This window comes from Electrona antarctica (assembly GCF_951216825.1).
Source record: "Electrona antarctica genome assembly, chromosome: 3".
Taxonomy (NCBI): domain Eukaryota; kingdom Metazoa; phylum Chordata; class Actinopteri; order Myctophiformes; family Myctophidae; genus Electrona; species Electrona antarctica.
The window spans coordinates 27,487,305-27,559,393 of NC_136808.1; the positions used below are offsets into that span (position 1 = coordinate 27,487,305).

The window sequence follows — 72,089 nt, forward strand, 5'->3', positions numbered from 1 at the left end:
ACGCAAACATGCACACGCACGCACGCACGTACACGGACGGACACACACACACGGACCGGACGGACGCACACGGACGCACACACGCACGCGGACACCCCCACGCACACGCACTCACAGTCACACGTACGGACGCGCGCACACTTCCACAGGTGGCTCTGGTCTGTCGCTAATAGAATCGTATAAAAAAACAAAGACTGCAGAGGTGGTCTGACGTAGTTCCGGCCCGTGTGTGTGTGTGTGTGTGTGTGTGTGCGCTATATCCTCAGTACAATAGTTGGCAGGGTGTGGTGTCTCCGGTCAGGCTGTGTGTGTGTGTGTGTGTGTGTGTGTGTGTGCGTGTGTGCGTGTGTGTGTGTGTGTGCGTGCGTGCGTGCGTGCGTGCGTGCGTGCGTGCGTGCGTGCGTGCGTGCGTGCGTGCGTGTGTGCGTGCCTTTGGTCAGGGACAGAACTTGTACAAAGGAAATGTGGTAAAGGTCATGGATGTTTTTTAGGGTGACTTTGCAGAATGTGTTGAACGCAACATTAAAATGAAAAGCAGTGACTTCTAAACAAGAAATGATCACATAGTGATATTTCTCAGGTGAAAGAAGCACTGTCATTGTTATATTATTATTAAGGGACCAAGAAGTCACGAAGTTGTAGGCGGTCGTTTTTGACAGTGCATCATTAAACTGGATGAAATCCTACCTGGAGGGAAGAGAACAATTGGTTGACATGAAAGGAACCATGTCCTCTCCCCTCCCAGTGAACTTTCGGGTTCCCCAAGGAAGCATTCTAGGGCCCGTTACTGTTCCTACTTTACATTAACGGCATGAATGCTGCCTGTAACTGCAAATGGTGTATGTATGTGATGTATTGCCATGCTTTTTGTTCTTGCTTAATGTAAATCGCTCTGGATTAAGAGCGTCTGATAAATGCCTAAACTGTAACATGATCTATGTCGTTACGTTCTACACTGAAGTGTCACATGATCTGTGGATCCGAGGCCAGCTGGTGTCAGTCAGAGCCGTAGCAATGCCCGATACCTGATCAGTGAAGCCGATCAATAATGCATATGGTATGAGTATGGGATCAGTTAGCCTGTTGGGCAGCATTGGTTACTAGAACACACAACTGTATCGCTGTCGCTGATAGCTCGCCGATAGGCACAGAACCTAGTGCAGTGGTTCCCAAAGTGGGGTCCGTCCGGGGACCCCCAGGGGTCCTTGAGGGAGTTCCAGGGGGTCCCCAGCTAAATGATAGTTAGAAACCAAATGGGCCCTTATGGGTCTGTAACTCTGAGTGTAAAAATGGAACCAAACAGACCCATTCAATTTGGTTCCAGAGTTAAATTATAGTCCGGCAGCCGACAGGCTTCTTTTGTTTAAAGTGGGAAATTTGGTATATAGTCTTTTTTATTGGCCTAAAATATTGTCTATATACATACATTCATGAATCCACTTGCTGACCGGCTGTTAGTATTGGGCAATCTTTTTTATAGGGGTTTCTTGTGACCCTACCATTAACATCCTAAGTTTTCCTTTTGCTTTAAGTAGCATGTGACATGTCAAATTGGGGTTTTTCATGATTCTGAATCCATTCCAAGCATTAGTGTTTGCACAAAATACACTCCTTGGGCTAAAAGCAGCCATAGCCACTTGCTCAAATGTGCCCAAAATTTGCTGACCTCATCACATCTGTCATGATGTCTATGGCCGTTTTTAGCCCAAGGAGTGTATTTTGTGCAAAACTAATGCTTGGAATGGATTCAGAATCATGAAAACCCCCTATTTTGACATTGACAAGCAAAAGGAAAGTTTGACATTTTTGCCTTCCATAGGATGTTAATGGTAGGGTCACAAGAAACCCCTATAAAAACAATTGCCCAATACGTTCAGCCGGTCAGCAAGTGGATTCATGAATGTATGTATATAGACAATATTTTAGGCCAATAAAAAAGACTATGTATGCCAAATGTCCCACCCGTCCACCTCGGCTGCCGGACTATTAACATTGATTTCACAAAATAAATTGGGGGTCCCTGTTGTGTATTATTTAATACTAGGGACTTTATGTAATTATTAATATTAACCTTCAAAATGAAAAGGACTGCATAACCTTCGGCAGGAAGCCCCAAATGTAAGAATGCAGTAATTAAAGTAGGATACTCTAAGACCCTTTCGGCGTACAAAGCCATAAACCATTGAGATAACCTTTGAATTAGGAGCACATCAATTTAGTTGTGTAGAGACCATTGTAAAAATGTAATAGAGTAAAAGTACTCAAGTCAAAATGTAAAACCTTTTAAACCAAGTAAATATTAAACTTTATCTTTAATGGTATAATGTTAATCTTGTAAAACATCATAAACCTTTTAAGGATAAATACTTAAAGAGTAAAAGTAAAGTATACCAGAGTACCTTAGAAGAATTGACACACAAGGAAAAAAAGAGAAGTCTACCAGCCAGAGCGTAAGGTTTTTCAGATGACTGCTTTCAGTGCTATTTGGCATGACCCTCTACCATACTGTACAGTTGTAAAAGCATATGACGCTGCATGTATGTATTAGGGACAAAAGAAGAATTTTCACAAACCAGCAATTTTCATTGGCTCATAAAAACTAAATTTTTTCACTTAAAAGAAATGTACTACGATTTGTTGTCCGTATAGGTCCAAAGTTCACGTGTAGAAGTTTTTGTGCATTTTGATCAAAGACCTTGGGAGGAGATACATTTTAACTGTTTTTCATATAATTCAAAATGGCGGGTGATCTACAGGTCAGAGGTCAAAAGTCAGAACACAAAAGTTGTTCGGCATGACACTTTGACACATATCTGTATCAAAGTCAAACGGTTCATGAGCTATGCACGTTCAAAGTTTGCATTTTCAATTGAGTGCTATTTGGCCAATCGTCATAGTCACCGTTTGTCATGGCCCTCTACCAGATTACCAGATTTCACGAAAACCGACAGCCAGAAGTGCTATTTTTGGCGGAAGGAGAAGAAAAAAAACACAAAAACAATAAGTGACCAAATTCACTTCGTGACTTCTTGGTCCCTTAATAAAGTAATATAAAGTCAACCGGCCCCACACAGACAGAAGTGTTGCAGCAGCCTAGTTGTTGTGGACCGCACAGCGGGAAACATGATCTCTCTCTACATGTGTGAAACATGATGAACGTCTCTTCTTCCCCAGGGGACTATACAATTTACAATTTACAATTTAGGCATTTAGCAGACGCTCTTAATCCAGAGCGACTTACATTAAGCAAAAACAAAAAGCATGGCATACATCACATGTATAAAAAGTAGTTATCATGAATCATGCGTAAACTAAGAACGTAACAGTGGAGTATCTATGTAAACTATACATACTATACTATATAATATATTATACATGTGTACTATAAAGTGCTATGACTACATAAAGTGCAATTCTAGAGCTGTCTACATAACAAGCTATAAGTCTGTTTAAAATACTATCTAAGTCTACATAATGTGCTATCTAAGGGGCTAGGCTAGGGCAAGTGCTACGGGCCATGGTGGAGTCTGAAGAGGTGGGTTTTCAGACTACGGCGGAAGATTGGGAGTGAGGCTGCAGTTCTGACTGCAATGGGAAGTGCATTCCATAGTTTTGGAGCCAGAAGGGAGAAGAGTTTGGGACGTGTGGAGCGTTGTCCCGGCGTTTTTAGTGAAGGTACCTCCAGCTTCCCTGCGTTGGCTGATCTGAGTGAGCGGGAGGGTTTGTAGGGTACGATCATACTTGTGAGATATGGGGGGGCCATGCCTTTGGTTGCTTTGAATGCCAGCATCAGAGTTTTGTATTCTGTGCGGGCAGCGACCGGGAGCCAATGGAGCGAGCGGAGAAGGGGGGAGACGTGTGAGAATTTTGGCTGGTTGAAGACCAAGCGTGCTGCGGCATTTTGGATCAGTTGGAGGGGCTTAAGTGCACATGCCGGTAGGCCAGTAAGGAGGGAGTTGCAATAGTCAAGTTTTGACAAGACTGTTGTCTGGATTAGGAGCTAGGCTGACTCCTGGGTGAGGAACGGTCTAATTCGTCGTATGTTGTAGAGTGTAAACCTACAGGACCTACTATAGACTAGTCTAGTAGCAAACATTATTAAGGGACCAAGAAGTCACTTATTGTTTTTGTGTTTCTTTTTCTTCTTCTTCTCCTTCTTCTTCTTCCGCCAAAAATAGCTGTTCTGGCTGAACCGTGCAGTCAGTTTTCACGAAACGCAGGAATCTGGCCATGTCAAACGGTGACTATGCGAAGGGTGGCGCTATAGCACTGAATTGAAAATGCAAACTTTGAATGTGCATATCTCATGAACCGTTTGACCGTTGGCAATGACACTTTGATACACACGAAAGTTGTTCGGCAAGAGGAGACACATATTATGTGTCTCCTCTTGCCGAACAACTTTCGTGTTCTGACTTTTGACCTCTGACCTGTAGATCACCCGCCATTTTGAATTATATGAAAAACAGTTAAAATGTTTCTCCTCCCAGGATCTTTGATCAAAATGCACGAAAACGTCTACATTTGAACTTTGGACCTATACAGACATAAAATCGTAGTACATTTTTTTTAAAGTGAAACAATTACGTTTTTATGAGCCAATGAACATTGCTGGTTTGTGAAAATTCTTCTTTTGTCCCTAATACATACATGCAGCATCATATGCTTTTGCAACTGTACAGTATGGTAGAGGGTCATGCCAAATAGCACTGAAAGCAGTCTTACTCCAATAGGTCAAAGGGGGGCGCTATGGCAATTTTTTGAAAATGAAACCTTTGAACAGGCATAACTCATGCCTCGTTTGTCCAAAAGTCATGGCACTTGTTTCCACTTGTTCCTTGACTGATGGGGAACACATGTGTCACCTTGATCAGTAAGCTCCGCCCTCAGATTTTCTGCCACTTTGAGCAGTTTAAAAAACACTTATACCTGATTTTCTGCCTGGTTTTCTGAGCAATTTTCATGAAATGTTCATTGTCTCCGTGTAGCTCAGTCAGTAGAGCTCTTGCCTTCGGACCACAAGGTTGTGTGTTCAAATCTGGGTACTGACAACTTAGCTCGTCAGTCTTATTTGTGCATATTGTTCTTATTGCGTATTGTCTTCTTTATTGGTCCCGCCTTATCGCTGCTTGCAGCTATATTTATTACATTATTATGGACTAGTCTACAGTAGTAGTAAACATTATTATTACATTATTATAGACTAGTCTATAGCAAACATTATTATTACATTATTATAGACTAGTCTATAGTAAACATTATTATTACATTATTACTAGTCTCACGTAGCCATACAACTATTCCACAATCTCCAAATGTAGAGTCTGGAACTACACCTCCAGAAACTTGAGTAAGGAAGCTGCCATTTCCGTTCACGAAAAAAAAAGCTCTACAGATACTTTATATCTTTAGAGCTTGTTTTTTTATTTCCTTTTCTGCTAAGCAACAAGCATTTATATTTTACTCATGATCAGAGCTTCCGTTGCTCCAGACTGTATGACGGGAGCATTTATATTTTGCTCATGATCAGAGCTTCCGTTGCTCCAGACTGTATGACGGAAGCATTTATATTTTACTCATGATCAGAGCTTCCGTTGCTCCAGACTGTATGACGGAAGCATTTATATTTTACTCATGATCAGAGCTTCCGTTGCTCCAAACTGTATGACGGAAGCATTTGGAAATTGCGAGAGGCAACAGTCTGGCAACGCGAGACTACCAGGGGACCCACGCAATGTCATCACCAGTACACGGATGGAAAAGGTACTCATATGTTTCACTTAAGTAAAAGTATCAATACTGCAAATACTCCGTTACAAGTAAATGTCCGGAATTCTAAATTTACTTGAGTAAAAGTACAAAAGTATTGGCATCAAAATGTACTTAAAGTACCAGAAGTAGAAAGTACTCAATGTCCCCTTTGACATTTTCAAATGTACAAAAAATATTTAGAAGCTCACAATGCTATTATCAAATGGTTGAAATCCTATGCAGGGGAGATAGGATAGGTAATCGCTTCCCTCCAGCAGGAAATGGGCGAAACCTGGCTGGAAATGAACAACCCCGGCATTTTGTGCTGCTGTGATAGGAAGCCGCAGTCCCCGATAGCGAAGGAAGGCTATGGGTTTCCTGTCTGTCGTAACGTGGGCCCGACAGATTTGGCTTTACCGAGCGAGTGAGCAGGCACGGGCAGGAAAGGAAAGGAAAGGAAGAAAAATGCTGCTGGGGGTCAAGAAGAAAGCCTCTAATAATGACCGTGTGTGACCCTCTCTCTTCTACAGCTTTGTTCCACATGTGTGCCGTAGCGCTGCCGCCGCTAGTATGTAGCACGATGTTGGAACTGCGTACAATTATACAAGAGTCAAAAGGTTAATGGAGAGCTCACTGTAATGCTAGCTGTTTCACATCTCAGGGACTTTAAGGAATTCTCTTTGCTGAATAATTAATAACTGAGTGTGTTTCCACCACTACTGTTATAAACAGGGCTGGGACTCAATTAAAAAAAAAAAAAATCTAATTAATTTGAAGCATTGTAATGAATCGCATTTTAATCAATAGAGCTTTTTTTTGGCCAATTAAAATCTATTTTAGTATACGAGTGAATCAATGAGTGAGTTTGTTTTAATCTAACATCCTCCACTGGGCCAAGCAGCCTATCTCACAGAATTTCCCCGCCCCCCTAAATACGCCCCCTTTCGGGGTTAGTGGTGATAGCGTGACGTCACTCCATAGACGCTACATGTTAACAGAGGTTATTTAAGAAGTCTACAACTTTTGTTTTCTCAAGGTAAGGTTTGTTCTATCTGCTCGACCTGATTTACCATCTTGTTTGCTTCATAATAATATTGGTCTGTCACATTTTTACATTAGAAAATGTACTTAGATTCTCCAGAGAAAAAAACGTGTAAATGCCCATGTTAAAGTCACCACTATTTACCGGAAGTGGGCGTGAAAAACGGGCTGTGAGATAGGCCTATTAAGCGGACTGATCGGCTTCCTCTCCCGTTGCGTGCACCGGTATGATCGGTATGCCTGAAACTCGTCCCGTGAGAAAGGTTCTGTGGTGCAAAAACGATGCGCAATTAAAATGCCCTAGGTTTTTTAATCGCGTTACTGTTTCTGTAATTCATGAATCTCAAGATGAATAGTGTTGTCATAGCAGGGAGAAGTCACTACTGTTATAAATAAATGAATAGTCATCATAGCAGTCACTCAGAAGTGAACAATATGGCTTCCGCCACACTCGTCAGTGAACCATCGTAATCTGATCACTTTAAAAGTCACTGAACGACTTCCTTCTTCCCATGAAAACAATCCCCTTCTATTTTTAGAACAGCCGTCTCGTCGTACAAACCAGAACTCAATCTACCTGTTGTACATACACTGCAAACATTGGAAACTTTTCCAGTGCATGTCTCAGACCAGTGGTTTTCAACCCGTTTCATTTCAAGGCCCATTATTTATTTGGCTTTTGAGCCACGGATGGACCACCATTTGATGACATTTAGCCTCTCTACAACGATTGAATATTGAATATGAACGTTGAGCAATATAACAATTCTCCTACATTCTCTAATTGTGTAGACTTCTTGTAAATGAAGTAATGGTACAAACAAGTTTAACAATACTGTAACTCTTGAGAGCGTAAAATGAAACCAAATGGACCTGTACGTCCATTTGGTTTAATTTTACGCTCTCAAGAGTTAAAGATCTATAAGGGTCCATTTGGTTAACAACTCTCCATTATTTAGCTGGGGACCACCTGGAACCCCCTCAAGGACCACTGGTAGTCCCCGGACCACTGGTTGAAAACCACTGTCTCAGACAAATCATTGGTTGAATTTACTTTATAGAGATATAAAGTCATATAACATTTACCCCACATTCTCTGTGTCTGAGGGCTCCATACCATGTTTAGTACCTGTGCTGTGTTCACACACAGGATCCATGTAAGACCATTTAGACCTGAGGACGATTCTACAAATGTCTTCTAAATCATGACAGTTTTCTGAAAAACCTGTTTGTCAATCGTTCTCAAACATTTTCATGTCAAGGACCCCCAGAATTATTATGTAATTGGCCGCCGACGCCCATCTGAAATTATGTTATTCCTGCAGGGACCCCCCCCCCCAAAAGCAAATTTTTGAGTTAAAACGTTCGATCAGAAAGAATATACAGTATATTCAAAGATTTGAGCCACATTTTCAAGATTAAACATAAAATAGCAGATCCCGCACGACGAGCTTGTAGATCTGCTATTTTTCAACAGCTAATGTATAACATGATGAAAAAAAACAAAAGGGGTTCCCGTCCAGAATGGGTTAAGACCCAGCTTCAACACACACACACTGACAGGACATCCCCACATCATAATAACCTTTCATTAATGGATTTGGAGTGCTGAGAGTTTGTCAAGACCTCAGCTTTAATTTGCTCCAGAGACGGAAAGAGAGAGGGGGCGACGGGGACGGACGTGGGTTTGGGGGACGTGCAGGATGTTGTTGCGTGTGTGTGTGTGTGTGGGGAGGGGGGGTTATGGGGGAGAGATAGTAACACTCCTCAACTTCAAAAGCATGAAGTGGGAGGGGCCTTGATGAGTTTATCGTGGGACCGTGATAACAGAGGGAACACATGAGGGCATAGGGCTGGCATCTTCAAAGACTCGAGGCACACAAAGCCCAGTATGACACATTACATGCTTCTTCAAGCATAATTAAAATTGCAATTTATTTTGGGTCAAACCCTTTTTTTTTTGCTTAGATTGACTGGCCTATGCAGAAAAAAACAATGATCAAATCTCAAGAAAAGTCAGTAGCATAATATGAGAAACAACACTTTTAATAATTGAAATAAATACTCCGGTACATGCATGACCAAAAACAAACAAAAAACAAACACTTGGTAAGTCTGGTAAATAGTGTAAGCCTATGGTGTATGGGCACCATACATAAACCTTACACCATACATAAACCTATGGTGTATGGGCACCATACATAAACCTTACACCATACATAAACCTATGGTGTATGGGCACCATACATACACATAAACCTATGGCACACAATCACTCACAGCAGCATCTAACCAATAAAGAATTCACACATGTTAAAAAAAAAAAAAAGCACGGAGAAAATCTTCCCACTCTCACAAAACCACGTGTACTTTTTTAGAAACATGTCACACATCATCAGGCCATAGGTTTTCACATCCATCATCAAAGGCTGTCGTTTTCACCATAGCTGAAAACTGAGGTAAACTTTTCAGGTTTGAAGATTTTGCTGCTATATCTTTTGGCAGAGAGAGAGAGAGAGAGGTTGAGCATTGGACTAGGCCACTGGTTCTCAACCTATTCAGGCTGGGACCCCCAAAATAGTCATATTTGAACTGTGGGGGACCCCAAAAAATAGTCATATTTGAACTGGGGGGGACCCCAACAAATAGTCATATTTGAACTGTGGGGGACCCCAAAATAGTCATATGAACAACAAGCTCACAACGCTTGTAGATCGGCAATTTTCACAATTTTGGACTCCTATATTATTTGACAATTTGTCCAAATGTTCGGTTTTTATAGTGTAGTTTGTTGATTTCTTTTGATGCAGTATATGTTTTTTTTTCAGGTATTAAAAAGGGTCGTTGCATTGTCACTTCACTGTCACCTGGAGACCCCGTGGGGAGGGACCCCCAGCTTGAGAACCACTGGACTAGGCTGCCAAGTTGTTTTAGTTTGTTGTGTTTTTCTAGTAATGTCTTTAGTCACATCCAGCGTGACACGAAAACACAGTAGTTGGTTGTTGTTTTTCTTCTTTTGTACGTCTCCGTAACACTTCAAACCAAGCTCACCAGCTCAGCACTACTTTACAGACAGCCTTTATAATGTTAGGACTTATATCTGCTTATGGAAAACCTGACAAACAGAAACAGGTGCTGCTTTAAACACGAGTGAGTCTCTTTGGTCACCGTCACCGTGGTGAGATGATGATCATTCACTTCCTGTGTGTATTTGGGCCGACATAACTAACAGTCCTACAGGCATGAGTCCCACACTCTCCCCCCAAAACCCTAAACCTAACCTCACAGGAAGCCACGGGTTAGTTTTAACATGCCACAGGTTAGTTTTAACCTGCCACGCATGTCGGGAGACTCGGGAGCGACGGTGTTGTCGAACTAATGCCTGTGGGACTGTTAGTATGTCTAACCAACGTGTGACTGTCAGTATGTCTAACCAACGTATGCACCCCATTGAGGACAATGACGAACGAACCACCTCTTCCTTCTAAAAAAAATAATTCACAGAATGGGAGTTGACGGGCGAGCAGGGTCCTCAATGGGAGTTGACGTGCGAGCAGGGTCCTCAATGGGAGTTGACGTGCGAGCAGGGTCCTCAATGGGAGTTGACGTGCGAGCAGGGTCCTCAATGGGAGTTGACGTGCGAGCAGGGTCCTCAATGGGAGTTGACGGGCGGCAGGGTCCTTGGGGACGAGCGCTCACGCAGTGCCTGAGACAGCAGCGTGCAGCCGTCCGACACGGCGCAGGCTGCGCAGCGAAGGCGCTCCCTGTAGTCGGCCATCTTGGCGCTGCTGTCGGGATGTTGTGCCACGTCGCGCAGGCCCTGCGTGAGCAGCACGCACGCCGACACTACGCTCATGGCTCCGCCCAGCACCGCCGTCTGCACCCCTTTAGCCTCGGGGGAGACAGTGGCGGCCCGGCCGAGGAACAGAGGCTCCGTGGCGAAGCCCACCAGCGCGTTGACCGCCTGCGTTAGCGCGCCGCCAAATAGCACGCAGCGGTTCCTCGTCAGCTCGCTGGGCTGAGTCTTCACCTGGAAACACAACAAACCTGCCGTTAATCATTAGGTCTGAGACCAGATTCTACTAAATGTCTTCTAAATCTTCAGTGGTGGTCAAGCTTTTGTGTTGTGTTTATGATTTTTCAACAGTTAAAGTTTAAAATTATGGTTAAAAGCTATTAGGTGACACAGATGCGTCCTCAGGTCTAAATGGGATAATTTTCTTTGTTTGCTCAATACCGTTTGTTTCTTTGAGTTAAAGTTAGTTAATTTGTTTTGAAATACTTGTCAGATGTTTCCAGTTTTTGTAAAACTAATGCTTGACAAATTGTGTCACAACGTTTTGTTTATTAAAAAGATTAAAAGGGTAGCCTATACCTTTGGGTGCCACTAAGCTAGTGGACCTACATGTGTATAGTATATATGTGTGTTTGTACGTATATGTTTTATATAAATAAAATGGACTGGACTCACCACCTCTTTATAAATAAAACAGACTGGACTCACCACCTCTTTATAAATAACATGGACTGGAGTCACTGGACTGGACTCACCTATTTAAAAATAACATGGACTGGACTCACTGGACTGGACTCACCTCCTCTTCATAAATAACATGGACTGGACTCACCTCCTCTTTATAAATAACATGGTCTGGACTCAATGGATTGGACTCACCACCTCATTATAAATAACATAGACTGGACTCACTGGACTGGACTCACCTCCTTGACGCAGGCCAGCAGCGCCATACCGGCGGTGCTCATGCTCTTCACGGCCAGCTTGAACTGCTCCTTGGCAAAGCGGTCGCGCGAGCGCTCGCTGGCCAGCGAGGACGCGTCCGTCAGAGTCTTCAGGTTGGTGGAGATGTTCTGCGACAGCTCCAGAAGCAGCTGCGGAGTCAGGTCGACAAGCGGCGTGACGCGCAGCACGCCACAGCTCTGCTCCACCTCGTGTCGGCAGCGCGTCACCTTTAAAGGGATGAGCAGTAAGATATGAACATTACATTTAAAGGGATGAGCATAAGAGAGAACTTCACGTAAGAACACTTAAGAACTTCCACCTGGCCGCCGGCAACCAGTAGTGCCATTAGTATAGGACTTTTAGGCACTACAGGACCCTTATTCGTTCTTTAACTTTTGAGAGTGTAAAATGAAACCAAATGGACCTGTATCATTTTACGCTCTGAAGAGTTAAATCATTGTTAAACATCTGTATTACTTAATTTACAAGAAGTCTACATAATTAGAGAACGGAATTGTGGACAAAATCCTACATCCAACGATAGTTTTAAAAAAAAGTATTTCGTTTTGGGTCATTAAGTCTAAATGTCATCAAATGGTGGTCCGTGGCTGAAATGCTGAAAAAACAATTATGGGCCTTGCCTTGATATGAAGAAGGTTGAAAACCAAAGTGTTATAATAAAGATTACCCGTCCACTCCCACCCCTACGGTCACCTTGTATCGACCCAACAGTTACCCTGCAATCACCTTGTATCAGTCCATCAGAACCGGCTGGCAGGGCTGCGACCCTTGGATGAATGAATGAATGAATGAATAAATGAATGGAATGAGTCACCTTGTATCGGTCCACCAACCCAGCTGACAGGGCTATAGTAGTAGTAGTAGTAGTAGTAGTATAGTTACCTTGTATCGGTCCACCAGGCCCGTCTGGCAGGGCGTGGACCCGGGCACCTCCACGGCGGCGAGGTAGGCTGCGTGCGCGGAGCACTCGGTCAGTGACACCACCAGGTCACCCATCTCCGCCAGGCGCTCGGCCACCTCTGCGAAGCGGCCCATGTTGAGCTGGCTCTGCAGGTCGTGCGTCAGGATGGAGAGCTCCTTGGTCCGCGCGATCACCGTGTCGCGGCACTGCTCGAAGGTGTCGAAGGCCACCGGCGTCACCGTCCCGTCCGACGACGTCGCCGCCGCCACGACCGGCCGCGTCTCGCTGGAGAGCAGGAGCAGGTCGGCCACCAGCTGCATCTTGGCCTTGCACGCGTCGCAGACGGACGAAAGACGCTTCCGCTGCTGCACACTGACGCCCTGTGGCGCGCTGGCGCTCTGCTGCACGCTCTGCTGCGCACTCTGCAGACTGCCGCCCTGCGCGCTCTGCAGGCTGCCGCCCTGTTGCACGTTCACCGGCGTGACAGGCGTGGTGGCGCTGGCGGATCCCTCGCTAGCCGACTTGCCGGAACCACCGCTAGCCATGATATAAGGTAGGGGGGGAGCTATACTCTTGTGGAGATGGAGGGGTGCGATTATACACGTCTTTCTGTTGCTTCCGCGTGCTCCATTTCGTATAGTTTAAGACATGTTTCTAAGATATGAAAATAAGCTTTTTAAAATATCAACTGGCCAAACAGTCTTCCTTATGAATTCCTTCAGAGTGTTGGTTTGCATTCCACTGTACAGCACATGTTGTTGTTGTTGTGGGTAAAACACGCAGGAGTCTCGACGTAAACATCTAGTCTCTGAGAGCAAAGCGTTCGTCTGTGATCGAGGCGCGGTACGTCCCCGTTGACATTCAGAGCAGAATGTTTTTTGTGTTGATAAAGTTCTGAAAGTCAAAAGAATGCAATGAATAAATATCCTACCGTGTGATCTTTGCCCCGATTTAGAGTAGCCTAATGTTATAATAGAATCCCTTCAATTTGTTCTAAGTTCATAATAAAAATAAAAATCCAATCCTGAACATCGACTCATGGGTGTAAATATATACCTTACTATAGTCTCATGGGTGTAAATATCTACCTTACTGTAATCTCATGGGTGTAAATATATACACCTTACTGTAGTCTCATGGGTGTAAATATATACCTTACTGTAGTCTCATGGGTGTAAATATATATCTTACTGTAGTATATGGGTGTAAATATATACCTTACTGTAGTCTCATGGGTGTAAATATATACCTTACTGTAGTATATGGGTGTAAATATATACCTTACTGTAGTCTCATGGGTGTAAATATATATCTTACTGTGGTATATGGGTGTAAATATATACCTTACTGTAGTCTCATGGGTGTAAATATATACCTTACTGTAGTATATGGGTGTTTGTGAAATACTATAATTCACAGCTGGTTGGTTATATCTGATGATGAACACAAACGTCACCAATAATAATGTGCCTCCAACAAAAGGCAGTTAGCTACTGTTATCATCGGAAATAAAACATAACAATGAATATAAAAATCACACACATTACCAATAATATGAAACACTTAAGTTCCAATAATAATAATAATAACAATCTGAACTGCTTCAATATGCCGGTGCCTTAATTTTCTTCTTCCTTCTTTAGGCTCTTAGTTTTAAGTTTTGACTAGCCTACATCAAGAAGAACATGTGATTTCTTAACTTCTATGAGGACTTGACGACATGGATATTAATAAACTGTCCAACGTGCAGGGACAACTAGCATGTTTTACCACCCTAATAATAATAATAATAGACAGGAACAGACTCATTGTTCCAGACGGGAGCAGCAGCACTTCCATCATTCCACGGACGGCATGAGTCCCAAATAAAATCCACAACAACGGTCCGACGATAACGACAACGTTAATAACAACCTGAAGCCACTCCCGTGCGCTTTTCTTTTCAACCTTTTCTTTTTCATACGCAGGCCCGTGTTGTTGTTGTTGTTGTTGTTAGAAGATGATGATGATGATGATAGTTTGGATTCCATTGACTTGTCCGTCCAAACACAACACAACACGACACGACACGACGCGACGCCCTCGATCCGATCCTTTTCCTCAGCAAATAAAGTCGGGACGCGAGGACTTGGAGATCGGCTGCTGTTCCTGGTCAGCCCCGCTGCTGCTTGTCCTGTGTGGATCAGCAGGGGACTTGTGGTGGTCCGCTTGGAGATCCATTATTGTAGCAGCCCCGTGGGTGGGGGTCCGTCCAACAACACCATGGAGCAGTTCCACGGCCCACTAGTAAAGTTGTTGTGTCCGTGTGGAGAGGAGAAGTGACAGTTGTGTATTCCTGGTAGTTACTATAGTTTAGTGGCAGTTCCTCCACAGCCTAGCCTGTAGGCTACTAGAGCTGCTGCTACACACACACTGTATCAGGAAGCGGGGAGGGTGTGGTCGGTAGAGAGAGCACTACTACTTGTAGGGAGAGAGAAAAAAAGACCGGCAACAATGTAACACATTTATCAGTCAGCCAGCCAGCCAGCCAGTCAGTCGATCAGACAGACAGACAGACAGACAGACAGACAGTCAGTAAACCAGCCAGCCAGTCAGTCAGTCAGTCAGTAAACCAGCCAGCCAGCCAGTCAGACAGACAGCCAGACAGACAGTAAACCAGCCAGTCAGTCAGTCAGTCAGTCAGTCAGTAAACCAGCCAGTCAGTCAAGTCAGACAGACAGACAGACATTAAACCAGTCAGTCAGTCAGTCAGTCAGTCAGTCAGTCAGACAGACAGACAGACAGACAGACAGACAGACAGACAGACAGACAGACAGACAGACAGACGTTAAACCAGCCAGACAGACAGACAGACAGACAGTCAGTAAACCAGCCAGTCAGCCAGCCAGTCAGTCAGACAGACAGACAGACAGACAATCAGTCAGTAAACCAGTCAGTCAGTCAGGAACAGAAGGGAAGGGAAGGGGAAGAGTTTTCGGCAATAACTTTCCACAGTGGGTGGCAGCCCAACGGTCAGGTCAGATCAGCCCAATGGTCAGATCAGCCCAACGGTCAGGTCAGATCAGCCCAATGGTCAGATCAGCCCAACGGTCAGGTCAGATCAGCCCAACAGTCAGATCAGCCCAACGGTCAGGTCAGATCAGCCCAACAGTCAGATCAGCCCAACGGTCAGGTCAGATCAGCCTTAATGGTCGATACCCACAGACAGACAAGCCAGAGAATATCTATAGGCCGGTTGTCGGCTTTGTTGGTAGGTCACTCGGTCAGTTGTAGTTTTCTAGTATTTCCATGTGAGCCTTATTAGTCAGTCTGCTTTCAGGGCTGACTGCCATGACCATGACACAACATCCCTTATTCCCGTTCCCGTCGAGGCTCAGTACAGTACTATCCGTCCACCAGGGGGCATTACCCCCCCCCCCCCCCCACCCCCCTTGTTGGAGTGACAACAACAGTGTTTCTCAGAGCACCCCCCCCCCCCTCCTGGACAAAATTATACAACTATATATGTGTTTTTTGGTTTTTTTTAAGAATCACAGCTGCTTCCGTTTGGCCAAAGTTAAAGTTAGATGGAATAGAGCGCAGCTGTTGTATCATATGGGAGGGAGGGAGCGGCGCTCAGAGAGCCATGCAAGATTGAATTTGTTGTTTCTCGTCGCCGACCACGAGCTGTGTGAACAGGATTATTTGGAGGACAATGGCGGAAAATATATAGAGCGCTGAAGTGGTTAATGTATATGTTTTGTATAACAATAGTCAAAATCTATACAAAGTAATTAGTAATTCAAGTTTTCAAATAATTGTAGTGTAGTAAACTAGTAAAAGTACAAATTTGCCTCCGAGATGTAGTGGAGTAGAAGTAAAAGTATTGAAATTGGAAATACTCCACCACTGGGTGGACAGAACTGGGTTACCGTAATGTTACCGTATAATGTCCTTATAGCACATAGTTTTTTATCACAAAATCCATTGCTGCACTTCAAAAAACACATTTTACACTCACAGGTTTTTGATTGATTGATTGAGTGATTGAGTGATTGATTGATTGTCACAACTGCTGCCATTATTATTGTATTGTGCAGTGACATTCAATGTATTCAATTAAAGGGATAGTTCACAATTTTTTAAGTTGTATGAAATACTTGCCATTAATACGTGGTTGCAACTGTATTGATTGATTGCCCGAGTCCCGTGGTGGGAATTCTGTTCTGGTTAAGTAGTTCCGGTCATTTTGTGGGGGGCACTGGGGCCACGCATTAAAAGTAAATTAACAGAACTACCGTCATTTGTGTTGTTGAACTATTTCTAAAATATTTATAGGCTAGCGCAACTTTCGTTCAAGTTTCACCCCCAGCTTTCACATGGAATTATTGTGTGGGCGTAGCTCTGTGTGGTAAAGAAATAGGTCAAATAGGTCAATAATACAAATGACTCTAGTTTTGTGAATCAATGTACTTTTAATGCGTGGCCCCATGCAGTGCCACCCACAAAATGACTGGAACTATTTAATATGTCACCAAAACTAGAGCAGAACTCCACGGGACTCGGATTCTGAACTATCCATTTAAGGTACTCTCTGAAACCGGCCTGTAGACTGTAGGCTGTAGCCTGTAGGCTTCTCTCATTATCTTTTTCCCCTATCATAATGTTTATTTATACTTTAAACGACATATCACTGTTTTTGAGCCCCGGCCTCCTATTCCCAGCTTTCCCGGTTTGTGAATCACATTGGCTTGTGATTGGCTGATCACCCCATAGGACGCAAATTGTGATTGGCCAGAATGAGATGATATAATATGATGATACGAGCGCCCCTCACTTCACACGGGTGTGATTTTTGTTGAGATAGGCTATGGGCTAACAAGCAGCAGGAAAAAAAATATCATAATTACAAGACATGGATCTATTGCGGTACAGATCGAGATGCCATGTATTTGTACTTTACTGCATTACTAGGCTTATACTATTTTTGAGGGGCGCTAGCTCCTCCTATATACATCTTTGTCATAACTCGTGTCACATTTGCCATTGACAATGAAAGGGGAATTTACGTCATATGTGTCGGAAAAAATCTGCATTTTAATTGTGCCAACACAAACATTAAATGCCATTGACAGTGAAAGGATAATTTACGTGTCTGGGAAAATCGACATGTTACGTCATGATGATGTGCATTGATAAGAGCGCCCCTCACTTCACACGGGTGTGATTTCTTTCTTTTACATTAATCTTTATTCTGAATTTGAGACTGCTGTATCGCATATGTGACAATAGAATGTGTGTTGTGTGTGTGTGTGTGTGTGTGTGCGTGCGTGCGTGCGTGCGTGCGTGCGTGCGTGCGTGCGTGCGTGCGTGAGTGAGTGAGTGAGTGAGAGACAGTCAGATATTAATGGTTAAAAATAAATAACTAATAAAAAACGGCGCCCTACCGCCCCCTACGTTGACCCTCAACCATAGGCTTTTCTCCGGCTGGAGAAATCTGACTCCACAGACTGTTGAGCACATGACGTCGTGGTCACCGTCCAATCAGCAGAGGTATATGCGAGAGAAGAATGGGAGGGAGCCAATCCGCTAGTGGTGTGGGAGGGCTTTACTCCCTGGGAGCCAATCCGCTAGAGGTGTGGGAGGGCTTTACTCCCTGTAGTAATCTGTGTCATGAATCTTAAAGGGCCACTTCACCCCTTTTGCAGCCTGATCTTATTTTAATGATGTTTGGGAGACAAGAAACACTTTCCTGGGGGTTTTACGTAGGTAATATGTGTTTTTAGATATTTTAGTAATTCAAAGTGTCCATGGGCTCCATGATGTACGTCGCTAAATGTTTTGATAAATTGAACAAGGTGGACCCACTTGTAAACAAGTGTAATGCTTTATTGGGTCATCCACTCACAGTTAACAGTCTTTGTATTGAGTTGTGCTGGAAATGTACTGTAATTCTGCAACCTGTTAATAAATATTTCAATCAATCAATCAATCAATCAATCAATCAATCAATCAATCAATCAATGTCATGGACACTGGGCTCACGTCCTTCCTGGACTACAATTCCCATAATGCTTTGGTCCACTGCTCCTCCTTGTGGATAGACACACGGGGACTACAAATTTCACCCCCCCAAATGAGACAGCGGCCCCACTTCTGGTCCGTTTCAATGGTGTACTGCAGCTGTCAATGCAATCCCTATGAGAGGCATCATAAAATACCCTAATTTCACTGAGGCTGTAGTGATTTTTTTTGTGTTCTAATAAAGTTTCCCATATGTTTCAATGTCACATACCTGCCATCTGAATATACAACCCACAATGTACTATAATATACTGCATCAGAGATTCAAAAGTGCTAGCATTGTAAATCTCAAGTTAAAGGGGTCGCACGGTATATACATCACGGTCGCATCCCTTGAGGTTTTCAATACCCAGATATATTGTGTTTCGTTTTATATGCTATGTATTTGTGGAAAATTATCTAAACAGCATCTTGCAAGACTAATTATTAATACTCATCTGGAGAATTCACTATCGGCCGGGCTACACCAGGCTTTTCTCGCGCGTTTACCCTAAACGCGAACCCCGCGCGTGCGTTTTTGAGTGGTGCAACCACTCCAAGGAACAGCAATGTCTGTGACTTGTGACTCGTGTTAACCTATGTTTGTGTGTGACTCATGTGTGACTCATGAGTACCAGTAGGGGCGCTGTTGTGCCAGAAACAGAGACAGAGAGATAGTATTGCACTGTTGCCCGCTAATGGGCGTCGCGCGGGGTTCGCGTTTAGGGTAAACGCACGAGAAAAGCCTGGTGTAGCCCGGCCCTAAAGGTATTAAAAAAGGATATGCCACTCCTCCATAACTCCATTTAGCTGGGTTATTTTCCCAACTATTCAGCCAAGTTAATTATAGTTTATAGTTTATAAGTTGACAACGGTAAAACACACCGTCAGAGCTCCACGGTAGTAGAGCATTATAAGCCTGTGACGGCCCCAGGGCCTATGTCAGGGTTTATGTGTGTGCTTTACTAATACTAATCTGTATTTCAGTGTGATGGGACCTGGTTGGAGAGTGGTGGCAATCAAGGATTGGAGGCAGCTGGCCAGTGCCTCCAATCACTATAAAAGAGCCACCTTGCCAGTGGTTCTTTCTCTTCCACCTGGGCCACACCCAAGCATGGCCACACAGGGCATATTGTTTGTTTGACTCAGTCCTCAGTTTGTTGGGCAGATTAGTTTCCCTGCCAAGTTTTGGTTGGAAACGTGTTATTTCTACTTTAAAATCAATTATACTATTTAATAAACTTTACATTTTTGCATTTATCCCATGCTTGTTTCCCTTCTTTGTTATGGTCTGAGAGCCGGACCTTAACAAGCCCATGACATACATGTTCAATATATAGACATGAATGAACAAAGTCAGTTGGGATCAGGATCTATTATTGAGAATTCCACTCTTCAAATTCGGTGCTCGTAGCCCCGTAAAGGCAGTGACGTCCCTTAAAAGCATCAGGTTCTCTGTCTGCCGTCTCCCCTCTGCTCTGTTAACATTATGGGTAACTCATTCAAGTGGTAAATTAAATGTGAAATACATCCTCTATTGAGAAAACAACAATATATGTTGACAAAGACACTTCATACATTTGGAAATTTTATTCAAATCAATATAGTCTTCAGTTCATTTCGTATTATTTTGAAAGTAGGCTAAGTACAGTTGAATTTCAATGGACTTCTATGGGCTGGCCTGCAGTACACCGTTCTAACGGACCAGAAGTGGGGCCGCTGTCTCATTTGGGGGCGTGGAATTTGTAGTCCCTGTGTGTCTCTATAGGGGGAGGGCTGTCTTACTGAGACAACATGACATCATAGAGCCCATGGACACTTTTAAATACTGAAATATCTAAAAACACATATCCCCATAACCCCAGGAAAGTGTTTCTTGTCTCCCAAACATCAATAAAAAAAGATCTGGTTGCAAAAGGGGTGAAGTGGCCCTTTAAGTCTGATTTTCTGTATAGCCTACTATTTAATAGTTATAGTCCAGAGAAAAACAATCTGCTATTTGTACCGAAATGACTGCAAAAAATATTGCTGCTATTTTTGTTTCAATAAAGCTTAAAGGACCACTTCACCACTTTTCAACCTATCTTCATATAATAGGTCCTCACTAATAATCATGATAAAATGGCACGATTTTTGTCTGTCTCATAGGAGGGCTGTGGGCAGTTTAGAAACCGTCTTCCAGTGACATCATCATTAGGCAGATTATTTTTTAAACAAGATTTTTTTACAAAAATGTTTAGATTTTCATTATCGTGAGAACGATGGCTTCCATTTTCGCATTGCAACTTTTCAGGACTAGAAAGCCTGCAGTTTTTATTAGCTTGTATTCCCCATCGATTATGTCACTGGAAGACGGTTTCTGAACTGCCCACAGCCCTCCTATGAGACACAGACCGAGTAGAAAAAAATTGCGCCATTTTTTCATGATTATTAGTGAGGACCTATTATATGAAGATAGGTTGAAAAGTGGTGAAGTGGTCCTTTAATACTTTGTATAACATGTATATAATGATGCAATGTGACATAGCTCTATTTACAAAATGCTGTATACCCTCCAACTGTATATACTTTCCCCATTATCAGTTTTTATTATATTTTGCTTTACATTTGCTTTGGCAATGTATACATATATGTTTTTTCATGCCAATAAAGCTCATTTGAATTGAATTGAATTTTGTGTGTAAACTTGAATGATTATGCATGAAGACTTGTGGCTTTGACCACACTTTGTGCTCGTAATAACGTGCCATAGTAATGCCGTAGATTCACTTTGTCTTTAATATCATTTATTTGTATTATTTGTTAGTTTTCTTAGTTTTTTGTTCAATTTTGTCATACTCTTTCTTTCTTTTCTGCTTTATTTGTTTCTACATTGTTGCTATAGGCTACACTGTTTATTGAAAAACAATAACAAATATGAATCATAAAAAATAACTGTATTTGATGAAAACAGGAATAACTAGAAAAGGTCCCCTTCATTGTGTGTGTGTGTGTGTGTGTGTGTGTGTGTGTGTGTGTGTGTGTGTGTGTGTGTGTGTGTGTGTGTGTGTGTGTGTGTGTGTGTGTGTGTGTGACGCGGCTTGGCCTGTTGTAGCGCCACCATGAGGCTGATTTGAAATCTGTCAAGTGGCATTTCTTCCTCAGCCTAGTGGGAATATGCATGCACAGTTTCACCGCAATGGGACGCTGCGTTGAGTAGTTGTGGCAATTTGTACAAAGCGGGCTACTCCTGAAAGGTTTAGAAGCCAATCATAGGCAATGAAGGTGGATTATGAGAAATCAAACAAACGCGTCTTGATCACATGACTATGGAGAGCATGTGTACCGATTTGCGTGAAATTTGGATAAAATCTGAAGGAGTAATATTAGAAAATGTGTTTTAAATATGTCGGCCTCCTGGTGGCGCTATAAAGAGCAGATGTGAAAAATTCCAGGCAAAGGTTTTTCCTTGGCCTCTAGGGAGTTGGCATACAAAGTTATCCACAGATCCGTGCAGTTAGAGGTAAAAACACTTTTCGGCGAGTTATAGCGCCACCATGAGGCTGAGTTGAAAATGTTCACGTGGCATTTCTTCCTCGGCCTAGTGGGAATGTGCGTGCACAATTTCACGGAAATCACACGATGTGTTCATGATTTGCAGCATTTTGTTTGAAACTGAGCACTCCTGCGAACTTTGGAAGCCAATCTTAGCCAATCAGGATGGAGTCTGAGAAATCTGAAAGACCGGTTTCGTTGAATCGCTCTAGAGAGACTGTGTACCAATTTGCGTGATGTTTGGACAAAATCTGTAGGTGTACTGTCCAAAAACTTGTTTTGCACAAATCGGCCTCCTGGTGGCGCTATAACAGGCCCTTCTGGAAATTCTGGGGCAGAGGTTCATCGTTGGCATCCAGGGAGTGTGTGTGCAAAATTTGACATCGACCGGGTTAACGGTGCCGGAGATTAGTTGTTCACAGACGGACGGACGGACACGGACACACACGGACACACACACGGACGGACGGACGGAGTGCAAAACATACTCTCTCCCCATGCCTTCTAGCCTGGTATCCAGCCTGCTTCGCTACGTTCGGCGGATTTTTTTTTCTCTCTTCGCTTATCGAAGAGAGAAAAAAAAATCCGCCGAACGTAGCGAAGCAGGCTGGATACCAGGCTACATGCCTTCGGCCTGGTGGATTGTCATTTTGTGCTGGATTTGTAAAATGTGTAAATAATTGGGTCCATTTGGTTTTATGTTACACTCTCATGATTTAACGATCTAATAAGGGTCCATTTGGTTCAAAACTATCATTTAAGCTGGGGACCCCCTGGAACTCCGGACCACTGCACCATACAGACCCATTTAGCTTAATAAGAAAGGGTCCATTTGGTTCCAAATGTACTCTCTCTGAGTTACGGACCCATAAGGGTCCATTTGGTTCCAAATGTACACTCTCTGAGTTACGGACCCATAAGGGTCCATTTGGTTCCAAATGTACACTCTCTTGAGTTATGGACCCATAAGGGTCCATTTGGTTCCAAATGTAGCCTATACACTCTCTGAGAGTTACGGACCCACAAGGGCCCATTTGGTTCCAAACTATCATTTAAGCTGGGGACCCCCCCTGGAACTCCCCTCAAGGACCCCTGGTGGTCCTCGGACCACTGGTTGAGAACCACGGTCTCGTGACGCTGAACTGCTCTGTGAGCCAATCGTCTTGCTCCAGCTGTAAGCATGCTGGGTTGCCATGTGCGCTTATTATAAGCAACCTTTGGCTTGTTTTTCTGTAAAGTTACTTTACTGGTTGCATTATTACTTGTGTGAGCAGAGCGTGCGCAAGTACTGTTTTCGGCTGCGGCCAATCAGGGAGCTGCGCGCATAATGTCAGTGACACCCTCGGCCAATCAGGGCGCTGCGTGCGTATTTTTCATATGCCGTAAATATTTTTTTAAAAGACGTATGTGGATGACATAACCAATTTAAGTTTATAGTATATATAACTATATGTCAGATGTTTCAATAACTTGATTGGGGTCTGCTTATAACGCAGTAGTTGACGGTGGTGCGCCGGGGCACCAAACAGAATGGTCAATCACTGCGCAATGGTCATCCCAGCCAATGAAGCCCCTGGAGAACGAGACTAACCACTTTGACGCTTATGGGTTTCATCTTTATTTGTTATATTTTATAGAGGGAGGAACAATAAGTTGACAAGAGTCAGAGATAAGTTGCGCGCTCTGCTCGCACACAAGTAGGCCATTCATGGCCAACTTGTGTGCAAAGCGCAAGTTGGTTAGTTAGTGTGGTTGCCCAAAGGGCATGTTATTGTGACACTTTCTTTTTCCTCCGGTGTAATCGAATAATCAAACTTCCACTGTGATTGGCCGAGCTATGCATAACGTTTGTAGCAGCTAATTGGCTGTTGTTGGTTACGTAACCTGTCTATGTTTTATAATGGTTTATAACTATAGTCTGGTTGCCCTTTGGGCAAACAGACTATTCCGGAGTAATCTAACTTCCGTTTTGATTGGTCGAGCTTTGCATAACGTTTGTAGTAGCTAATTGGCTGTTGTTGGTTACGTAACCAATCTATGTTTTACAATCGTTTATAAAGACATAAATTCCCTTGCAGGGGCAGAAGATAACTCTACATCTGATCTCAAACCTCAAACCCGCCTTAGATCTCCATATGGAGCTGACTTGTTTCCATTTTGATCCTTCCCCATCCATCCCTTCCTCTTCGATGTCTCCTTTTTGACTGATGTCTAGACGGGCCTGCACCCATGCCAAAGCGCCAGCACTTGCCCAGCAGTCTGCTGTCACCCAGGCGGATGCATGCACGCAACCTATTATATGGTACCAGATTTGAGAATCTTCCAAATATATATATATTTTTTCCCTCTCTCAAGATGTTTTGAAAATAGCAGATATACGGTACAAGATCACAATAACGCTTGTGCTATTTCCAAATAGCCGATGTATTTTAATTATACTAGGCACTTTAAGCCTATATACTGTATATCATATATTTGAGGTTTAGTGCATAGCCTACTGTATGTCTGATTAATATAGTTTCTTTAATCTATTGGGCTTGTTTGTTTTTTGTTTTTGCTTATTTCTCTCCCTAAACTCGTCCGCCCTGGCAACCCCTGTAAGCATCATGGCGTCTGCCTTCAGGTGGTCGTTCCTGCTTCTCTCTCTCTGTGTTCTTTATTGTTTATGTTTGGTTTCAGCGGCAGAACACAAAGACAAAGGCCGGAAGAAGAAGGACATTCGAGACTATAATGACGCGGACATGGCGATGCTCCTGGAGGAATGGGAGGTTGGTGTAAAAACACTTTATTGATCTAACAATCAATCCATTCAGTAACACTGTCTGACTGTTAAAGCCAGCTAAGCTAAAACACTGGTTCAAAACACTGGTGTAAACACTGGTGTACCCCCATTTGAAAAAGGTATGCCAGGGACCCCCATACCAGTTTAATTTCAAGGACCCCCAGTTTGACATGCATTAGGCTACGAACCCATTTAATGGCAGTTCTATCTCTGAGACTGAGACCCCCAATTTATAGTGTAAAATCAATGTTAATTGAACTCTCTGAGTTACAGACCCATGACTGTCATTTAGCTGGCGACCCCCTGGAACTCTCAAGGACCCCTAGGGGTCCCCGGACCCCACTTTTGGAACCACTGAGCTAAGCTAATAGACAGGCTAATATCATAACAAAGCTTTAGTGTTGCTAAAGGTTTATGATAATTAGCAAGGCTTGACATTAAAGGGACACTTTACCCTTTTTGCAAAAAAGATATGTTAGTGACGTTTAGAAGATTTAGACCATTTAACTGGGGGTCTTTATGTGTGTAATATGTGGTTTTAGATATGTTATGTTTTAGCAGTGAGCCCAGTGTCTCTGATGTCATGGACACTGGACTCACTTACTTCCTGGACTACATCAAGGACTATTTAAAGAGGACGAGAAGCGCATACCGTATGGTGGACTCCATGTTGCTCACTGGAAGGAAAGAAACATGCTCAGTTGAGACCAAGGAAGCTCTGAGAAGGAAGAGCAGTGGTCATGTGACTGGGCTCCCATGAAAGTGTCTATGAAAGTGTCATGGCGCAGCCCAGTCAGTCACGTGACCATTTCCTTTCCTTCTCAAAGCTTCCTTGGACTACAAGAGGAGAATTAGCAAGAGAGGCCAACTTTGCTTACTTCCTGTATCTGCGTGAGGTGGGCGGTAACATTATTAGGAGACAGGAAGAATGTTGGAGTCTATTCATTTCCAATGGGAGAGTGAACGTGAACACAGCTTCTGAACCATTCCTTAACTCCATGGTCACTGAACTAAATACTGGACCAAATCATCACAAGGCACACAATATATACAAGATATTCATAGTAAAATGGCTTCTTTTAGCGAGACAAACCAGGAGAAAATCTACTTTGTTAATGACATTTCTTTATCCCAGCAACAAACTCTCGCGAGATTTGAGATGAGTCCGGAAGCCTCTCTCTGTCCATCTGCAATTTCACGGACAACACATAGGGGGCTCTGACCCCATATTTAAGATATATGGGGTCAGATAATGTGAAATGAATGGACATATTTAAAATGATTAGAAATGATCCTTATGTGCCCAAATTAGAGCTGGCATACTTGGTCTGCATATTGAGACAGGCAGATATGTAGGCACGGTTGAGGAGGATAGATTATGTAGTCTGTGTGATCTAAAGGACATTTTTATTGTCCATTCTACAACTCTATTAGGGAGAGACTTTTTAATGAGATCCAAATCATGAATTTATATGGTTGGAGGACTTCGAGAAACTAAAACGACTATTTCAAAAGTACACCTTGTCAGTTGTTTTCAATGTACTTTGTTAAATGACTTGTCAGTGTTGTTGTCTTCTTCTTCTATCGGGTTTCATGGCGGTCGGCAAACCTAAATGGTGCATTACCGCCACCTACTTGACTGAGTGTGGAAACAGTGTTGTTGTCAGGGGGGGAGGGTGGAGGTCGGGGAGAAGCAAACCACGCCTACTATATTTAGGAGACCATCAAGATTTGAGCGAGTTATGACTTTCTGTTTGAGCTGCCATTGAACATACTGTACTGTAGCCCCGAAGTAAGATGGCTGCCGGGTGAACAACGTCAGAAACTCCACCTTGAGCCATCTAGAGTTTATATATATATCTATGATTTATCCCACCGCAGTTCTAGGAAAGCCCTGCTGTGATTGGCCAGCGACCAGTCATTAGTCCTACAACTACAACCTATCTCAAACCCTCACCCTAAACCTAACCCCCCACGGGGCAGCACACCTAAACCTAACCTTAACCCATGTCTAACCAATGACTAGTCTAAACTAAGTATGCACCCCCCTAAACCTAACCCGAACGGCCTAACCTCAGTAAAACGATGCCTTCCCGGGAGCCAATCAGACACATGGTGAGGCGGGTCTACCCTAGAACGTTGGTGGGATTCATAATCACGCGTCCATGACATCAGAGACACTGGGCTCACTCATAGATATTATAAAAAATAGATGCCTCACTGGCCGTTGCAGTTCATTGGAGCGACGTGTATCCCAATGAAGGCAGGAAGTCAAGCTGAAGTGCAGTGTAGTAAAGGCTTTTTTTCTTTTTTAAACAAATCTTGTATAACAGTCATGACAATACATGACAATACAAAACAAGACAAACAAACAAACACAAACAACAAAGTTATTAATACAACAATACAACATCAGAGCCAGGGGGATTAGATTACTACCAGAAAACATTAAAGAGTGAACACAAAGCAACAGTTCTCCGCAGCTTTCTTATTTTGAAGTAAAATAAGCACTTTTACTTATTTTAAAGTGCACTTATTAGTGCACTTATTTTAAAGTGCTGAAGGCATTTGCTGAAGGCACGCTGAGTCGCTGCCCAAGTGATGTCACTCATGCGACTCCTCCATGTCTCTCGCTGTCACTCAAGTGACTACTGGCCAATCACAGCGCGTCTTTTCCGGGACTTATGTTACGCACGCGGAAGCTGCTCATTGAAGGCAAATGCTTTGCAAGGAATCTCGGGAAAATTAGCCGTTCGCTATGTCCCACCCAAGCCCGTTCTTGGCCAATACCACGTTAGCGACGGTTACTAAGTAAGGATCCTGGTCAAGCTTTCAATGCTGGTCAAATTGGTTAAGCAGTGTCAATAAATATATTTGCTGTAGCATGTGTGGACCTTAGAAAGAGGGTTTGTTTTCTTACCTTGTTATGAGCAAACTAGTCCATTCCATGAATTATTTCGCTCCATTGTGCAGTTTAATAGTAAATATTAGAAATAAAAATAGGCTATCATTGTCTTCCATTGTAATGGGGGAAACAGCTCTCAAAGTCACTCTTTAGCACATAAGCGAACACAACAAAAGCTGATTCTGACAGTTTATGACATCAGGAAAACTCATGCCGTTTTATTTTCGTCTTTTGATAGATTTATAAAGTAACTATTTTGGTTGGAGATATACAGTGAAGCGGTTCTGCGGTGTTCCCAACTCTCGCGGGGACATCTTGCGAGGTTTCGTTTGTAAATAAGTTGCAACGCTGTTTGAGATGCACCCAGCTGCAGCCTCGCAGACGAGCAGTCCCAGACATTTCTCCTAAAGTGTCTCTCTCAAACACGTCCATTGTGTATGGTTTTTAGCGACAAGCGGACGAGATCAAATACGTTTGTTTACATCCAACAGCATTCCAATAATACGCTTCAGGAGTGTACAGATTTGGACCAATCGGATCGTTTTTTACTCTGGTTTTTTAGGTAGGCATACCTCGCATACCATCGGATCTTCTTTCTACACAAACTAGTCAAAACAAGACAACGTTGACCTTTTTTATTAAAAATAAAACCGCATGAGTTTTCCTGATGTCATAAACGGTCACAATCAGCTTTTGTTGTGTTCGCTTATGTGCTAAAGAGTGACTTTGAGTGAGAGCTGTTTCCCCGTTACAATAGAAGTCTATGAGAGCCTATTTTTATTTCTAAGTTTACTATTACTCTGCACAATGGAGCGAAATAATTCATGGAATGGACTAGTTTGCTCATAACAAGTTAAGAAAACAAACCCTCTTTCTGAGATCCACAGACTCCACACATGCTACAGCAAATATATTTATTGACACTGCTTAACCATTTTACAGCATTGAAAGCTTGACCAGGATCCTTACTTAGTAACCGTTGCTAACGTGGTATTGGCCAAGAACGGGCTTGGGTGGGACTTAGCGAATGGCTGATTGTGCCTTCAATTGTGACATGTGCCTCAGAGCCGGAAAGGGCGTCTACGTTTATGTCTATGGGCTCACTGCTAAAATATCTAAAACAACATATTACACACATAAAGACCCCCAGGAAAGTGTTCTAAACAGTATACAGTATATATATATATATACACACACACACACACACACACACACACACACACACACACAGGGTGAAGTTGTCCCTTAAGGCTTGTCCTGTTGTCTGGGACAACTAATACATATTTCTGTCATTGAGTGCATTACATGTGTCTTCTTGGTTTCATATTTTCTGAGCCAACAATATTGTCTGACATTATTATGGATTGGACTGATTCAGATTTTACGGGGGCCAGTTTTGAATTGCAGCCGTCCGTAGGTGCCCTTTGAGAGCAGTTTTGAAGGAGTCATGGGATTTGCATGTCTTAATGACCGTTGGTAGGGCTTTCCACATTTTGGTGGCATAGGAGCGAAACTTATTTAGTGCCGAATCTGGGTTGCACATGGTTTGTTGAACTCCCTCTGGTGTTGTGGGTGTGGCTCAAGTACAGTACTTCTAAGTTACTTTCCACAGCACGGCCTGCCCACACAGACTCATGGCCGTGGCATTAGCCTTGGATCAAGACTATCATAGATTTTGACATTTGCATATTTACGAGAGTAAAAGTCAGACTCAATAAAAAATAATCTTTCATTAGTCTTGATCCAAGGCTAGCATCGTCATTAAAGTAGCTATAAGCAATAATATATCAACATTTTATTGAACTTTTTTATTATTTTTACAGCCAGCAATGGGTGAAACGCTCCCCCAAAAAATTTAGTCTGAGGCCACAATCTGCATTCAAAGATTTTCCTTGTCATTGGTCAATTTGCCTGTCTACTTCCTGATTGGTTAGTCCGTTAGTCAGTTACTGACAGAGTTACCGTGTGGAGGTCCCCAGGGGGTCCCTCTCCTGTACTGTACTGTCACACCTGAAATCATCATATATACAGTTAATATGTATGTGTGTGTGTTAGGCTGTGCAACAGTGACACTTGGTTGTGAAAACTATTTCGTGATCGGACGGACGGACACAGCCAGGGACAGACAGACACAAAGTCATTAAAATGTTGACATTATTGCTTACAGCTACTTTAAAAGTGCGTTGCAGAGCTGCATGTGTGGTGTTGTGTGGAATAGGGTAGGCTACAAGGCTACTCATGGGTTGTGTGGAGTAGGGTAGGCTACAAGGCTACTCAGCTGCATGTGTTGTGTTGTGTGGAGTAGGGTAGGCTACAAGGCTACTCATGGGTTGTGTGGAGTAGGGTAGGCTACAAGGCTACTCAGCTGCATGTGTTGTGTTGTGTGGAGTAGGGTAGGGTAGGCGACAAGGCTACTCATGGGTTGTGTGGAGTAGGGTAGGCTACAAGGCTACTCATGGGTTGTTTGGAGGAGGGTAGGCTACGAGGCTACTCAGCTGCATGTGTTGTGTTGTGTTGTGTTGAGTAGGGTAGGGTAGGCTACAAGGCTACTCATGGGTTGTTTGGAGGAGGGTAGGCTACGAGGCTACTCAGCTGCATGTGTTGTGTTGTGTGGAGTAGGGTAGGCTACGAGGCTACTCATGGGTTGTGTGGAGGAGGGTAGGCTACAAGGCTACTCAGCTGCATGTGTTGTGTTGTGTTGTGTGGAGTAGGGTAGGCTACAAGGCTACTCATGGGTTGTGTGGAGTAGGGTAGGCTACAAGGCTACTCATGGGTTGTGTGGAGGAGGGTAGGCTACAAGGCTACTCAGCTGCATGTGTTGTGTTGTGTTGTGTGGAGTAGGGTAGGCTACAAGGCTACTCATGGGTTGTGTGGAGTAGGGTAGGCTACGAGGCTACTCAGCCTGCATGTGTTGTGTGGAGTAGGGTAGGCTACAAGGCTACTCAGCCGACCAATGCTGCGACTTAGTAGGGTCATTGTCATCGAGTTCATAATCCATTTATTTTGAACGTTCTGCCATAAAACGTGTGTTTTAGTCAAATGGTACATCCACTTTTCCACGAGCTGCACATGCAGTGATGTAAATAGGGTGCGTTTTGCGTCCCAAAACGCACTTTATAGTTTTGGGCCGCACTTCAAAAACATGCGTGCGTCCACGGGATGCACTACTGTACTCAGTGTACAGTAATAATAATCCACGTGAGAAATAAAAATCGCGGAAAAAAATGCGGTAAAACAAATAATCTACGGACACGATCATTTTGCATGGCCGCATGCGACCTCATCCTACGTTATAAACGATAAAATCCACGTAGGACTCGTTGTAGAACCACTAGTTTGTAAATTAACAACAACACAGTCTGACGGGCGCCGCCATCTTGCTCAGAGTCGAGCGCTGAGCGGAGCGCAGCCTGGAGACCAGAGCCGTTTAGAGAGAGAGAGTGACGACAACATACCGTTCAGTGACTCATGAAGCTCCGTGAATAAACAGTGAACGCGGTTGTCGCAACTCTCTCATCTACACAGCGCTGCCTCCGACAGAAAGACAGGCGAACATTTTTGAGCATGACAAACGAGAGAGTAGAAAGAGTAGACCCGATTGAATGGGAAACACACATTGTGTACTGTAACAAACGCCGACACTGTTGTATGTTGTGCGTTGTGGACCGGTGCCACCACACATTAACATGCCCCCACCCACCCCCCAAAAAAAGAAGTGCCAAAGCCAACTGCAGGGCAACAAAAAATATTAGCAACCCTATTATCTAAATCTAACATCATCATCTGCTAATGATGATGATGTGTGCTGCTGTGCACAGCCTACCTCCTCCATGACTGCTTCTACTTAATCTCCAGGTTAGTTTTGTAGCATTCATTTTTATTTTGTATGTATTGTGTAATGTGTCATGAAAACAACAAAGATTTATTAACAGTTAAAACTGGCAGAATTATTATAGATTTCATATAGCCAAAATCATATGAAATATGTATGTAGTATGAATGTAGAGGGTTTTTTTTATTATAATTTATTTTGCTAGCTTTAGTTATAATAATAATTTCTTCTTCGTTTTCTACATGAATATAACCACATTATAACCATATAAGATGAAATGGGAGTTAAATGCTGCAATTTGTAAAAATGGCAAAATATGACTCTTAAACGTTGCTGAAGTGGGACTCATCAAATGTCCCTGGGACTCATCTAAAAGACCACCCCTGCATCCCGGGACTCATTACATTGAAAACCTATTTACATCACTGCACATGTAACCCCCTGAAATGACTGCTGGACTGGAATAAATGTAAAATGTTGTGCAGGATGAAATTTACATACAGATTTGAGCAGACTTAATTTAACTGACTATATTTAAAATAGCGATGTTAATAGTTGATCGTTAATCGATTAATCGCCGTTAAGAAATTAGTTAACAGTTAATTACTAATTCGGAATTAATCGAAAATTATGCGGTTCTATGGTGGTTTTCTGTGAATGTAATAAAAATATACTAATGCAGTGGTTCCCAAACTTTTTCATGTCAAGGACCAGGACCCCCTGAATTGACACTAATTAGCTATGCGGACCCCCATTTGAAAATATATGCCAGGGACCCCCAGTAGAGAAGATTTTTACAGCTCTAGCAGAGTAGCAGTGATTCTCAACCTTTTTTTGAATGTCAAGGACCCCCCAGTTTGACATGCATTAGGCTACAGACTCCCATTTAACACTCCCGACAACTACATTAAATCATAGCGCCCAGCGATTTATAGCAGCGGAGCACTTTTACCGACGGACCGGATGTTATCCCGGATGTGGATGTAGCAGCTAAATGTAGCCAAAACACTCTAGAGCCGATCGACAACAACGGGAGGTATGATTAAATCTAACGCGACTAGCGACGGGACCGCTGTGGGCCGTCTAACACATGATCTTTTCTTAGAATTGGACGGGATGATTTAGATCAAGAGTTATTAACCTTTTAAGATTTTTGGTCTCGTCAGCTAAACAGGGGGGGAACATTTTCGATGACGTCCTACCTGTTACGCAACATCGAGTATTACGCAACAGGCACTAGGCTGTGGAGCGATGCGATCGGCTTTGATATAAATAATCTTTGTCTTTTGGATAAAACTTCATCCTGGGTGCAGGGTGTTACTAACTGATAGGACGGTGAACTTCGTCCTGGGCGATTGGGGTGTTAATGACATTTCTATCTCTGGGACCCGCAATTTATATTGTAAAATCAATGTTTATTTAACTCAGAGTGTACAAATGGATTAGGGTCCATTTGGTTCCATTTGTACACTCAGAGTTATAGACCCATAAGGGTCCATTTGGTTCCTAACTATCATTTAGCTGGGGACCCCCAGGAACTCCCTCAAGGACCCCTGGGGGGGCCCAGATCCCACTTTGGGTACCACTGTACTAATGTATCATAGACAGGTCACATCATGTCAAATATAAAATCACTCGTGTGAAGTAAGTGGTGCAACTCCGTGTGGGGGTCCCGGGGGGTCCCTGGAACTTCTAGACCCGCAGGAACGCGTCCAGGGTGCTGGCTCGCGTCTGGGCCGGCACCCGCCCCGCATCCGAAATGGACGAGAAATTACAGAGTTACCATGTGGTGGGGGTCCCCAGGGGGTGATGGTGATGTAAAACAAACGGTGCCAACACAAACATTAAATTCTCTTTATTGTTAATGGCATTTAATGTTTGTTAGGGACAAATTACGTAAATTCTCCCTTCATTGTCAATGGCGTTTTTAAAACAAACATTGAACTAAAGACAAACATTAAGGAGGGGCTAGCGCCCCTCAAAAATATATCCTCAGTACACACATGGTGCGTTCACACGAGGCATATGCAAAGATCGAATGAATGAAGAAAGAATGAATGGATAACTTTGCGTCCCTATCTTTGACTCGACAGAAGGACGACGACATCGAGGAAGGGGACCTCCCGGAGCACAAGCGCTCTTCTCCACCCATCGACTTCTCCAAGGTGGACCCGTCCAAACCCGAAGAGCTGCTGAAGTTGTCCAAGAAGGGCCGAACGCTCATGGTGTTCACCACGGTGTCTGGAGAGCCCACCGAGAAGGAGACGGAGGAGGTGACCAGCCTGTGGCAGGGCAGCCTGTTCAACGCTAACTACGATATACAGAGGTAATGTATAAACTATATATTATATTAAACATGACATATGCACTCGATATCAGTTGTGTTCATAATATATCCACTATACTGTATATATCATGTATATGTTTCATCTTAACCCATTTAGACCGTACGACGTGTGGGAATGTCATAACTAATCCAACCGACGGGTTGCTATAGAGCATTTTCATTGATATCAAATGAGAGAAAAATATTCAGATTATTATTATTTTTTTAGTTGGCCTCCAAGGCCACCATACTCCTTGTTCTTCGCGCACGCGCGTTGTCGTTCACTTCCCTGTATACGGATCAGAAAGAATGCCTCGTATCTGCTAATCTAGTGAGCTCTCCGTGGTTTTGACCAGATGGATATACTAAGCTCTTCATTTCTGACTTCTGACCTGCCTCTCGTTCAAAATATGAACGTGAGGGATTATTCAGCGATTTTATCGTAACTATAGCGAGGTATATATCTCCCGGTTTTTGTCCGGGACGGAAGGGGGGGCTTTACAGAGTAAAAGTGGCCATATCTTCCCGGCACCCCAAGCTTCTATTTTGAAAGAAATCCCGGTGCTGATTGTGTTCATGAAGGCAATACGCATATTACATTCATTCAAAGCATCATCATTGGGAAAATTGCCTTATTCATTGCCTCAATAACACAATATACATACAGTACAACATCTGAAACTCGCCCAACAGTTAAACATATGCATGGACTAGTCAATGAAGTGTGAATAAAAAGTTTATTGACATAAATATTCCGATGACGAGACCCCAGCCTCAAATTGTTTGGTCCAGTTGGAACATGTTCTGGAAGAGAGAAACAAGGCACATTAACAGATGAGGAGTTGTTACGGTATTTTAATTATAATCTGTTGTCATAAGAAGTGAAAATAACTTTTACTTGTAACTGTAACAGAGTATTTCTCAATAACATAAATAGATCGTATTGCTACAGGCTAACTAGCCATATAGCTGCAGTTACCTGTATTATTATTATATATATTATCTTGCTAGTAGACGTTATTGTTGCTCCTTCTGGTTATCCTCTTTCTCTGGGGATTTCTCTCATATCTCGATCACAGTTTAACATGTTAAGGGTGGTTAAATAGTATTAACTGTAGATAGTAGGCCTAGAGTATATATAAATATATATACAAGAGCCTCGCTCTGCTGAAAATCAGCATCACTCGTTCAGCAGTCCAGATAGTAAAAATAAAAACAGTCCACTATAGCAGTAGAGACTATTGGAGGTAGTTCTACGTGTCGTTACGTTAACTCCATTGCTTGTTATGCTATGCCTACAGCTTTGAGCCTTAGATTTAGACAGATCCCTCTGAGGTTTTTGACAGTTCACCACCGCTAGAGGGGGGAGTGGTCTCCACCCAGTGGCAGTAATCAGCCAAAATATCCCTCTATATCATCTATCTATAAATGAACCATGTCTCTGTACGTCTGTCTGTACGTACCTACGTACGTGTGTACGGCTGTAATCCATGTAACTCGAGAACCGTTCGCACCACCGACTTCAAATCCGACACACGTGTTCGACACCCCCACAGGGAGTGCAGTGCCGGTGTCGTGTTCCTCTCCTCTCCTCTCCAGTATAAATGATTTGCTCTCCTCTCTCTCCAGGTTCGTGGTGGGCTCCAACAGGGCCATCTTCATGTTGCGTGACGGTGCCATGGCGTGGGAGGTCAAGGACTTCCTGGTGGCACAGGATCGCTGCGCCGAGGTCACCGTGGAGGGTCAGGTGTTCCCCGGTAAGGCCGCCAAGAAAGACTTCAAAGATGGCGGCGGCGCCGAGGCTAACGCCAACAAGAAGAAGAAACTGGGCAAGAAGAAGTCGGAGGGCAAGAAACCGGACCTGGAGGGGAACAGAGCCGGGGCGCTCAAACAAGAGCTGTGATTGGACAACGGGGCGCTCAAACAAGAGCTGTGATTGGACAACGCACTAGTCCTCGGGGAAGTAAAACTGCACAAGCATCATTATCTGTCAGTCTAGACGTCTATTGAGTTGAACCAGGGATATGATGTAGATTTAACCCATTTTTAGACCTGAGAACAGATTCTACAAATGCCTTCTAAATCCTGACAGTTTTCTGAACAACCCATGTTTCTTTGTCAGTGGTTCTCAATCATTTTCATGTCAAGGACCCCCAAAAAAGTGTAATTGGCCGCCGACCCCCATCTGAAAATGTTGTTCCCGGGACGCCTCCAGAAGCAAATATTTGAGTTAAAAACGTTTGTTCTGAAAGAATATATATTCAATGATTTGCACCACTTTTTCAAGATTTTTCAAAAAACTAGCTAGTTTCTTGGGACATTTGTGGTCATTAAAAAAAAGGGTAAGGGTAACTGTTGTATAATTGCAATATTACACGAGAGGGTGTGGTTTAACGTGATTATTGCCACTTCAGTGATGCTTGCGGAACTCAACTACGTCTCGTTCCTGACCGCATCACTGTCGTGGCAATAATCACGTTAAACCACACCCTCTCGAGTAATATTGCTTAATTATCTGTCAGTCTAGTCGTCTATTGAGTTGAACCTGGGATACCATGAAAATGTAATCCTCTTACATTAAGGTGGCTAGAAAACGAGCCATACTCAATGGGATAGTTCACCCCCAAAAAATGACTTAATTTTCATTCAATTACACACCTTATTTTTATTATTTTTTTGCATTCCTAAGCCAATAATTTGATGTGGTAATCGGTAATCGGTCAACATGAGACTCAGGGTAGATTAACACTGAGTCCGGTTGATTCAAACTGTTCCCGAATCCCAGCTGAGGTCATATTTCATAACAGCCATGATTTGGGGGGTGCAATTGATATAAAACAAGTCATTTTTTGGGGGGTGAACTAGGTTCCTGTGGGACCAGGTTTGGGAACCTCTGCTCTTCCTGTGTGTGCAGACAGATATGATGTGATGAGAATACACCGTTGGCCTCCGTTCTGTCATGGAACTGATTCTTCTAAATCTAGAAGATCTGACACCGTTGGCCTCCGTTCTGTCATGGAACTGATTCTTCTAAATCTAGAAGATCTGACACCGTTGGCCTCCGTTCTGTCATGGAACTGATTCTTCTAAATCTAGAAGATCTGACACCGTTGGCCTCCGTTCTGTCATGGAACTGATTCTTCTAAATCTAGAAGATCTGACACCGTTGGCCTCCGTTCTGTCATGGAACTGATTCTTCTAAATCTAGAAGATCTGACAGCGTTGGTGTCATAGGCTCCGCCTACAGGACCATGTGACAGCGTTGGTGTCATAGGCAGCGCCTACAGGACCACGTGACGAGGTCGAGGTTCAAAGGTGATCAGTATTGTTAATGAACTCGATGCATCCTGTTGACTCTGATGTGTGAACAGCCTGGGGTTAAAACAGTACAGACTGTACACCACACGGTCGTTTTAACATGGGGTTAAAACAGTACAGACTGTACACCACACGGTCGTTTTAACATGGGGTTAAAACAGTACAGACTGTACACCACACGGTCGTTTTAACATGGGGTTAAAACTGTACAGACTGTACACCACACGGTCGTTTTAACCTGCGGTTAAAACTGTCGGTCGAGCATTTATAGTTGTCACAGAATGGTTGAAAACTTTTTATGAATCAAAGAAAGTTTCATTTCACATTGTCCACCTAATTAATTTCTTTTTTCTTTTCACTTTATTTTTTTGTATGTAGGCCTATCAAAATCATTCTGTATTATTCTGTATTAATGGTGCCAAAACCTCTGTTACTGCAAATTGTTTACTCGCATACACATACTTACGGTACAGAAATAAAAGGTCCAATCAAAACCAAAAGTCATGTCCTGAATGAGACAATTCAGGAGCATGTTACGATCGAGGACAAAAATAGCATTTCATGTTTTATGTTTGATCGTTTCACGGAATTGGAACAATAAAAGTTTTGATATAAATGTGTGGGAATATACCCGTTGTAAAGTTATTTATGTGAAGGTTGTGGCAGCAGCGTCAAGAAAAGTTCTCTAAACAACTGCTTTGGCATCAGGTGTCACCAACATGTCTGTACACGCAAAGACTTGGTCTTGTCCGTGACAAATGTTTGATGTTCTGTTTTACACAATTATTAGGGGACCAAGCCAGTCCTGAAGGGACCTTGGTCCCTTAATGTTTTGTCTTTTTTCTCCTGCTTCCGCCAAAAATAGCAGTTCAGTCAGATAACTCACGAATAGATTTAACCAATATTTATTATAGAATCAGAATAGTGTGCATATAATATATTATCTTGGCGTTCGGCTCTGCTGCAATTTTCTCCCTGCTCGGCACAATTAAACGCCATCATTAAACATAAAGAGCAGGGAGATAGATATACAACTAGAAAAAGTGCCCTTCTGGGCACAGGTCTCCACCAGGAGGGGGGGGGGGTGTGTGTGTGTGTGTGTGTGTGTGGGTGGGGGGGGGGGGTGTGTGTGTGTGTGTGTGTGTGTGTGTGTGTGTGTGTGTGTGTGTCGCGGCTTGGCCTGTTGTAGCGCCACCATGAGGCTGATTTGAAAACTGTCAAGTGGCATTTCTTCCTCAGCCTAGTGGGAATATGCATGCACAGTTTCACTGCAATCGGACGCAACAATTGAGTAATTGTGGCAATTTGTACAAAACGGGCTACTCCTGAAAGGTTTAGAAGCCAATCGTAGGCAATGAAGGTGGATTATGAGAAATCAAACAAACGCGTCTTGATCACATGACTATGGAGAGCATGTGTTGTGTACCGATTTGCGTGAAATTTGGATAAAATCTGAAGGAGTATTAGAAAATATGTTTTACATGTGTCGGCCTCCTGGTGGCGCTATAAAGAGCAGATGTGAAAAATTCCAGGCAAAGGTTTTTCCTTGGCCTCTAGGGAGTTGGCATACAAAGTTATCCACAGATCCGTGCAGGTAAAAAAAACTTTTCACCGAGTTATAGCGCCACCATGTGGCTGAGTTAAAAATGTTCACGTGGCATTTCTTCCTCGGCCTAGTGGGAATGTGCGTGCATAATTTCACGGAAATCACACGATGTGTCCATGATTTGCAGCATTTTGTTTGAAACTGAGCACTCCTGCAAACTTTGGGAGCCAATCTTAGCCAATCAGGATGGAGTCTGAGAAATCTGAAAGACCCTTTTCGTTGAATCGCTCTAGAGAGACAATTTGCGTGATGTTTGGACAAAATCTGTAGGTGTACTGTCCAAAAACTAGTTTTGCACAAAGCGGCCTCCTGGTGGCGCTATAACAGGCCGTTCTGGAAATTCTGGGGCAAAGGTTCATCGTTGGCATCCAGGGAGTGTGTGTGTGCAAAATTTGACATCGACCGGGTTAACGGTGCCAGAGATTAGCTGTTCACAGACGGACGGACACACACATGGACACACGGACGGACGGACGGACGGACGGAGTGCAAAACATACTCTCTCCCCATGCCTTCGGCCTGGTGGAGACAATAACAATCCCCCATGGGGAACAGAAATATCAGAGGCGCTATAGCACTCAACTGAAAATGCAAACTTTGACCATGCATAGCTCATGAACCGCTCATGAACCGCAATGAAACTTCGCTACACACATGCGTCTCATCATGCTGAACAAGTAACGTGTTCTTATTTTTTACCTCTGACCCTTAGATCACCCGCTATTTCTTTTTTTTATATATCATTTTTATCCCACGATTTTGTAACCCAGTTTTTTTCACCCAGTGCCAATTATCTAATGTAATCCTGGGCGCTACACTTCCTCTGCCAGCCTGGGGGGGGCAGCGGACTGACCTCATGCCTCCTTCTATGCATGAGGAGTCCAAGCTGCTTCTTTTCACCTGACGGGGGGGAATTTCCCTGGCCGGACGTAGCGCGTGCCGCGTGGAAGAAACACGTTATTCCAACCAGTTCCTTTCCCCTCCATCAGGCGCCCTGGCTGGCCAGGGGGAGGTAGTTTTTAGAGACCAGGATTACTGCATGTTTTTGTGAGGGTACCTACCCTCAGGGACACAGGGAGAACATGCAAACTCCACACAGAAGGGCCCTTTCACCAACCCCACCTCGGGTATGGGCACTGATGACGCGGAGGAGGGAACACGGCCCCAGCGCCCACAGCGTCCCCAGCGGGAATCGAACCCAGGACCTTCTAGCTGTGAGGCGACAGCACTACCGACTATTTTGAATTATATAAAATATATCTCATCCCAGGGTCTTTGATCAAAATGCACGAAAACTTCTACACGTGAACTTTGGACCTATACGGACAAAAGATCAGAAGTACATTTTTGTGAAGTGAAAAAATGAAGGTTTTATGAGCCAATGAAAAATACTGTTTTGTGAAAATTCTTCTTCTGCCCCTAATACGTAGATGCAGCGTCATATGCTTATGAAACTTTACAGTATGGTAGAGGGTCATGCCAAATGGCACTGAAACCAGTATTACTCCAATTGGACAAATGTTTCTATGGCTAGTTTTAAGTTACAATGGGTCGGTATTTTATTTATTCAGACCGCAGCCATCTTGCCAGCAATTGGGTGCTACCTAGGTCCTACTTCCCATAGACAGCCCATTCATCCAAACGGAAAAGTCCTCTCTAATTATTCAACGTCAAAATCACCAACATTGCAGCTATAGGGAAAGCTTGAATTATCCTCTTTCAATCTGTAAAGTTTTTGTTTCATAAAAATCCACCGTAGACATGTTATGAGCTACTTCCTGTCAAGAAATCCCTTGCATGTGATTTTCTAAGGATTTTGGAAGCGTTTGTTGAATATTTTTCATTAAAACGTCTTTGTCCTACTGTCCAGTTGGGATTGTGTTGAAGTCCAGACACTTTTAGAGCTGCAATGCCATGTGCCATGAAATGTGGAACAATCCTTGTAGTTGTCTTTTTTGCATTGTTAATATTGTATCTGTGTTGTCTCAGCCTTGCAGCTATTGTTTTACTCGTTTCTCCGACATATTGTAAGCCACATTTTTCACGTGATTAAATAAATACAGTTGCTGGTGCTGGCTGTTATCTGTTGTTTAATCTCCAACACGTGTTTTGTAGTTCTATTTTTAACTATTTGTTTGGGTTTGAAGTATTCTGGTCTCTGGCGTGCTGGTGTGTTGATTCCTTTTAGCTTGCTGTGTACCAGATAGTCTTTAAGATTTTTGTTTTTTCTGTAGGCTGATTTTATATTCCTTTAGAAGGTCATCTGTTCGGTTCTTAAAATTCCTTTTTAATCTGTTGTTGGCTAGTCTGCTCTGTGTTGAATAACTGGTTACCAGGGCCAATTTTGGGCCTTGATCCCGCACTCTTACATCTAAAAATGTATTGTGAGCTTTCCGAAGGAACGTCCTGGTGTAACCTCGTAGTCTGAGTGCATTATATTAAATAGTGTATTAATAGTGGGGGCACTGTCTGGGGAGGAATTGGGGGGACACTGAAACAAACGATATAGCCTACTATAGTTCATGGGTTCGGAAGACATTTTTCATGATTTTGGAGGATGTAAAAAATGATGAATCATGAAAAAAAACTGCATACTATAGTTCATGGTTTCGGAAAACATACTATTGTATGTTGTTTTTCATGATTTCGGAGGATGTAAAAAATGAAGAAAATCATGAAAAAACGACATACTATAGTTCATGGTTTCGGAAGACATACTGTATGTCATATGTCATGACATATTGTATGTCGTTTTTCATGATTTTTGAAGGATTTAAAAAGAATTATGAAAATCATGAAAAAACTACATACCATACTGGGGGGTCACTGTCTGGGAACCTATGGCCTCCACATTCCCAGGGAGGCTCTTTACCCACTGAGGCAATGTGCTGGTTGTGTACAAACAGCCAAACAGATAATTACAGAAAAGCCAGAGGCTTGTTTCCATTGTGATTCATAAACATTCGAACGTCTAGATAAACAACAGATAGACCAAGCTCCTGTTATTTTATGTATCTTTGTGTACTCAAAGGCAAAGGAAGACCATGCTGTTGCAGGTAGCACGCAATTCAGTGAGTTAGGTCATTGGCTACATGATCTGGAGGTTGTAGGTTCAAACCTCACTCAAGTCTTTACTTTCAAGACCAACTTCAAAACTAAAAAAAGCAGGATAAATTGACTGTATAGTAGCTGCAGTTGCTGGATAGTAGTTTTATCATGGACAGCCAAGGAGAATGGTTCAATATTTATTTATTTCTGTACAAAAAGTATTGTGATTTCATCACTTTACATATACAACACATTGGTGTGTGTGCTTGAAAACAAGTCATGGACTATAACCATATACAACACATTGGTGTGTGTGTGTGTGTGTGTGTGTGTGTGTGTGTGTGTGTGTGTGTGTGTGTGTGTGTGTGTGTGTGTGTGTGTGTGTCTTTGTACAACAGTATTCATAATTATTTTAGAAAGGACACCATGTGGTTTACATACAGTATTTTTAGGACATGAATACATTACAACTCAAAAAGATGTCCCTTCTAGAATTGGTTCACTTGTGTCTGTACAATAAATAAGTATAAAATATATCTCTGTTATCAATCTGTGGAAGCTTTAATAAAAACACATTTAAACATACAAAACACTAGACCGCTACGACCTCCCGAAAAAAGTCCAGCTATTTCCGCAAAGAGAAAGCTTCCCGCTTCTCGCCAGATTTGAGCGAATGTTCCTCTTTACTTTTTTTTATTTTATTTTATTTTTTTACAATGGGGGTATTATAATTATAATTGCACATTGCCAGAATCGTACATTGTGTGTATCAAATACTTTCCCGCGAGGATTAATTAATTAATTAATCACGCATTGCCAAGGATTTTCCCCTTTCAACCCTAATTTTGAAGAGCCAAATAGCCGTAACCGGATGTTATGATGACATAATGGTGTGTGGTGTCTTGACCGGTTGTTGATGTCTCCCTCGGTGCAGAAAAAACCCGACCGCGAGTATCACAGCGCCTGCTGTCGGCTGTTGAAAACCAGAGACAACAATCATTGCGCCGATTTGGAGATAGGGCTTTAAGCAACTAGTCGACTATACAACTAATCGACTAGTAAATCCACTAGTCGACTAGGTAGGCCTAGTTAAACAACTAGTTGACTAGTCGACTAGTAAACTAGGCAAGTAGTCAACTAGTAAAAATCACTAGAATTGAAAGCCCTATTTGGAGATACAGGCCATTGAAAGCAGCACATAGAGTCCAAGTGGATGCGCGTACATCTTCAAAATGGTCGCGGCCACTGTCACACTTTACCCTGGGATGCTAACGAGAGACAGCTATCGATGCGATCTGATCAAAACATGGATTGAAGAATGTAAAGCCTAGAAAATGTAGGCTACGGTTTTGGCGGGCTACAAGACTAAAGCTTATCTACGTGGTCTACGTTTCTGGCGGACTTCGTGTTAAAGAGATCATTTGTTTTAAATTTTAATTTGCCGGTTGTCTGTATTTTCTTTTTTTTTGGCTTCTTGCTGGTATACCCTAAAACACAGATAAGACAGACGGACCACAAACGTTATTATTATGATATGATAACAAAATATGAGAGAAAAAACATCACAATATCAAGTCAACATAGTGCTGAAGAGCATCACTGCTCCCTGGGAATGAAGTTCAACACCGTCACAAACACCAGGAATGTTTCTTTGTTGGAATTTCTTATTCTCTGTTTTTTTTTGTGTCTCTTTTCTCTTCTCGCTTTTTTTAAAAGTCAAGTTTCAGTCAAACAAGCAGTACGGTCGAATGACTCGACGTTCGTACACATGTCGTTTTGTCAGACAGACAGACAGACAGACAGACAGACAGACAGACAGACAGACAGACAGACAGACGGCTGCCTGCTTGCTGGCAGATATACGCATGCGTTCAGTTCGGTTCGGATCAGATGACCCCAGATGACTCCACTCCCTGTCCATCCCACTGTGAGCGTCAGATGGGCGGGCGATGGGCGGGCCTCGCCTCGCTGTCGCACAGACACACGTTCCATGTTGTCGGGCAGTCGGTGCTGGCTGGCTCTCTGAGGCTTTTTTTTGCTCTTTTTGCCAAAAAAAAGAAAACTTGGAGGAACTGTTGGCAGAGTGTGTGTGCGTCTGTGTACATGTGTGTGCATGTGTGTGTGCGTGCGTGTATGTGTGTGACAGTGTGTGTGCATGTGTGCTCATATCGGGAGATGGGGGCTTCAGTCAGTCTCTGGGCTGTCCCAACTCCACACGGCCCTCATAGCTTTGTGTGTGTGTGTGTGTGTGTGTGTGTGTGTGTGTGTGTGTGTGTGTGTGTGTGTGTGTGTGTGTGTGTGTGTGTGTGTGTGCGTGCGTGCGTGCGTGCGTGCGTGCGCGTGCGTGCATCAGGAGATGGGTCTCATAGCTTCATCTTGTGGACGACGGGGATTGGAAGCACCTGGTGGACCTTGGCTCTCTCCTCGCCCAGCTCCAGACGCACCCAGTCAGGACGGAACGAGCCCTTGAAGCCCACCAGAACCACCTTATCTGTAGGAGGACAAACACAACATGAAGCCCACCAGAACCACCTTATCTGTAGGGAGACAAACACACAGGGATGGATGGATGGATGGATGGATGGATGGATGGATGGATGGATGGATGGATGGATTGATTGATTGATTGATTGATTGATTGATTGATGGATGGATGGACTCACTTGCAGTGTTTTCCACTGACGAAAACTAATTAAAAACTGACTAGAAACCAAGCTATATGATGACTAAAACTAAGACAAAATATTATAATTATAATATAATATTATAATATAATTAATATGATCTAGCAAACAAATAAACTAGACTACAATGTTAGGGAGGGACTAGTGGAGAAGTAGTATTAATAAAAGACAAGTCATTTTATGTTTGGTTGCACTTGGGTGTTCTGAAAAGATAAGTTGCTGTCAAAATTAACACTGGCGATTTGTCCATTTCCTTTCACACAGAGACCTGCGCTGTAAATCTAAGTACACGCAGCGTAGCAATGGCGCCCTCTACTGGACTTCCTGCTGAAAAACATCCACCTCATGCATGGCTTGTTTTTTGCTCAAGATGTTCAGAGTTCAGAGCAGTGAAATTTGCAGTGGTGTAAAGTAACTAAGTACGTACATTTACTTACTTAAGTACAATTTTGATGTATTTGTACTTTACTTGAGTATTTACAATTTCCAATACTTTCCAATACTAATTACTTCTACTCCACTACATCTCAGACTCAGAGACAATTATTTTACTTTTCCACTACATGTCGCGAGACATGGCCAAAGCATTTCCGGGGCTCCACAGCCAAAAATGTTGAGAACCCCTGAGTTAGGAGACATTAACTGTACTGTACCTCACAGTCAGTTAGGAGACAGTAACTGTACTGTACCTGATCAGTTATAGGAGACAGTAACTGTACTGTACCTCACAGTCAGTTAGGAGACAGTAACTGTACTGTACCTCACAGGATCAGTTATAGGAGACAGTAACTGTACTGTACCTCACAATCAGTTAGGAGACAGTAACTGTACTGTACCTCACAGTCAGTTAGGATACAGTAACTGTACTGTACCTGATCAGTTTGGAGACAGTAACTGCACTGTACCTGATCAGTTAGGAGCTAGGAGATGCACGCTCTGCGCTATGACCTCACCTTTCAATTTGACGCTCTTGTCCACTCCAAGCTTCTCCAGAACTTTAACCCAGGGTCCTCTGGTCACCAGACGACCCTTAGAGGTCAGCACGACAATGGACCTGGAAGGACAGGGGACGAGGGAGCATTAATGCAACAGATATGGAGAGAGAGAGAGAGTCTGTCTGTCTGTCTGTCTGTCTGTCTGTCTGTCTGTCTGTCTGTCTGTCTGTCTGTCTGTCTGTCCCATATCAGTATCTCAAAATAATACAGATTATTTAATCGGTTTTCACCAGCAAAAATGTTTTGAAAATGTAAAAAATGAGTTCAATATAAATCAAAAGTGTCTAGTATCTCTAGTCTAGAACAAAAGCCAAATCAAATATGATTTTAAGTCAAAATAAACTTTTTTAAATTCTACATTTAATGTGTTTCATGTTTCATTCAGTTGTGAAAACAGACACAAGTGTATAGGCTAATTGAATACTTTATTAACAGGCTTTGGGCCAAACCCCTACGGCCTAGGATTGTTTTCATTGTCGTCCTCTGTATAATATCGGAATCGGTCAGAATCTGTATCGGCAGATATGACCCTGCAAATAATCGGAGATCGGATATCAGTCATAATTTCATAATCGTGCACCCCTAGTGTGTGTGTGTGTGTGTGTGTGTGTGTGTGTGTGTGTGTGTGTGGAACTGTCAGTGCTTCAGTATGACATCTACACAGAATATCTGCAAATAGAAAACCAGGCATTTTAATACACAGAACCGTTTTGGACCCCGGGCGTTTTAAAGGAACCAGGTGACTATTTGCTTTTGTTTATGTTTGCACCGGCCATTATTAGGACATTACAGAGACCTTATTAATGAGGACAGTATTAGGTTACTGTTCCAATAATTAGGCTGAAGAAACCCCGACATCTGTACGGAGCAGGGGAGCATAGCTGTCTGTCTGATGACCTGTCTTACCCCTCTCTCAGTGAGCTGACGTAGCTGTCTGTCTGATGACCTGTCTTACCCCTCTCTCAGTGAGCTGACATAGCTGTCTGTCTGATGACCTGTCTTACCCCTCTCTCAGTGAGCTGACGTAGCTGTCTGTCTGATGACCTGTCTTACCCCTCTCTCAGTGAGCTGACGTAGCTGTCTGTCTGATGACCTGTCTTACCCCTCTCTCAGTGAGCTGACGTAGCTGTCTGTCTGATGACCTGTCTTACCCCTCTCTCAGTGAGCTGACGTAGCTGTCTGTCTGATGACCTGTCTTACCGCTCTCTCAGTGAGCTGACGTAGCTGTCTGTCTGATGACCTGTCTTACCCATCTCTCAGTGAGCTGACGTAGCTGTCTGTCTGATGACCTGTCTTACCCATCTCTCAGTGAGCTGACGTAGCTGTCTATCTGTGCGGGGATTCCCTGGAGGATGGAGTTCCTGAAAGCCTTCCTGTCTGTCTGCGTTCCATCCTGTCCGTCCAGCACCGTCAGGTGAACTCCGTCTTCTGATTGGTACATCTTCTTACCGTTCACCTGCAGAGAGATACAGCCAATCAGTGACAAAGAACTGCTATTTTCAAAGCACAACACTTGAGCGCAACTAAACATAAAACGACTTGACCACTAGTCACTAGTCCCTAGTCACTCCCTAACATTTTAGCCCAGCTTTTATTTGTTGGCAAAAATGTCAGTATATTTAGTCTTAGTTTTAGTCATCATGGCTTAGTTTTAATTTGACTTTCGCCACTGATCCCAACAGGAGAACTAGAGTCACCTCAGTGTAGGCGAAGTCCTCCTTGATGTGGAAGAAGCGAGTGTTGTAGGATTCCACTTTGAGCTCCAGGAAATGCTCTGGTGTGTGCTGAAACACAACAACAACAATAATAATAATAATAATAATAATAATAACTAGAAAAGTGTGATTGCCACAGTCGCTTACATATGCCCCTAACACTAATATTGCTAGCCAATTACAATGTCACGTCCCCCCCTATGGATGAAAATGGAATCGCTTTTGGTTGATTAAACCACCCGCGACATCTGATTCAAATTTGGGATGGATTGGACATTCCGTTCGTGATTTGTGGCATTTTTTGTAAAATAATAATAATAATAATAATAAAACTTTATTTGTATAGCACCTTTCATGACATGAAATGCAGCTCAAAGTGCTTTACACAAAAAAGAAAAGAAAAGCAGGGCATAAACAATACAGTGAGGACATGAATAACATTTTTTTTAAAAGACAGATAAATCAATTAAAAGCAAGGGTGTAAAAGTGGGTCTTGAGCTGAGCTTTAAAAATGTCTACAGAGGCTGCCTGTCGAAGGTACAGTGGGAGTTTGTTCCACGCCGTCGGCCCGTAGAAGCAAAAAGCTGCTTCCCCGTATTTTTTAGTTGCCATTTTTTTAGGCAAAGCGAGCAGGCCAGCAGTGGAAGACCTTAGGGGGCGGTTTGGGACATATTTCGGCAGGCAGTCATGTAGGTAGGAAGGTGCGAGACCATTGAGAGCTTTATAAACAAGTAAAAGAATTTTAAAATCAATCCTAAAAACAACCGGAAGCCAGTGCAATGAGGCCAAGACTGGAGTAATATGTTCTCTCATCTTAGTTCTAGTTAAGACTCTGGCTGCTGCATTTTGGACAAGTTGTAATCTGTCAGTTGATTTCTTAGGCAATCCAGAAAAAAGTGCATTGCAGTAATCAAGCCGAGAAAAAACAAAGGCGTGGATTAGCGTTTTTGCATCGTCCAGTGACAAATAGGCTCTGATTCGTGCAATATTTCTAAGATGAAAAAAGGCAATCTTGGTAACATGATTAATGTGTGAATTAAAATTCAGTTCAGAATCAATAGTGATCCCCAGGTTCTTTACTGTACTGTTACTTTCTACAGTCAGGTTGCCAAGTCTGCTTTTTATCGATTCTTTCTGCTCACTAGAACCGATTATGAGAACTTCTGTCTTATCCTCATTTAGCTTGAGAAAGTTCTCACTCATCCAGCATTTAATGCTAGACAGACAGGTCAACAGCGGGTCTAAGGCACAGAGATCATCTGGATCTACAGAGAGATAAAGTTGGGTATCATCAGCATAGAAATGAAAATTGACTCCGTGATTGGTAATGAGTTCTCCCAATGGCAGTATGTACAGGGAGAATAACAGAGGACCAAGAATTGAGCCCTGTGGAATACCAGAACTGATGTTGTGTTTGTCTGAGTCAAACTCAGCTAGATTGACAAAATAGCTTCTGTTTGTTAGGTAGGAGGAAAACCAGGACAGGGCCGTGCCAGACAGGCCTACCCAGTGCTCCAGACGCTGTATTAAAATTGAATGGTCAATCGTGTCAAATGCAGCCGTTAGATCTAGAAGTAAAAGAACGGAAACATGTTTCTTGTCAGCAGACACCCTAAGATCATTCATTACTTTTACAAGTGCTGTTTCTGTGCTGTGGCCTTTCCTAAAGCCAGATTGGAATTTGTTATGCACATTGTTGTTCTGTAGAAACACATCCAATTGATGAAAGATGCATTTTTCTAAAACCTTGCCCAGAAAGGGCAGATTAGAAATGGGTCGGTAGTTACCCATCACAGAGGGATCAAGATTGTGTTTCTTGAGTAAGGGCCTAACTACAGCCGTCTTCAGTGAGTCTGGAAAGACGCCTGATTGTAGAGAGCTGTTTACAATTTTTAGGATATCTCCAATCACACTGTCTAAAACCTCTTTGAGAAAGGTGGTGGGAATTGTGTCCAATGAACAGGAGGATGATGTCATCTGAGATATGGTTTTTCGGAGTTCGTCTTCATCAATTGTACAGAAAGACAATAGGCTCCCCCTGGAGAGATCAACCCTGGCACCATTAGCTGCTGTTAGAGGGCTTGAGCTAGCAGCAGCACCATTCATAATATCAGCTCTAATGTTACAAATTTTGTTATCAAAAAAGCATGCAAACTCATTACACTTAGCTTTAGAGGCCGGGAACGACTGCTTGTAGGACTGGGGGGGGTTTAAAAGTCGTTCAATGGTAGAGAATAAGACTCTGGCATTTTTCTTGTTCTCATTAATAATGCCAGAGAAATAAGCCTGCCTTGCCAGACGCAGGGCTTTGTTATATGTGACTGTTGACTTTTTAAGAATCTCTAGGTGGATGGTGAGTTTGTTTTTTCTCCAAGCTCGCTCAGCTCTACGACAATCTTGCTTCAGTGAACGTGTATGCTCATTTATCCAGGGTGTTACTCTGGTGTTCTGTTTCTTTTTAGTTTTCATAGGAGCCACTATGTCAAGAGCTGACTCTAGTTTAAGATTAAACATTTGGACCATATCATTCACTGGGGGAGTATCGGATAGGGGGGGGCCCAGATGACGAGAGAACTCGTTGGCTGCAGATGAGCTAAAAAAACGCTTTTTTATAGTATATTCAGTGATGTTTTTCTCTAGATCAGAGACAGTCATATTAAAACACAGCAAATAGTGGTCTGATAGCTCAGGCATTTCAATAGTCCTTTCAACAGTGATGTTCAGACCTCTAGAAATCACCAGGTCCAGAGTGTGCCCCTGTTTATGTGTAGGCCCAACAACATGTTGGATGAACTCAAAGGAGTGCAATAACTCTAAGAAACCCAGAGCCACCGCATTTGAAGCATCGTCCAGGTGTAGATTAAGATCGCCCGAGATAAGAGTTCTGTCATAGTTAGTGGAACAGATAGATAAAAGTTCTGATATTTCTGTTAGAAATACAGCTTTGCTGCACTTTGGAGGACGATAAATGCTGATCATTGGGATAGAGGACTGACCCTGCAGTATTGTGGCCTGGTATTCAAAGGATGAAAAGCTGCCGAGCGTCAGAGCCTTGAATTTTAAAGTGTCTGAAAAAATGATTGCCAGTCCACCTCCTTTCTTAGCCTCGCGAACAGAGTGGATGAAACTGTAGTTTGCGGGACAGGCTGGCGCTAGGAGAACAGCTCCATCCGAGCCAAGCCATGTCTCTGTTAGAAAGATAATATCTAGCTTCTCTTTACATATTATATCATTTACAGAAGAGGACTTATTTGTTAATGACCTGATGTTAAACAAGGCAAGGTTTAGCTTGTTATCAGATTTTTGGGGGCTGTGATGCCTGTGAGGTACATTAACCAAGCAGCATTCTCTCTTCAGGCTACTCCTTGTCTTGGACAATCTATTTGAAATAACAGTGGAAATGTTGTGAACCTCAACCTGTACGGTGATTGAAACACCAGGCTTTCTAGAAGCAAGGGGTCCATACATGTTTGTTGCTACGCATAATGGACCCTGTTCATATCAGTTATCAAATGTATTTTCTAGGCTATATGGGCGTGGCATATAGCGTGGGATTAACTCTGCCCATGGTATCTCTCGCATTTTGGGCTGTTGGGCTGGCCGTACGGTAAGGGGGGTCAGCCTTACTCCAGCGTTTATCAGGTCCATCATGCCCGGAGTGAATTTGAGGTGATGTATTGGTGAAGGAGTTTGAAATTCCTCCATTCGACTGTCATTGATGGACCTCTCGGCGGCCTCAGTATCCTCTCCACCAGTGGCCCCTGTGACTTCACGCTCTGTGAGTTTATCTCCACCAGGGGGCGCTGTGACTCCACGCCCTGTGAGTTTTCCTCCACCAGGGGGCGCTGTGACTTCACGCTCTGTGAGTTTTTCTCCACCAGGGGGCGCTGTGACTCCACGCTCTGTGCGTTTTTCTCCACCAGGGGGCGCTGTGACTTCACGCCCTGTGAGTTTTTCTCCACCAGGGGGCGCTGTGACTTCACGCCCTGTGAGTTTTTCTCCACCAGGGGGCGCTGTGACTTCACACCCCGTGCGTTTTTCTCCACCAGGGGGCGCTGTGACTTCACGCCCTGTGAGTTTTTCTCCACCAGGGGGCGCAGTGACTTTACGCTCTGTGCGTTTTTCTCCACCAGGGGGCGCTGTGACTTTACGCTCTGTGCGTTTTTCTCCACCAGGGGGCGCTGTGACCTCACGCTCTGTGCGTTTTTCTCTGCAATAGTCACCCCCTATGAACACGGGGGTGAGTTCATAGGGGGTGAGTTTTTCAGGGGGCCATGCATCACCAGGGGACCATGCATCACGCTCTATGTAGTCACAGCAGATGCAGATATACCAGGGGGGATGCACTTCCTCTTCTCCATCAGAGGAGGACCACTCTTCTGCATCAGTCCAGAGCACATCAGGAGGAGTTGTGTGTTCACTTGATTTGACTTCTCCACCAGGAGGAGCTGTGGGTTCACTATCTGTGGTATTCCTTGTTTTGAGAACATCCTTGGCGAGGGGGAGAAGCTTGGCACCCGCCGCCACAATATTATCTGTTTTGGCTAGGGCGCTATCTCTTGATTCCATGTTGTGGAACAAGTTGCTGGAGAATAGTTTAACCCCCAGCTTGTTTAGGTGAATTCCATCAACAAAGAGGTGCCTACGATCAAAGAAGAAATTGAAGTTGTCAATGAAATTGAATGATTCTTCTGTGCATGCCGTTGAGAGCCATTTGCTGAGTGCATACAGTCTGCTGAAGCGTTCACATCCGGTCATTGGAGGTAGTGGCCCGCTGATCCACACGTCTAAATCTAGGGAGCTGAGGGTGTGGAATAGGGCTCTGAAATCATTTTTTAGGATTTCTGACTGTTGTTTTTCTGTATCACGTGTACCGATGTGCAGTATCAGTGTTTTCACCATAGGGTGTGCAGCAACAACGTCAGAGATTCTGTCATTCAAATCAGAGACTGTGTCTTTGGGAAAGCATAGAACTTTTGCTTTTTTCTTTTTGTTACTTTTAACATATTTCACAGCCTGATCACCAACAATCAGGAATTCATTAATTTGGTCTCCATTAGCTCGCCTTTCATTTTCTGTGATGTTGAGTCTTACCCTGCTCGGTGTGGCGATATCTCTGTCGTTCATCTGGAGCAGTGGGCTGAATCTGTTAGCCACCTGCACATTCTCCATATGGGGAGATATGATTTTTGATCTGCTTTTCACAGTTTTCCAATTTTGAAGGGGGGTGGACGAGGCTCTGAGTCGGGCTGGTAGCGTAGGCCAGCTGGTCTTATCGGGGCTCCGAGCTCTTCCAGTTAGTCGTCCTTTCAAGTCCTGTACGCCGTTCTCTCTGTTTGTAATCACAGTGGATATACCGGGGGGGGAGACACCCCGAGTTTTTCGTCCTTTCATGTCCTTTGGCCTTGCGCCGAGAGAACTCCAGGAGAATGTCTTATCCTGCGTGCGGTTCTCCTGATTCCCATGTTGTTGTTTTACTTCCAAATTAACTTTTAAATAGTGTAATTCCGCTTCGAGCACTGCAATCCTTTGAAGCAGTTTCTGAAAGTCCTTTGAAGATATGACAGGGAACATCGCGGTGCTGGCTATTTGCCAAGTATCCAGTGCTACTTAGCTATAGCTATGTGCCACGTACCCATTCACTGGAGGTAAAAAAAGAGTATTTTGCAGTATGGCAAAAGCTTCGTTCTATAGAAGAAATACAGTCCCATCGGTTTACAAGTAATGAGGATCCACTTGTAGTTTCTCAAAGAAAAATAAAACATTGATATCAGTTGAAGAATGCAAGCATAGGCGAGAGCAGCGGAGCGAAGCGTCCTCACTGTACGAGAGCAAGCAAATTAAGCTTAATGTTGTACAAAATAGGCCCCTCCCACTAACTTCGGACGACGATTAAGGCCGAACGCAGTCGGATAGGTCTATAGATCATGTGTACCGATTTCTGTGAGATTCGGACAAAATCTGTAGGTGTGTTTTGAAGAAAATTCAAAATGGCGGAAAATCTATCCTGACGGAAATGGGCGTGGCCTATATGGGGAGATGCGTCATGACCCAAGGAATCCAGGGAAAAAATAATTTTCTGATAACTTCTCGTCAAGATAGAACAGATGGAAACATAATTGGACAGACAAGAAAAACAAACTCAGGAACTTCTCTCATTAGCACACATGACTTAATAAATCCTTTAAATCCTGGTTTATATTGAGTTCTGCTCACCAGCCTGGCATCGGGCAGTTTCCTGGGCATGGGCACATCAACGATGGGCATCTCCGCATGCCGGGGGTATGCCCGGGCCATGCAGTCAGCGGGAGGACTGCCTCTGGGAACGACCGCCGTGATCTTGATCCTCTCGCAGCCTTTGACCGAGCAGAAGGCGAACTCCTCCCTGCTGTTGTAGGCTTTCACTTTGAGGAACAGCAGGCTGCAGGCAGGACAGACAGAACTAAATGTTAGGGAGGGAGAGATCCAGTAGAACTAAAAGACAAGTAATTTCATGTTTTTGCACTCAACAACACAACATGCAACAGCTATTTTCAGCAAGCCTACCCTGCCCTCCTCCATTTCTCTTTAAACCATGTTCCCAATGTTAGAATGACCCAAATTACATTGTGAAGTACTTCATTTCACAGCTTGTATTTCTATTTGTACAAATACAACCCTTCTTGATTAATTATGTACTGACTTCAAATAATTAACTGATGATATTAATACAGGTTGTGCCAAAGCTGTAGGCCACCTTTTACTGGGATCCCGTTCAAAAAGATGTGCTACCTACAGTATGTACATATTTGTACATAATGTGAAAGACCCAGTACTACAACACAAAGGGGGCTTCAGCCCCTGCCCTTTTACCCGTCTGTAAAACAAGTGCCCTCTCCAGATCATGAATGCAGCATTTACTATGGTGGAAGAAATGCAAATGCCACTTTTTTCCATGCCATGCCGGAAGGCAGCATTCAGGAGGATAGCTTTTTTCTGAAGTCTCCGAAATGTTGTACATCGCATCTCCGGTAGATAAAGAGTGCTGGGTTGCGCCCCGAAAATAGCTGATCTTGTAGATCTGCTGTGAGCTTGTAGATTAGCTATTTTCGCTATTTTTGCTCAAAAGTGCCCTCTTACGAGATTTCAGCCCCTGCCCCTCTAACACTCTCTGCACGTCCCTGACTAGGTGGTTACCAGGTGGTTACTAGGTGGTTACCAGGTGGTTACCAGGTGGTTACTAGGTGGTGACTATAGGTGGTGACTCACCCAGTATCTTCCTCCCAGTAGTAGTACCCTCTGGCCAGGTGGGAGTGGTTGATCTTGTCTCTCTGGGTGGTCTTCAGAAAGACGCCCGTCTTGCGGGTCTGTTTTGTCAGACGGTTGTGGATGTCGGAGATGACGGTGAACGTGGTGCCTTGTGGGTAGCAGAAACCTACGCTGATCCAGTCGTTTCTGGAACACAAACACACACCACACACACACACGAGCACACACACGAGCGCACACGCACGCACACACACACACACACACACACACACACACACACACACACACACACACACCAAACAGACCAAGCAGCGTTTTAGTTTTTTTTACGAAACAATGACACTTCAATTAATGCACAAAAAGCCACAAACAGCACCAGGCTTCAAACAAACGAGGTACACAAGTTCACAACCATTTCACCAGAGCCAGTATTACAGATGTGGTGCTTCCTGCTTTTAAAAGTAAAGCGGGCAAAGGCTCATTTATTTACAGATAGGAGCCACATAGTGGAACAGCCTGGAAACCAGTGTTAAACTGACATCCAATCTGAGGTCATTTAAACAGAAGACTAAACTATGGCTACTGGAAGAGGTTCCCTTATAAAGGCTCATCTTAGAGGGAAGGATAGGGACGTACATGTTGTGTTGTGTATGTAATGTATATGTACCGTTTGTACCGGTGTATGTATTTTAATTAAAGTATTGTTCCGTTCAGTGTGAGAGGACCTCAGTGAAAATAAGTCTACGGACGTTACTGTGAAATCCTTGAATCGCTTATTATGTTTTTGTATAATTGCTTTTCTAATTAAATCAAATCAAACTAGAAAAAGTGCCCTTCTGGGCACAGGTCTCCACCAGGAGGATAGGACTGTGTGAGATGTTTGGCAAAATGTTTAGGAGTAATGTTTGCCTTTGATGGCAATTGGATGATTTGAGGCATTTTGTCCTTGGCCTCTAGGGAGTGTGCATGTTTCGGTGCAGTTTTAGGTAAAAAATGTGAAAAGCTGCCTCATGGTGGCGCTATAACAGGCCGTTCTGGAAAATGCGGGGCAGAGGTTCATCGTTGGCATCCAGGGAGTGTGTGTGCAAAGTTTGGCATCGACCGGGTTAACGGTGCCGGAGATTAGCTGGTAACGGACGGACGGAAGGACGGACGGACACACACACACACACACACGGACGGAGTGCAAAACATACTCTCTCCCATGCCTTCGGCCTGGTGGAGACAACAAAAGAAAAAAATATGTATTTGTCAGAGTCCCGGCTGATGTTTAGCTCTGATGAACAAACACACCTACAACAGCAGGCATTCATCACAAGCTCTCTTTACGTCTCCCTTCTCAAAAACTAATGCAATGCAACACACTAAAGCAACTAAAGAGTCTTCCATCACAAATCATACAGGCAACAGGCCAATGTGAAAAGGGTGGGATATATTTCTCAGCCTAGTAGAAAAGTCTGTGAAAGATTTCACGTAAATTGCATGCTGCAATCTGGAGGAGTAGTATAACAAAATGTGTTTTACAAAAGTCGCTATAATAGGCCGTTCTGGAAAATTTGGGGCAGAGGTTCATCGTTGGCATCCAGGGAGTGTGTGTCTAAGCGGTCCATCTGACCGATTTTGAGATTTTGAAGTGGATTTTCTTTGCCCATGAAGTCTTGAGAAAGTTCCCCTTGCATGACTTTTTCTAAATATTCGATTCAAATCATCTGTTCTTTTTTTTTCATCTGAAACGTTTTGTAAATATGATTTTAGGCATACTTATGCCTAGTAGGTCTGGTCTTTTTCGCCCAAATGACTGCCATCACCCTTTCTCCCCCCGCAAGCAGTGAAGTTTCACACCTCCCGACAGCTGGAGACGGCATTGTTCAAGCTAATGAGTCATTTGCATTTCAACTGCCAAGCCTGCATTCCATTTCCAACTAATTCAATCATATATGTTTGGCTGGTTAACTTGGAATGTGTTTACTGTTTGACTCACTGTATGAAGTCCCCGGATTCACTCTGATGCGCCTAGACAGAGGTGGAGGAGGCGGATACGGCGGTGTATGCGTGTACATTAATGATCTCTGGTGTCGATCCTACTCAATAAAAGTGAGGATATGTGACGATCCCAATGTAGAGATCCTGGGCATGACGTTAAGACCTTTCTACCTACCCCGCGAATTTGGATGCGTTCTGCTGTTTGTTGTGTATGTGCCCCCAAAAGGGCCAGGAAGAGCTGCACAAGCAGCAAAGACCATTGCTGACTGTGTGCATGAGCTCCAACTGCAGTACCCGGACGCACCAGCAGTCGTTCTTGGAGACTTAAACCAGTGTTATCTGGACACTGTGCTGCCGGGATTTGAACAATACGTCAAGGATGCGACAAGAAAAAATAATATTTTGGACAAGTGCTATGTAAACATTCCAAATGCATATGTAGCGAAGATTGGGCCACCGATAGAGACCTCTGACCACAATGTTGTGTGCATGACTCCAGTCTATAAGTCCAAATTAAAAAGAGGGAAGCCAGAGAAGAAGGTAGTTAGGACATGGACAAATGAAAACAAGGAACAACTACAAGCATGCCTGGACTGGACTGATTGGGACACGTTCAGAGATGGTTCATTGGACGACATTACCACAGTTACAAATGATTATATTAATTTTTGTGTACAGCTGGTTGTTCCTACAAAGGAGATAAAAATCTATCCGAACAACAAATCATATGTGACGAAAGATATAAAAAATATTGTGACTGAAAAGGAACTTGGTTTTTCTAATGACCTAAATACCTTTTTCGCCAGATTTGAATCATTGGACAATTCCTCAAAGTGCACTGAAATACTGAAGGCTGTAACACCTGTCCCCTCAGACAGAATTACCATCACTGTAGAGGATGTAAGGAAAGTGTTTCAGTGTACTAACACAAGGAAAGCTAATGGGCCAGATGAATGTAGCGCTTTTCTCCTCAAAAACTTTGCATCTGAGTTGGCTCCAATGTGGCAACCAATATTCCAAACCTCTGTATAGACACACACACACAATTCCCCTGTCTTGGAAAAACCTCAAACATAAAACCACTACCCAAAATCCAATGTCCAAAAGAACATAAGGATTATAGACCCATAGCTCTCACTTCAGTGATTATGAAATCACTTGAAAGAATACTGTTACAACATCTTGTTAGTATAACCAAAGAAATATTCGACCCCAGTCAGTTTGCCTATAAAAAGGGTTGCGGTACAGAGGATGCGGTTGTGACACTGGTCCACTTAATTACAAAACACCTCGATAAGTCAAATAAGAATCATGCGAGAGTACTATTCTTAGACTTTTCTTCAGCTTTCAATACAATACAGTCTGATATACTAGTGTCAAAAATGGTACAGTTGGAACTGAATCCATACTTAATTCACTGGTATGCTTCTTTTCTTACTAACAGAGTACAGAGGGTGAAAGTGAACACAACCCTCTCATCAGCATTAACTACCAATGTTGGTGCTCCCCAGGGGTGTGTGAGCTCAGCTGTACTTTTCACCCTTTATACTGACAGCTGTCGTATTGAGGAATGCCTGTCTGCACTTCCAGTGTCAGACAAGAAGTCCATGGAGATAGCTGTTGAAACATCAAAAGACACAGAGCTGCAGCGTGTCAGCGTGAATCTGGAGGAGTAATATCCAAAAATGTGTTTTACAAAAGTCGGCCTCCTGGTGGCGGCATCGACCGGGTTAACGGTGCCGGAGATTAGCTGTTAACAGACGGACGGACACACACACACACACACACACGGACAGTGCACAGAGTGCAAAACATACTCTCTCCCCATGCCTTCGGCCTGGTGGAGACAATTAAATAAATATATCATGTCATCTGCTTTTTTGATTACGGTTAACACACAATGCACACTGTTTTAAATGTTTATTTCATACTGTATCTGTACTTAAAAACAGAAATTCTATTTATGGTTGTTGAGTTAACTTATCATTAACCTGTTAATTAATTAACAATTAACATACTTATGCAATGATGTACAATACCATAATTTTTTAACATTTGGTTGTATTTTAATTGTTTAACTGTTTTTTTCTTATTGTCTAAAATGTTTTCATATTTTATGTGTGGACCCCAGGAACAGTAGCTGCTACTAAGGTAGTAGCCAATGGGGATCCAAATAAACAACAGCATGGAAGTTATTAAACAATTATTAAATGTGTGGGAACCACTTTGCAGACTGAGTTGCAGTTCAGGCCTTTGGGCAATAGATGGTGCCATAGATGCGCCGTCTATCTACTGATGCACCCGTCGCTAGTATCCAGCAGGTCTCGCCAGTCCATTTTCAGACCTCTGGGGAACGGTTCCAATGCCTGGGATGTCTACCATGGCTGTGCTGTTCCAATGGCTGACAGCCCAGGCTATTAACTGTGCTCGGAGCAAAGGGCGGGGCGGGAGAAAATATGACAAACAGTCCCCATGAAGTATGTACTCTCCTCATTTCTGCGGTAGCCTCGACATCATTTGTAAATAGTGGAATTGTAGCAGAACGGACACTCCTTAACGAAACACAGCCCTTCGTTATGACAGACGGGGTGAAGTTATGATGCAAGTGACCTCAGAGGCCCTTCAACTATTTATTTTGGTTAGCCAACATGTTTTACAGCACAGAGAGCAAGCGAGGATGTTGTCTGTGCAGCATGCAACCAAATGTAATGTGAGCTTGTAGATCTGCTATTTTCAGCATGCAACCAAATGTAACATGACTTAAGGTCCTTGAAGGTCATGAAGAGGGTCGCCACAACGCAAGCGAAAAAAGAAAACAAAAGCTAAACAGAATCCAGGTCTGGTCAGTCGCGGGGGAAACGAGCACATGCGCAACAAATTCACAGGACCGCGCCCACAAGAATACGTTTGCGCTGTTGCCCCTCGACTTCTCCGTGTGTACAGAAAATAAACGGAGGTCTATAGGCGCGTTAAATCGCTTCGATTTGAAAGGCCCTTTATACTGGATCTCTTGTCCACTATAGTCCCTCCCAAACATTTTAGTGTTCGACGGACATTCTTTTGTCATAGATTTAGTCGAGGAAATCAACACTGGTGACCAGTACACTGACCTGTTGAAGTGTAACTTCATGACACTGACCTGTTGAAGTGTAACTTCATGACACTGACCTGTTGAAGTGTAACTTCATGACACTGACCTGTTGAAGTGTAACTTCATGTCACTGACCTGTTGAAGTGTAACTTCATGACACTGACCTGTTGAAGTGTAACTTCATGACACTGACCTGTTGAAGTGTAACTTCATGACACTGACCTGTTGAAGTGTAACTTCATGACACTGACCTGTTGAAGTGTAACTTCATGTCACTGACCTGTTGAAGTTGATGAGCCAGACGGTCAGTTCTCCCGGGGCCGTCCCGTCCCAGTGGACCGTGTAGCTTTTGGACAGGGTGACCACGGGCTGGAACTGCTGGTAATGCTTCCTCTTTCCCAGAGCGCCCTCTAGGACCAGCGGCCGGTCAGGGTACTCGTCCTTGACCATGAGCATGTTGGAGGTGGCTGGGTTACGGGTCTGGATGTAGATCTGTAGAAACACACACGCACGCACACACACATGCATTGCAATTACAACTTTAGTTGGCGATTGATTATCACTCAAAGAACTGCGATTAGACGATTATGTAGTAATTATACAACAGTGTAATTATACAAGAGTGAATCAGGGGTAGAGTGGCCGGATGGTAACCGCAAGGTTCCCAGTTCGACCCCGGACTCCCCCAGAGTTAGTGTCGAAGTGTCCTTGAGCAAGACACTGAACCCCTAATTGCTCCTGATGTGCTGGTTGGTGCCTTGTATGGTTTCTGCTGCCATTGGTGTATGAATGTGTGTGTGAATGGGTGAATGTAATGCACAATCTATGTAAAGAACCTTGGATAAAGGCGCTATGAAAATGCACCATTTACCATTTACCATTTAGTTTCGAGGAAGCAATCTGATTGGTTGAAACAGCCTTCTAGCCGTGCTTCAAACTAGCATCATGGAACACCTAATAAAACAAATAATTCAGCCGTGTTGTTCTCCCAGAGCGCAGCAGACTCAACCCTAACCCTTGGATAAAGGCACTTTATACAGGTAAATGCAACATTTACCATGTATATAGAAGGAACACGTGAAAAAAAGAAAAAGGGGACTTCCCGGCTTGCTCGACACAATTATACAGCCATCATTAAACATTAAGAGCAGGGAGATAGATATACAATAACAACCCCCCATGGGGAACAGAAATAACAGAGCCCACCGGTGGTGCTGGTGGGAGCAAACATCACATAACAACAACCAGGAACCATAAGCAGAAGGAAGGCAGGAAGAATGCAGTCTAGGTGAGCTTAAATACCCCGCCCAATTGGTCAGCTGACTGCCACATCAGCGAATGACATGTGGGTCTTGCACACTGAATACACCCACATAGTAATGCAGCATATTAACCCCTTGAGTATATGTATGCGCCCTTGAGCACAGCATGAAACCCCTCAAGTATATCCGACTGAACTAACTCTGCAAGCTACGTATCATAATGAAACTATGCATACAGTATATACTATATAGTCCTATGTCTACATAAATGGTATAAGTCTATATAAAAAGCTATCTAAGTTGCATAAGTTGAGTCTTTGCATACGCCAGGTTGTCGGGGCTAGGACAAGTGCTACGGGCTATGCTAGAGTCTGAAGAGGTGCGTTTGTAATAAGAGTATTTATTTATGTGTGTTAACACCAACAGCGAAAGTATTCATTTTCCTCTGTCACATCTTTATTAAGACAACACAGTCAATAGCAATAGCCTCAGAGACGGATATAATTAGCAGATCAATGATGTACAATTTAGCCGGAGAGAGCAAGTTTGTTTTTCAATAGATTGTCTTGCTCATCATCAACAAATTGAGAGGCCAGAGTATACCATCAATTTCATACACAGACCACTGCTCCCAGCAGGGGGTCCCTACGACCGTACACAGACCACTGCTCCCAGCAGGGGGTCCCTACGACCGTACACAGACCACTGCTAGGAGCCCACAGCAGGGGCTCCCTATGACCGTAGTATGCCGACCACCCTCTCTCTACCCACCTGGTCATAGTGCCCGCTGCAGATGGCATCACCCACCTGGTCATAGTGCCCGCTGCAGATGGCATCACCCACCTGGTCATAGTGCCCGCTGCAGATGGCATCACCCACCTGGTCATAGTGCCCGCTGCAGATGGCATCACCCACCTGGTCATAGTGCCCGCTGCAGATGGCATCACCCACCTGGTCATAGTGCCCGCTGCAGATGGCATCACCCACCTGGTCATAGTGCCCGCTGCAGATGGCATCACCCACCTGGTCATAGTGCCCGCTGCAGATGGCATCACCCACCTGGTCATAGTGCCCGCTGCAGATGGCATCCCTCTACCCACCTGGTCATAGTGCCCGCTGCAGATGGCATCACCCACCTGGTCATAGTGCCCGCTGCAGATGGCATCACCCACCTGGTCATAGTGCCCGCTGCAGATGGCATCACCCACCTGGTCATAGTGCCCGCTGCAGATGGCATCCTTCTACCCACCTGGTCATAGTGCCCGCTGCAGATGGCATCCTTCTACCCACCTGGTCATAGTGCCCGCTGCAGATGGCATCCTTCTACCCACCTGGTCATAGTGCCCGCTGCAGATGGCATCCTTCTACCCACCTGTGCATAGTGCCCGCTGCAGATGGCATCACCCACCTGGTCATAGTGCCCGCTGCAGATGGCATCCTTCTACCCACCTGGTCATAGTGCCCGCTGCAGATGGCATCCTTCTACCCACCTGGTCATAGTGCCCGCTGCAGATGGCATCCTTCTACCCACCTGGTCATAGTGCCCGCTGCAGATGGCATCCTTCTACCCACCTGTGCATAGTGCCCGCTGCAGATGGCAGCCTTCCAGTCGGGCACATCGATGCAGTCGGGGTGGCGCAGCAGCCAGTTGTCGTCCTTGACCAGGAAGGATCCTGGGTACTCGCTGACTGAGCCGTCCGTGTCCTGGAAGATGGTGGTCTTGTCGCCGTCCATCTGCATCTTGTTGAACCACGGCCCTGGCTCCCCGAAAAACACCCTGGATGTGATCTGTGAGGAGGAACAGAATTAACCTAAATACACACCCTCAAAACACCCTGGATGTGATCTGTGAGGAGGAACAGAATGACCCTAAATACACACCCTCAAAACACCCTGGATGTGATCTGTGAGGAGGAACAGAATGAACCTAAATACACACCCTCAAAACACCCTGGATGTGATCTGTGAGGAGGAACAGAATGACCCTAAATACACACCCTCAAAACACCCTGGATGTGATCTGTGAGGAGGAACAGAATGACCCTAAATACACACCCTCAAAACACCCTGGATGTGATCTGTGAGGGGGCGTGTCCATACTCTCTATTCAAGTAATACATTAGAGTACATTTTCCACCACGGGTCCCTCTAGTCTCTCTCAGACATAAACGCCACACACACTCACAGGAACGTTATCAAAGGTGATGTCGGTGACGTTGTTATTCGGACAGCTCTGTTACTACCTACTCACATGCACGTTGTTGTTGGGACAGCTCTGTTACTAGTTACTCACATGCACGTTGTTGTTGGGACAGCTCTGTTACTACCTACTCACATGCACGTTGTTGTTGGGACAGCTCTGTTACTAGTTACTCACATGCACGTTGTTGTTGGGACAGCTCTGTTACTAGTTACTCACATGCACGTTGTTGTTGGGACAGCTCTGTTACTAGTTACTCACATGCACGTTGTTGTTGGGACAGCTCTGTTACTACCTACTCACATGCACGTTGTTGTTGGGACAGCTCTGTTACTAGTTACTCACATGCACGTTGTTGTTGGGACAGCTCTGTTACTAGTTACTCACATGCACGTTGTTGTTGGGACAGCTCTGTTACTAGTTACTCACATGCACGTTGTTGTTGGGACAGCTCTGTTACTAGTTACTCACATGCACGTTGTTGTTGGGACAGCTCTGTTACTAGTTACTCACATGCACGTTGTTGTTGGGACAGCTCTGTTACTAGTTACTCACAGGCACGTTGTTGTTGGGACAGCTCTGTTACTAGTTACTCACAGGAACGTTGTTGTTGGGACAGCTCTGTTACTAGTTACTCACATGCACGTTGTTGTTGGGACAGCTCTGTTACTAGTTACTCACATGCACGTTGTTGTTGGGACAGCTCTGTTACTAGTTACTCACATGCACGTTGTTGTTGGGACAGCTCTGTTACTAGTTACTCACATGCACGTTGTTGTTGGGACAGCTCTGTTACTAGTTACTCACATGCACGTTGTTGTTGGGACAGCTCTGTTACTAGTTACTCACATGCACGTTGTTGTTGGGACAGCTCTGTTACTAGTTACTCACAGGCACGTTGTTGTTGGGACAGCTCTGTTACTAGTTACTCACATGCACGTTGTTGTTGGGACAGCTCTGTTACTAGTTACTCACATGCACGTTGTTGTTGGGACAGCTCTGTTACTAGTTACTCACAGGCACGTTGTTGTTGGGACAGCTCTGTTACTAGTTACTCACAGGCACGTTGTTGTTGGGACAGCTCTGTTACTAGTTACTCACAGGCACGTTGTTGTTGGGACAGCTCTGTTACTAGTTACTCACATGCACGTTGTTGTTGGGACAGCTCTGTTACTAGTTACTCACATGCACGTTGTTGTTGGGACAGCTCTGTTACTAGTTACTCACAGGCACGTTGTTGTTGGGACAGCTCTGTTACTAGTTACTCACAGGAACGTTGTCGAAGGTGATGTCGGTGACGTTGTTATTCGGACAGCTCTGCCAGGAGTTGTTGAGTCTGAAGCCGAAGGCGGAGGTGTGTCTCCCGTCCAGAGCCACGTACTTCCTGAAGGTGCAGTTCTGCACGTTGATTGGCCCGTCGTAGATCTGCATGCCTCGGATGGGAAAGTCTCTGCAACGCAACCAGGCAAATTAATTAACCCACAGTCCACACCGCTGTTAATGTTTATACAGGGATGGAAGTCTCTGTAACACAGAAGTTGACAGCACCACACAGTCTGTTGATACAGTCTGTAACACACCCACACAGAACCACACAGTCTGTTGATACAGTCTGTAACACACCCACACAGAACCACACAGTCTGTTGATACAGTCTGTAACACACCCACACAGAACCACACAGTCTGTTTATACAGTCTGTAACACACCCACACAGAACCACACAGTCTGTTTATACAGTCTGTAACACACCCACACAGAACCACACAGTCTGTTTATACAGTCTGTAACACACCCACACAGAACCACACAGTCTGTTTATACAGTCTGTAACACACCCACACAGACCCACGCCGGTGTTGAGTTCATTTCCGCCGACAACCTTTTGTTCACTGACGAAAACTAAATAAAAACTACGCTATGATAACAAAAACTATAGACTATTATTGAAAATAAAATGTTAGGAAGCGACTATAGTGTTGAGACAAATGCAACAAAAAACGCATGCACACACGCACGCGTGCGCACGCGCGCGCGCACACACACACACACACACACACACACACACACACACACACACACACACACACGCCAAGCACAGTTCATATCCAGGTTGATAAAATGAAATTATTGCAACCGAAACATCGTAAATAGTGAACATCGTGAGCTGATGACAAATACATTTCTCTCCCCGGCGGTCTTTGTCCCTGATGATGATTGTTGCACAATTTGGGAGTTGAGTTATGAGAGTCCTTTTGTAACTGAGCTCTGGGATGAAATCACAGGAAGTGGGAGCATAGGTGAAGCATTGAGACAGACATGCTTTAAATGACGACGCAGGATTCCTCTCTTCCTCCAGACAATGGAGGAATGTTGAATATGTGTAAAGACAGACGTTGCTACAGAGCTGTGGATTGTGGTCCAAGTGGGCCAGGGAAAATAATCTGTCTGCCAGCCCTCACACACACCAGCCCTTATCAACCACGCAATCTGGGCATTTCTATTTGATGTGTGTGTGTGTGTGTGTGTGTGTGTGTGTGTGTGTGTGTGTGTGTGTGTGTGTGTGTGTGTGTGTGTGCATTTGCGTGCGCATGCGCATGCGTGTGTGTCTGTGTGCCTAAGTCTTTATCCCACGATTTTTGTAACACATTTTTCACCCAGTGTCAATTGTCTAGTGTAATCATGGGCGCTACGCTCTCTCTCTGCCAACCTGGGGAGAGCAACGGACTGACCTCATGCTTCCTGAAGTCCAAACCCCTTCATATACCCCTTCGTGTGTGTGTGTGTGTGTGTGTGTGTGTGTGTGTGTGTGTGTGTGTGTGTGCGTGTGTGCGTGCATGCATGCGTGCGTGCGTGCGTGCGTGCGTGCGTGCGTGCGTGCGTGCGTGCGTGCGTGCGTGCGTGCGTCACTCACACGCCTCGCGGTAGGGTCCTGCCACTCAGGTCGGCTCCCCCCAGCCCCCAGATGCGGTTGTCGGGGACGGGCATCCCTCGGTTGTCGCTCTCTCCCACGAACAGCGAGTTCTTCACCTCCTGACGAGAGCCGTCGTCGTCAGGGAACGTTCCTCCACTGCAGAGCAGACACGCAGACACACGCAGACACACAGAGACACATGGTAAGCATACAGCCATCAGCTCAGTAGCCTTGTGGTTAGAGCGTCCGCCCTGAGACTGGGAGGTCGGGGTTAGATCCCGATGCCTCGCTGCTTGGCACTCAGCATCAAGGGTTGGATTGGGGGGTCAGTCCCTGCTTGGCACTCAGCATCAAGGGTTGGATTGGGGGGTCAGTCCCTGCTTGGCACTCAGCATCAAGGGTTGGATTGGGGGGTCAGTCCCTGCTTGGCACTCAGCATCAAGGGTTGGATTGGGGGGTCAGTGCCTGCTTGGCACTCAGCATCAAGGGTTGGATTGGGGGGTCAGTCCCTGCTTGGCACTCAGCATCAAGGGTTGGATTGGGGGGGCAATCAACTACAAATGATTCCCGAGTGATCATCAGAAACACATATAGACCATAGCAGGTCTGTAACTCTGAGTGTTCAAATGCATCAGTCTCAGAGTTAAGGGGGTCCTTGAGAACCACTAGTACTAGTTGGACTCCTAATGTGCCATAGTGTGGTAATAAAGGTAGTAAGAACAGGGGCAAAAGGACCTGGCAATGGGCCCCGCTTCATTGTACCAAATGCGTCTTTGAACTGTATCTAAGCGATCTGATTTGCATGTTTCACTTTCAATCAATCTGTATCTGTGTATCTGTAGGACTGCAGGGCTGCAGCCTGCAGGCTATCAGAAATGACTTTGGACAGATGGAAAAAACTTTAGTTAAATTTGCAGAGATCGTGCTGACATGACATAATAATCCCATCTAGTGTTTCATTAGCGCGACAGAACGTGACAGAATAGGCTACAGCTGAGCTTGCCTTGACAGGCAGGCATGAACACAGTAACACACACGTTGAAACAAGGTGGTAAAGATACCAAGAAGGAGTGGACAGTGATGTCACTGTTATGCAACACGGAAGTAGTATGGACTTGAAGCTGTTTATAAACCAGTCAGTCAGTGACATCACTGACAAATCCTTGGTGTTACTCTTCCTGCGACCGATAGCCCCTGAAACCAGGCTTTCACCGTCGTCCTGACTCTTTTTTTTCTCTTTTTCTTCCCCCTTCATGGGCCCCTTGGGGGCGCTGGGCCTCGGTGCATTGCACCGGATGCACCGTCGATATTTTCGCCACTGAGTAAGAATCACAATATAATATAATATAATATATTATTTTTTTTTGCATCTGAATGCTGGAAAATGGAAATAGTTTACATAGTAACCACAGTGCATGCATACACTTTCCTTAATGATTATATCTGGTTTCAGTATTTATTTATGATGTATTTTCTCTATTATTAAGGTTATTGTAGCGAGACACGGCCAAAGCATTTCCAGGGGTCCCCAGCCACAAACGTTGAGAACCCCTGAGCTAGAGACATGGGGAGGGGGGGCATGGGGGCGGGGGGGCTTACCTTGCCAGAGTGAGACCGATGCCATTATCAGCAAATCTAGAGAGAGAGAGAGTGAGAGAGAGAGAGTGAGAGAGAGAGAGAGAGAGAGAGAGAGAGACAGAGAGACAGAGAGAGAGACAAACATAGACATAGACAGAGACAGAGACAGAGAGAGAGATTGAGAGAGAGACAGAGAGAGAGAGAGAGAGAGAGAGAGAGAGACAGAGAGAGAGATTGAGAGAGAGACAGAGAGAGTAGGGAGGGGGAAAGGGACGGGGGACAACAGAATGTGTGTGAGTAATAACACCAAATACAGAATAATGTGCAGATCATTATCAGTCTTCTCATTTCCAGCATACACGCACGCACGCACGCACGCACGCACGCACGCACGCACGCACGCACGCACGCACGCACGCACGCACGCACGCACGCACGCACACTCTGTCTGAGGGAGATACAATGATATTGGGTATAAATAACAATCAATTTCTTTTCCAGCAGCTCGGTACGGTTGCCAGGTTCTTAATACCCAGAAGGAGATGTGTGTGTATCTGTGTGTGTGTGTGCGTGTGTGTGTGTGTGTGTGTGTGTGTGTGTGTGTGTGTGTGTGTGTGTGTGTGTGTGTGTGTGTGTGTGTGTGCGTGCGTGCGTGCGTGCGTGCGTGTGTGTGCGTGTGCGTGTGGGTGAGGACACCCACAGTGTGATGGAATAATAATCATCTTTGTTCATTGTTGTTGAGCTTGTGTTCTTTTCTGTTTAAGATTTTACAGATTAGTTTCCTCTCCCTGTTGTTGGAATAGGACAGTTCCCATACCCTGTAGGACAGTTCCCATACCCTAGGTGGTGTTGGAATAGGACAGGTCCCATACCCTGTAGGACAGGTCCCATACACTGACACCACGCTAGACAGGAACGCCCACAAACGTCACATCCGGTTTTAGCCTGGGGTAAGAATTTTCTATGGCTGCCAATGCAACTTGGTCCAATCCTTAATCACATACGGACAAACATCTATGCCGATGCTATCTAACTTGCGGAGGTAGCGTGCCTTGTCCACGGGCAACAGATCTTTCAACGTATGGCATTGCAAATACGTTTGATAATCGCTACTCTGCCGCAAATTGCATTGCAGTAAACGAAAGCAAATCACAACTTCCCCCGGGGGTGGGCGGAGTCACAGTTTGAGGCGCTGATTACGCGCCGTGGTGTCAGTGTATACGTACATCTTATCCAGTGCCCTTGTGGGCTGGCATACTTGTATGTGGGCAAGACATCCCGTGCACTACGCACTAGGGATTACCCAACATAGGAGCTGTATAAGAACTGGTGATGAACGCAATCCTGTTGCTGCTCATTTTAAAATGGCGGAGCATAATCTTAATAATGTGCGCTATGTTGGTATTGAAGTTTCTCCAACGTGAAACTCATTGGATTTATTTCCTCAATACCATGTCTCATGATGGTCTAAATGAGGAATTTGATATAAAGCCTTTCCTTTAGAATAAGGTTCATTAGTTTCTTGTTTTTCTGTTCCCTTTTTGGGACATAGATTTATTTTTAGGCTTGTCTCCCACACCCAGCGGTGGTCTAGGGCAGGGGTTCTCAACCCGTGGGTCGCGACCCCTCGGGGGGTCGCCAAATTATTTTAGGGGGTCCCCAAATTATTTTCCAAAAAAAAAAAAAAAAAAAAAAAAAAAAAATTTTAAATTTTATTTTCACGATTTTTCAAAAATAGCAGACCTACAAGCTCGTAGCGCGCCACTCGGTGGCGCGCTATGAGCTTGTAGATCTGCTATTTTTCAATAGCTAAATTATAACAATGCTTAAAACACCAAAAGGGGTTCCCGCCCAAAATGGTTTAAGGTTATTGTAGCAGTCAATTTATATTGGGGGTCGGGAGGGGGCAGGGCAGGGGTCCCGAGACATTGCCAAAGCATTTCCGGGGGTCCCCGGCCAAAAACGTTGAGAACCCCTGGTCTAGGGGGTAGCTTACCTGTTCCCCAGTGCAGAACATCCCTGGTTCAAAGCTCACCAGGCACACTAACAGAACCCCTATCATGGATACTAGGCCTATACACATGTTGTCATGTTGGATGTCCTATTAACCTGTATGTGCTTTTAATCATTATCATCAATCATGACTTTTAATGTTTTTACTCTCATGAACTTGATTTTTCTATTGATTTTCTATTGATTTAAGTGTGTAAAGTTTTTCTGCTCAGGTAAATTCTCCTCTGATGGGTGGACTGACCGGTTCTAGCCCTGGGATTGGTCTAGGTTACTGTGCTCCTTCCCACTCCCAGGTGTTATGCATGATCATGAATCAATGATTTTTGTATCATCGTCATTGTAATATTTGCCTGATGAAGACCTAGTCGGTCGAGACGTTTGAATTTGTTGCCTTAAAATAAAGTAAGTCTCGGAGCTCTACAAACTGGTGTGCGGATGTTCTTCCTCTTCCTTGATGTTTGCCTTGATGCCTGACATCCAGCACCTGGCCTGAATATAGGCATTGAGATGTGCACACAATCGGAATGGAATAGGACAGTTCCCATACCCTGTAGGACAGTTCCCATACCCTGTAGGACAGTTCCCATACCCTAGGTGGTGTTGGGATAGGACAGTTAACAAGGGTATCTTTGAAAAACAAAGAAAAGGTCCCTGTATTTATTTTGTACTTCTCCGTACGGTCGTGTATTTATTATGTACTTCTCCGTACGGTCGTGCATTTATTATGTACTTCTCCGTACGGTCGTGTATTTATGATGTACTTCTCCGTACGGTTGTGTATTTATTATGTACTTCTCCGTACGGTCGTGTAATTATTATGTACTTCTCCGTACGGTCGTGTATTTATGATGTACTTCTCCGTACGGTTGTGTATTTATTATGTACTTCTCCGTACGGTCGTGTATTTATTATGTACTTCTCCGTACAGTTGTGTATTTATGATGTACTTCTCCGTACAGTTGTATCACGTACTGTATGCATAGCAGGCCTGGACACATTGTGAGCTTGTAGATCATTTCTATTCCAAGAGGAAATTAAAACTTGTGGCTAATATGAATATAGTGTTTATGCACCATACAGTGCAGTGTCTGTCTCACACTCACACACACACACAACGCACCACATGCACACAAGCATGCACGCATGCGTAACATGCACACAAGCACACACTCACACACGAACCACATGCACACAAGCATCACATGCACACAAGCACGAACGCATGCATCACATGCACACAAGCACACACTCACGCACGCACGCACGCACCACATGCACACAAGCACGCACGCATGCATCACATTTCTCTTTTGCTTCATGGTGAAAAAATTAAATAAATTAATAAACAAATAAACATAAATCTTTCAGAGATTCAGAGGCAGGAGGAGAGTCTCCCAAAGCAATCTGGTGTCTGTTGACACTGGATCAACAAAACAACCACAGCCGAAGCAGGGACGTACATGTTGTGTTGTGTATGTAATGTATCTGTACTGTTATGTGTATGTAATGTATCTGTACTGTTATGTGTATTGTGATGTAATAGTTAAGTAGTGTATGTAATGTATATTAACTGTGTATGTATTGTGGTGTATTTTAAAGTATTGTTCCGTTCAGTGTGAGAGGACCTCAGTGGAAATACGTTTTCGGACTAATATGAATTAGTTACTGAATTAATTACTGTGAAATCACTGATTATAATGATTTGTATAATTGCTTTTCTAAAAAAAAAAGAAAAGAAAAAAGCAGACCAAAGGAATCTTTAAATCCAATGTTTGAAATCCAGTTTCATGTCAAGGATCCACAACTTGATCATTATTATCTCTATAGGGTTAGATCTACTACTCACTGACAGTCATCCAGTAGGGCATTCACTTCTAGTCATATTTACTAGTTGACTAGTTTACATTTTTTTTGCGGAAATAAATATTTGTACATTTAGAAACTGTGTACTTTGGTGACTGTAACTATAATCTACCTGATCTTGATGCCTACAAAATCGAAAAAACAAAACAAAAAATCTTATCAACTAGTCAACTAGTACCAACAAGGTCGACTAGTTGCTTAATGCCCTCTCATCCAGCCACACATCTCCTCTCAATAGGGTTAGAAGTACTACTCACTGACAGTCATCCAGCCACACATCCCCTCCTCTCAGCCAGGCTCCATGGTCTTGGTTCTTATAGGCTACAAAGTGGTGGATGAGAGCTGGTACTCTGGGCTTGAAGGGGTCAGCATCCTGGTGAGGTCCGTACCTACACACGCACGCACGCACGCACGCACGCACACACACACACACACACACACACACACACAGCAGCATAAAACAACATCTCAACACAGAAGAAAAACAAACCAAAGCTATAGTTAAGTAGTAGTCTCGCGCTGCCAGACTGTTGCCTCTTGCAATGTTCAAATGCTTCCGTCATACCAAATCTAAATTGTTTTCGTCATATTAGAAGGGACTTCTAAAACTAAAACTGCACAGCTGTACATGCATGCTATGATTTTCTCACACCTAGCATACAGCATTACAACATGGTCACAATCCTCTCAAACTG

General features: G+C 44.0%; 3 protein-coding genes across 3 annotated transcripts in view; 1 reads left to right on the forward strand and 2 right to left on the reverse strand.

Annotated features, from left to right (window-relative positions):
* Positions 1–8,820: 8,820 nt before the first annotated feature.
* tlnrd1 (talin rod domain containing 1) lies at positions 8,821–14,961 on the reverse strand. The gene is made up of 4 exons (XM_079497770.1): positions 14,261–14,961; positions 12,437–13,349; positions 11,515–11,760; positions 8,821–10,822 (listed from the first exon to the last, which is right to left on the reverse strand). Exons 2-4 carry the CDS (start codon positions 12,998–13,000, stop codon positions 10,445–10,447), a joined length of 1,188 nt encoding a protein of 395 aa, XP_079353896.1. The 5' UTR covers positions 13,001–13,349; positions 14,261–14,961; the 3' UTR covers positions 8,821–10,444.
* A 9,651-nt stretch (positions 14,962–24,612) lies between these two features.
* Positions 24,613–37,814, forward strand: mesd (mesoderm development LRP chaperone). The gene is made up of 3 exons (XM_079497526.1): positions 24,613–24,799; positions 33,644–33,876; positions 35,506–37,814. The coding sequence occupies exons 1-3, from the start codon at positions 24,638–24,640 to the stop codon at positions 35,777–35,779; spliced, it is 669 nt and encodes a 222-aa protein (XP_079353652.1). The 5' UTR covers positions 24,613–24,637; the 3' UTR covers positions 35,780–37,814.
* A 4,215-nt stretch (positions 37,815–42,029) lies between these two features.
* cemip (cell migration inducing hyaluronidase 1) overlaps positions 42,030–72,089 on the reverse strand; it is a 143,141-nt gene continuing 113,081 nt past the window's right edge. The window contains exons 19-30 of the mRNA XM_079497686.1: positions 71,652–71,783; positions 67,540–67,575; positions 65,941–66,096; positions 64,296–64,476; positions 62,399–62,614; positions 59,845–60,056; positions 54,491–54,676; positions 53,459–53,663; positions 47,225–47,311; positions 46,826–46,983; positions 45,486–45,586; positions 42,030–44,339 (exon numbers count right to left, since the gene is read on the reverse strand). Coding sequence (XP_079353812.1) covers positions 44,212–44,339; positions 45,486–45,586; positions 46,826–46,983; positions 47,225–47,311; positions 53,459–53,663; positions 54,491–54,676; positions 59,845–60,056; positions 62,399–62,614; positions 64,296–64,476; positions 65,941–66,096; positions 67,540–67,575; positions 71,652–71,783 — 1,798 coding nt within the window. The 3' untranslated portion in view covers positions 42,030–44,211. The remainder of the gene's footprint in view (positions 44,340–45,485; positions 45,587–46,825; positions 46,984–47,224; positions 47,312–53,458; positions 53,664–54,490; positions 54,677–59,844; positions 60,057–62,398; positions 62,615–64,295; positions 64,477–65,940; positions 66,097–67,539; positions 67,576–71,651; positions 71,784–72,089) is intronic.

Excerpts from the sequence above, each read along its gene's own strand:
- tlnrd1 (XM_079497770.1), bottom strand. The coding sequence starts at position 13,000 with ATGGCTAGCGGTGGTTCCGGCAAGTCGGCTAGCGAGGGATCCGCCAGC. Across the intron at positions 11,761-12,436 it reads GCCTGGTGGACCGATACAAG|GTGACGCGCTGCCGACACGA; the intron begins GTAACTATACTA and ends ATCCCTTTAAAG. Across the intron at positions 10,823-11,514 it reads TGCTGGCCTGCGTCAAGGAG|GTGAAGACTCAGCCCAGCGA; the intron begins GTGAGTCCAGTC and ends TTGTGTTTCCAG.
- mesd (XM_079497526.1), top strand. The coding sequence starts at position 24,638 with ATGGCGTCTGCCTTCAGGTGGTCGTTCCTGCTTCTCTCTCTCTGTGTT. Across the intron at positions 24,800-33,643 it reads TGCTCCTGGAGGAATGGGAG|AAGGACGACGACATCGAGGA; the intron begins GTTGGTGTAAAA and ends TTGACTCGACAG. Across the intron at positions 33,877-35,505 it reads GCTAACTACGATATACAGAG|GTTCGTGGTGGGCTCCAACA; the intron begins GTAATGTATAAA and ends CTCTCTCTCCAG.